We start from the raw sequence: 71,591 nt of genomic DNA, 5'->3' as shown, positions 1-71,591 counted from the left end.
CTCTCGGCTATCCAGTCCCTCAGGGACAGCTCACACAGCTGCAACTGGATGTGCAGCATCAGGTGGTACCGAACCTCTGTCTGCTCCAGCAGGTTCAAATTGCCTTCAGAGGACTCATCCGTGGATGTAGAATTCCCTTCCAAGTCTGAGTTATGCCCCAGTGGCAGCTGATGCTTGACAACTGGTCTGATAGACAAATCGGTCAAGTCATTTTCTTGGAGCTCAGTGGACGATTCAAATTCACTGCTGTTGCTGATCACTAAATCAGCAGTGCGGCTCACCAAGTTGTTATTCTCGTTTTTAATGTCAGATTCACCAAAAGGTTTCTCTTTTTCTGAGGTGTGTTCAGCAAAGATAATGGATGAGCTGCTTTCATTGTCTTTAATATCACCTTGATCTCTGTCCCCTTCATGCTCCGACAGTACTTCAAGAGAGGGCAGTTGAATGGGAACTCTGTCTTGTGGCCGAACCACATGAACAAGTTCTAGCCATGAAGCGTGATAGCCAACAATGTTGGGGTGTCGGAGACCTGCCAGAACCTTTGCTTCTCGTAGCTCCTTCATACAGTCTGTTTTAGTTGCACTCTTAATCAGGATTTTCTTAATTGCATAATGCTGACGGTCTATTTTGTTCTGGACCTTGTATACTCTTCCATATCCTCCCTTTCCTAAGAAGGCAAGCTCTTCAAATTCATTTAAGTAGCGTGAGGTTTGTGCACAGTCCATCTCCTGATCAACAACAATGGTCATTTTCCAAGCACTCGTTTCGTGTTCCAAGTTAATTCTTTCCTTTAGAACAAACAGAGCCAATACAGTAGGACCTACCCAGTGAGAACCAGCACTTCACAGTACCTCTCCAGGCAAGCCTTTGAGAGAAATTGGCTTTGTGGAATCAATATATAGCCACTGTGAGTGCTTGAAAAGAAGTACTATACTAAAAACGCCACTGTAACACTTCCTGAAGTAAGGGGAAGTATCCAAAACAGCACTACTGTATAACACTTCCTGAAGTAAGGGAAAGTATCCAAAACAGCACTACTGTTTAACACTTCCTGAAGTGAAGGGAAGTATCCAAAACAGTACTACTGTATAGCACTTCCGGAAGTGAGGTGAACTATACTAAAAACCTCTACTGTAACACTTTTTGAAGTACACTGAATATTTTCTGTGAAACTCGGACTCCAGGTTAGTTATAAACCCCAGCCAAATACCTGTTTTTACTCAGGGATTCTTTTCTAAGTGGGGCCAGGAATGTTAACTTCAAGTGGCTGTTTTCTGACTCAGGCAGAAACGTGCAGCAAATCACCTTGCAGGAGTCATTTTTTTTTTTTTTTTTTTTTTTAGGTTTTTAGGTTTTTTCCAGAGTTTCTCCCTGCAGTTTTAGTGCCTGTCCTGGATCTCCCTCTGTAGGCCAGGCTGCCCCTCAAACTCACAGAGATCCACCTAGCTCTTCCTCCCAAGTGCTGGGATTAAAGGCTTGCAACCTCACCCCCCAGAATTTATGGGCAACTTTTAGGAGGAGGAAAAGGGAGATTTAGATGTAGATTTAGATTTAATTTTAGATTTAGATTTAGATCTGTATTAGAATGGGCTAGGATGCACTGGTGAAGGAGATAGGGGAGAAGGGAGAATAAAGGAAGGAGAAAAGGAAAAGGGGACAGGGGTATTTGTCCAGGAGGAACAAGGGACATCCTCTGGATAGAGGGTAGACACACATGGTACATAGGCAAAAGGTTTATAGAGGTGATGGGGGAAAACCCCGTGTTAGGGTGAGGTGTTTAATTTTATTTCTTCTTTTTTATTAAAAAATATTTTTATTCATTTAACATACAAACCATGGATTCTCCCTCTCATCCCTCTTCCTGTTCCCTCCCAGCCTTCCCCTCCTTGACCCTTCCCCCATGCTGAACTCCAACAAATGAAGGCCTCCCCTCCCATGGCGGGGCAGAAAAGCCTGCTATACACAGTTGAGCCAGGACTAAGTCTCTTCCTCCTGCATCAAGGTTAAGCAAGGCCTCTGGCCATAGGTAATGGGCTCCAGAAAGCCCACTCATGCACCAGGGATAGATCCTAATCCCACTGCCAAGGGCCCCTCAAACAGACCAAACTATACAACTGTCTTCTCATTTTCAGAGGGCCTAGTCTGATCCCATGTAGGTTCCAGAGCTGTTGGTCTAAAGTTGGTGAGTTCCTATGAGCTAGGTTCAGTTGTCTCTGTAGATGTCCTAATCATGATCTTGATGGCCCCCCCCCCAACCCTTTTGGCTAAAATAATCCCTCTCTCCTCTCTTCACCTGGACACCCAGAGCTCGGCCTGGTGGTTGGCTGTGAATCTCTGCATCTGCTTCCTCCAGTTATTGGATGAAGGCTCTATGATGACAGTTAGGGTATTCACCAACCTGTTTACCAGTGTAGTCCAGCTCAGGAACCCTCTTTATTTCTAGTAGTCTATCGGTGGTCGTCCTTGTGGATTCCTGGGAATTTCCCTAGCACCAGGTTTCTCCCTTACCCCATAATGTCTCCCTCTATCAAGATATTTCTTTCCTTGCTCTTCCATTCCTACTCTGCCCCAGACCAACCATGGTGTTCCCTCATGTTCTCATCCTCCATCACCTCTTCTCTTCCCCCACTGCATCCTCAGTTTATTCATGGAGATCTCTTCTGTTTCCCCTTCCCAAATCAATCCCTGCATCCCTCTTAGGGTGTTCCTTGTTTCCTAGCTCTTCTGGAGTTTTACAGGTGGGTAATACTTCATTGAGTATATGTACGAAATTTTCTTGATTCATTCTTTGGTTGTGGGGCATCTAGGCTGTTTCCAGCTTCTGGCTATTGGGAATAATGCTGCTATGAACATAGTTGAATAAGTGTCCTTGTGGTATCATTGAGCATCACTTGGGTATATGCCCAAGAGTGGTATCATTGGCTCTTGAGGTAGATTGCTTCCCAATTTTCTAAGGAGTCATCATACTGATTTCCAATGTGGCTCTACCAGTTTGTACTCCCACCTGCAGAGCAGGAGTGTTCCCCTTGCTCCACACCCTGTCCAACAATAGCTGTCATCAGTGTTTTTGATTTTAGTCTTTGGTTCACAGAAACTGACTTCACCAATTTGCCGGGAATGCTGGCTTTCATCTAATTACCAGAAATCTTCCTATAGTCTAATTTGAGCTCATTTCTCACTACTTGGATTGGCTTTTGGAGTGTGAGGAACTGGAGTTTCCTTTGAACCTAACACTGTACAGAAATACACAGGGGCCTAACACCCTCCAGTTCCCAACAGAGCTTGGAGCAGAATGTTATGTCACTGTTGGTCCCTCAAGAGCCAAGTGATGTATATTCTGTCCAGTCCTCTGCCAAAGGAAGCAAAGTGTAAAAGGGAATTTGTAATAGACAAGTGTGGAGGTACTGTCTGTAGCATGAAACTTAACATGTCTTGTTAACAAAAACAAACCTGGAGCCAGGTATTGAGTTAAAGCTGGAAGATCAGAGAAGCAGAACAAGCCACAGCCACCACACCTTGCCAGTTCCTCAGCTGATCCTGTTGCCTCAGACTGGATGCCTCTCAGCTGAACTGTGCTGCTCAAAAGCCTAAAAGCATTTAAATACCACCCCTTAAATATGTTTCTGCTTTCTGCTATCACTTCCTGGGATTAAAGTCTCTTGTTACCCTGCCTGGCTGTTTCCAGTGTATCATTGAACTCAGAGATCCATGTGCATCTCTCCCTCTGGAAGGTTATAATTAAAGGCATGTGTGCCACCATTTTCTGGCCTCCATATCTAGTGGCTGTTCTGTTCTCTGACTCCAGATAAGTTTATTAGGGTACACAATATTTTGGGGAGCACAATATCATGACAACTGTCGACACTGACTGTATTCTGCTCAAAGTATTCCCCTACAAAGTAAGTGGATAAACCTTGAAAAGAGAAGAAAGAGCTAAAGACAGGTTCAGTGAATGAAAAAAAAGAACTTAAAAGAGGACATGACTCCTCCTAGGTATGGTGGAAGAGAAGATTTACAGTAGATGGGAGGGAGAAAAAAGCCAGAAGCTTCTGGAAGGGTCCAGAGAGAACATGACTGGCAGACTGAGCTAGGAGAGTCAGGAGGCAAGAGGCCAGGAGGTCAGGAGACCAAGAGGCTAAAAGGGCAAAAGGGCTGAACTAGTCAACATGGCTGGGTTACACAGGAATCAGGGAAGCTGGAGGAAAGGAAGCCCAGCCAGTTCTTTTTTCTGACTTTTTTCCAGTTCTTTTTTCTGACTTTGTGACTGAATTGGACTCTGAGGATTGATTGAGAAGAAGCTAGGAGGACAGAGGAGAGAGAAGAGGGGAAGGGAAAGAGAGAAGGAGAAGGTTAACTGGAGAGACTTGAGACACACACACCACAAGCACTGGCACCTCTTTTTCCAGATGCTTCCTCTAGAGGCTGCTCCTCCCTGGTTCTGCCAGTGTCTCCACCCTCTTCCCCTTCCTCCCTGACAACCCCAAAGCCCAGATCATTGGCTTGCCCTGGCCCTAGTGCTAGCCCTAGGACCTTCCATTCCTAGGAAGAGGGAGGGTGCATTGGTGCTCACAAGGCTCTTGACTTGGAGTGGAGGAGGCTCACTGTCTGGGTTCACTGCCTCACTCTCCTAAGATTCCTCCTCCCCACCTCCAGACATGCTGAGTACAGAGGGGGATTTCTGTCTTTGCTCACTCTCTGGGCATAGATCAGAATATCCTCCCTCATGCTCTGCATATGGTTTCTTCTTAGTTGCTTCCTGCCTCCCTGGGAAAGCCCCACCTTCCTGTTCTTTCTTAAATTAGAGATGAAAGGAAAGACTCTTAAGGCCTGTGAAGCAATGTCCTCAGATCTGGCCTGGTGGTGACAGGAGATGAAGCTCAGCACATGTGGATGAGCCCTGGTTCTGGAGGACTAGGCTGGAGGGACAGTGGGATTCTGGGTTGCACTTCTAGCTAGCAGCAGAGTCAGGAGTGGGGTTTGTGGGGGTGCTCCCAGACAAAGCGATTCACAGCAGAGATGCCTCAGTAAGCTGAACATTTCTGGGGCCCTTGCCTTTCCAAGGCTGTTGTTTCTTAGGAAGAATAGCATAGGAGAGGCTGCCGGTGGGCGGAGCATGAGCATAGCACATTAGGAAAATGTCAAGAAATCTGAATATTTTGCCCAGTTAATATGTGCTCAAAACCACAATCAGTTTCTTAAGGCTGGTTTTCAACATAACAAATTTGGGAAGTATTACTATAACAAAATGGCAGGAGGGGTGATCACTTTAGATAGCCCTGGGAATCCCTTAGAAACTTGTCTCCCAAGATGGGCTTTAAGATCCTGGGAGCACCCAGAGGGCATCTCACCTATTTGCATTTCCAATGGAGCAGTACTGAATGTCTTAAGCCCTGGGCTGGAGTGACTCCAGGGGCATTAACAGGGCCACCTGCTCTTTTGAGTAAAGGGACAGCCCTGCTGCTCTGGAAATGCCAGTTGCAGTGGCTATGAAAAGGCCTGGTTACTCAGCTATGAGCCTGTGTTTCATTCTGACCAATAGAAAACGCCTTGGGCGCCTTCTGGCTTCCTCTATGCAATTTCACTTCCTGGACTGAGGGTGGGGTAGAGAGAGACAAGCAGTTCTCAAGTTTGCAGTAAGACACCAGAGCTGAGGCAGAAGCAGTCTGCTCAACAGGGGGCTGACTGGGAGCAGGCATAAGGCCTGCACTTCAAACAAAGCAGCTAGGCAACCTCAGTGCTCCTGGGTAAGTGACCACTTCATTCCAGCCTCCTCAAGCTCCAACCCCTCCTGCCTTTTCTGCCCTTCACTTCCACCCCAGGGTACAGTCTAGAGTCTCTGGGATCATATGGGGACATCAGTACAAACATCGTCTCTCAGGGGAACTTGGAAAGTTTATGATTCTATTAGGACTCTTGGCTCCTTGGAGTCTTCCTAGGCCCTTTTTGACAAAGTCCAGGCTGTGGAGGACTAGGGCACCTGGTGAGCTGAGGGTGCCAGCAAATGCCTTTGTTTGCTTGGGGGAGAAGGCAGGAGTGCTTAAGAGTCCAGGAAGAGAGCTCAGGTTCTGCTTGGTCTGAGCCTGTACTAGTGAGGCAGAGAGCAGAGGGTGTGAGTGGATCAGGCTCCTGCTGCTTGCTCTCCAGAGCCCCTTGAGGCTTCCCCATTCACAGGGAGACCTGATCCTGTGGGAAGCTGGGTAAACATGTCCACCAGGCAGGCAGGAACAGCATTCTAGATGAGAAAGGAAGGAAGTGCACTGGAGCCCAGAAAGCTTACAATGCTCTCCAGACCAAATGCAAAGCACCTCAGAGGAGCACAGAGTGCTTGCTGCATGTCTCTTTCTTCTCCAAGAGGCAGCTCCTGCTCCTGTCCCAGTGTGTTTTCCTGCCAGTCTGAGCCCTGGCATCTGAATGCCATGGTCTTCCCTTCTGAGGACAGCTAACAAGACACCTTAAATGCCAAGTCCAAGTCTCAGGGAATTTTTTCCAGTCAACACTGCAATTTCGGTGTGGGGGCAGGGAATCTGTTTTGTAAACCAGACCTAAAGTTGCAAAGAGGTTAATGAATTTACATGCCTGGGTTTGTGGCTTACTTGTCCTGTTTGTTTTTGAAGGATTGTGTCCGAGACACATGCTTAAAAAAGGTGAATTATGAACCATTGAAAATTTTTTGTTTTAATTTTATTTTATAATTTAATTTAATTTTACATATCAGCCACGGATTCTTTTGTCCTCCCCCCTCCGGCCCTCCAACTTCCTCCCAGCCCACCCTGGATAGCCATCTCCTCCAGGGTAAAGACTCCCCTGGGGATTGAGTTCAACCTGGTAGATTCAGTCCAGGCAGGTCCAGTCCCCTCCTTCCAGGCTGAGCCAAGTGTCCCTGCATAAGCCCCAGGTTCCAAACAGCCAGCCCATGCACTGAGGACAGGTCTTGGTCCCACTGCCTGGATGCCTCCCAAAGAGTGTAAGTCCACTTTTCCATGGTGGGCAGCATTATTCAGGCTATACAGCTAGGCCCCCACTTTCCCTCTCATCCCTTCAGCCCTTTGTCCTGGGAAAGGAGGCTGAGTTGCCTCTTTAGTTCTTCAATTTCCTTCTCTTGCTCTATTATCTTCATCTGCAATGTGAGATTAACATTTCCAGTTGTCTGGAAAAGTTCACTCTGCAGCAGCTGAAGAGCAGACGGTCTCTGTGATGCATTCCTCCCAGTTAGGAGCTGGATATACTTGGCTTGAACCGGACACCTCTTACTAAGGGATTCGGGTATCCGACCAGTCCTCATGCCTGTTAAGACTGTTGCTCGCTCCATGTCTGTCCCGAATGGCTGAAAGAGCTCGAGCAGGATCACACCCAGGCTATACATATCTGACTTGGCATCATACTCGGATCCTTCCAACTGTTCGGGTGACGCATACAGACAGGTCCCCACTCTGGACGTATGTGTCGGCATTCCCTTTCCATTTCTGCTGGTCCAGCCTGAGCTCTTCTGTATGATGTCTGCACAGGCCAGACCAAAGTCTCCTATTTTTACTTGCTGATCAGGGCCATGAAGAAAAATATTTCTAGGCTTCAGATCTCTGTGGACAATGCCCATGTTATGCATGTAAAAGACACCTTCCACCAATTCTTGAAATATTTTTGTTGCAACACTGGCCATGACGGAGGGACAGGCAGCTTCATCCACATACTCCCGGCTCCGCTTGTTCCTCTCGGCTATCCAGTCCCTCAGGGACAGCTCACACAGCTGCAGCTGGATGTGCAGCATCAGGTGGTACCGAACCTCTGTCTGCTCCAGCAGGTTCAAATTGCCTTCAGAGGACTCATCCGTGGATGTAGAATTCCCTTCCAAGTCTGAGTTATGCCCCAGTGGCAGCTGATGCTTGACAACTGGTCTGATAGACAAATCGGTCGAGTCATTTTCTTGGAGCTCAGTGGACGATTCAAATTCACTGCTGTTGCTGATCACTAAATCAGCAGTGCGGCTCACCAAGTTGTTATTCTCGTTTTTAATGTCAGATTCACCAAAAGGTTTCTCTTTTTCTGAGGTGTGTTCAGCAAAGATAATGGATGAGCTGCTTTCATTGTCTTTAATATCACCTTGATCTCTGTCCCCTTCATGCTCCGACAGTACTTCAAGAGAGGGCAGTTGAATGGGAACTCTGTCTTGTGGCCGAACCACATGAACAAGTTCTAGCCATGAAGCGTGATAGCCAACAATGTTGGGGTGTCGGAGACCTGCCAGAACCTTTGCTTCTCGTAGCTCCTTCATACAGTCTGTTTTAGTTGCACTCTTAATCAGGATTTTCTTAATTGCATAATGCTGACGGTCTATTTTGTTCTGGACCTTGTATACTCTTCCATATCCTCCTTTTCCTAAGATGGCAAGCTCTTCAAATTCATTTAAGTAGCGTGAGGTTTGTGCATAGTCCATCTCCTGATCAACAACAATGGTCATTTTCCAAGCACTCGTTTCGTGTTCCAAGTTAATTCTTTCCTTTAGAACAAACAGAGCCAATACAGTAGGACCTACCCAGTGAGAACCAGCACTTCACAGTACCTCTCCAGGCAAGCCTTTGAGAGAAATTGGCTTTGTGGAATCAATATATAGCCACTGTGAGTGCTTGAAAAGAAGTACTATACTAAAAACGCCACTGTAACACTTCCTGAAGTAAGGGGAAGTATCCAAAACAGCACTACTGTATAACACTTCCTGAAGTAAGGGAAAGTATCCAAAACAGCACTACTGTTTAACACTTCCTGAAGTGAAGGGAAGTATCCAAAACAGTACTACTGTATAGCACTTCCGGAAGTGAGGTGAACTATACTAAAAACCTCTACTGTAACACTTTTTGAAGTACACTGAATATTTTCTGTGAAACTCGGACTCCAGGTTAGTTATAAACCCCAGCCAAATACCTGTTTTTACTCAGGGATTCTTTTCTAAGTGGGGCCAGGAATGTTAACTTCAAGTGGCTGTTTTCTGACTCAGGCAGAAACGTGCAGCAAATCACCTTGCAGGAGTCATTTTTTTTTTTTTTTTTTTTTTTAGGTTTTTAGGTTTTTTCCAGAGTTTCTCCCTGCAGTTTTAGTGCCTGTCCTGGATCTCCCTCTGTAGGCCAGGCTGCCCCTCAAACTCACAGAGATCCACCTAGCTCTTCCTCCCAAGTGCTGGGATTAAAGGCTTGCAACCTCACCCCCCAGAATTTATGGGCAACTTTTAGGAGGAGGAAAAGGGAGATTTAGATGTAGATTTAGATTTAATTTTAGATTTAGATTTAGATCTGTATTAGAATGGGCTAGGATGCACTGGTGAAGGAGATAGGGGAGAAGGGAGAATAAAGGAAGGAGAAAAGGAAAAGGGGACAGGGGTATTTGTCCAGGAGGAACAAGGGACATCCTCTGGATAGAGGGTAGACACACATGGTACATAGGCAAAAGGTTTATAGAGGTGATGGGGGAAAACCCCGTGTTAGGGTGAGGTGTTTAATTTTATTTCTTCTTTTTTATTAAAAAATATTTTTATTCATTTAACATACAAACCATGGATTCTCCCTCTCATCCCTCTTCCTGTTCCCTCCCAGCCTTCCCCTCCTTGACCCTTCCCCCATGCTGAACTCCAACAAATGAAGGCCTCCCATGGCGGGGCAGAAAAGCCTGCTATACACAGTTGAGCCAGGACTAAGTCTCTTCCTCCTGCATCAAGGTTAAGCAAGGCCTCTGGCCATAGGTAATGGGCTCCAGAAAGCCCACTCATGCACCAGGGATAGATCCTAATCCCACTGCCAAGGGCCCCTCAAACAGACCAAACTATACAACTGTCTTCTCATTTTCAGAGGGCCTAGTCTGATCCCATGTAGGTTCCAGAGCTGTTGGTCTAAAGTTGGTGAGTTCCTATGAGCTAGGTTCAGTTGTCTCTGTAGATGTCCTAATCATGATCTTGATGGCCCCCCCCCCCCAACCCTTTTGGCTAAAATAATCCCTCTCTCCTCTCTTCACCTGGACACCCAGAGCTCGGCCTGGTGGTTGGCTGTGAATCTCTGCATCTGCTTCCTCCAGTTATTGGATGAAGGCTCTATGATGACAGTTAGGGTATTCACCAACCTGTTTACCAGTGTAGTCCAGCTCAGGCACCCTCTTTATTTCTAGTAGTCTATCGGTGGTCGTCCTTGTGGATTCCTGGGAATTTCCCTAGCACCAGGTTTCTCCCTTACCCCATAATGTCTCCCTCTATCAAGATATTTCTTTCCTTGCTCTTCCATTCCTACTCTGCCCCAGACCAACCATGGTGTTCCCTCATGTTCTCATCCTCCATCACCTCTTCTCTTCCCCCACTGCATCCTCAGTTTATTCATGGAGATCTCTTCTGTTTCCCCTTCCCAAATCGATCCCTGCATCCCTCTTAGGGTGTTCCTTGTTTCCTAGCTCTTCTGGAGTTTTACAGGTGGGTAATACTTCATTGAGTATATGTACGAAATTTTCTTGATTCATTCTTTGGTTGTGGGGCATCTAGGCTGTTTCCAGCTTCTGGCTATTGGGAATAATGCTGCTATGAACATAGTTGAATAAGTGTCCTTGTGGTATCATTGAGCATCACTTGGGTATATGCCCAAGAGTGGTATCATTGGCTCTTGAGGTAGATTGCTTCCCAATTTTCTAAGGAGTCATCATACTGATTTCCAATGTGGCTCTACCAGTTTGTACTCCCACCTGCAGAGCAGGAGTGTTCCCCTTGCTCCACACCCTGTCCAACAATAGCTGTCATCAGTGTTTTTGATTTTAGTCTTTGGTTCACAGAAACTGACTTCACCAATTTGCCGGGAATGCTGGCTTTCATCTAATTACCAGAAATCTTCCTATAGTCTAATTTGAGCTCATTTCTCACTACTTGGATTGGCTTTTGGAGTGTGAGGAACTGGAGTTTCCTTTGAACCTAACACTGTACAGAAATACACAGGGGCCTAACACCCTCCAGTTCCCAACAGAGCTTGGAGCAGAATGTTATGTCACTGTTGGTCCCTCAAGAGCCAAGTGATGTTTATTCTGTCCAGTCCTCTGCCAAAGGAAGCAAAGTGTAAAAGGGAATTTGTAATAGACAAGTGTGGAGGTACTGTCTGTAGCATGAAACTTAACATGTCTTGTTAACAAAAACAAACCTGGAGCCAGGTATTGAGTTAAAGCTGGAAGATCAGAGAAGCAGAACAAGCCACAGCCACCACACCTTGCCAGTTCCTCAGCTGATCCTGTTGCCTCAGACTGGATGCCTCTCAGCTGAACTGTGCTGCTCAAAAGCCTAAAAGCATTTAAATACCACCCCTTAAATATGTTTCTGCTTTCTGCTATCACTTCCTGGGATTAAAGTCTCTTGTTACCCTGCCTGGCTGTTTCCAGTGTATCATTGAACTCAGAGATCCATGTGCATCTCTCCCTCTGGAAGGTTATAATTAAAGGCATGTGTGCCACCATTTTCTGGCCTCCATATCTAGTGGCTGTTCTGTTCTCTGACTCCAGATAAGTTTATTAGGGTACACAATATTTTGGGGAGCACAATATCATGACAACTGTCGACACTGACTGTATTCTGCTCAAAGTATTCCTCTACAAAGTAAGTGGATAAACCTTGAAAAGAGAAGAAAGATCTAAAGACAGGTTCAGTGAATGAAAAAAAAGAACTTAAAAGAGGACATGACTCCTCCTAGGTATGGTGGAAGAGAAGATTTACAGTAGATGGGAGGGAGAAAAAAGCCAGAAGCTTCTGGAAGGGTCCAGAGAGAACATGACTGGCAGACTGAGCTAGGAGAGTCAGGAGGCAAGAGGCCAGGAGGTCAGGAGACCAAGAGGCTAAAAGGGCAAAAGGGCTGAACTAGTCAACATGGCTGAGTTACACAGGAATCAGGGAAGCTGGAGGAAAGGAAGCCCAGCCAGTTCTTATTTCTGACTTTTTTCCAGTTCTTTTTTCTGACTTTGTGACTGAATTGGACTCTGAGGATTGATTGAGAAGAAGCTAGGAGGACAGAGGAGAGAGAAGAGGGGAAGGGAAAGAGAGAAGGAGAAGGTTAACTGGAGAGACTTGAGACACACACACCACAAGCACTGGCACCTCTTTTTCCAGATGCTTCCTCTAGAGGCTGCTCCTCCCTGGTTCTGCCAGTGTCTCCACCCTCTTCCCCTTCCTCCCTGACAACCCCAAAGCCCAGATCATTGGCTTGCCCTGGCCCTAGTGCTAGCCCTAGGACCTTCCATTCCTAGGAAGAGGGAGGGTGCATTGGTGCTCACAAGGCTCTTGACTTGGAGTGGAGGAGGCTCACTGTCTGGGTTCACTGCCTCACTCTCCTAAGATTCCTCCTCCCCACCTCCAGACATGCTGAGTACAGAGGGGGATTTCTGTCTTTGCTCACTCTCTGGGCATAGATCAGAATATCCTCCCTCATGCTCTGCATATGGTTTCTTCTTAGTTGCTTCCTGCCTCCCTGGGAAAGCCCCACCTTCCTGTTCTTTCTTAAATTAGAGATGAAAGGAAAGACTCTTAAGGCCTGTGAAGCAATGTCCTCAGATCTGGCCTGGTGGTGACAGGAGATGAAGCTCAGCACATGTGGATGAGCCCTGGTTCTGGAGGACTAGGCTGGAGGGACAGTGGGATTCTGGGCTGCACTTCTAGCAAGCAGCAGAGTCAGGAGTGGGGTTTGGGGGGGGGGCGCTCCCAGACAAAGCGATTCACAGCAGAGATGCCTCAGTAAGCTGAACATTTCTGGGGCCCTTGCCTTTCCAAGGCTGTTGTTTCTTAGGAAGAATAGCATAGGAGAGGCTGCCGGTGGGCGGAGCATGAGCATAGCACATTAGGAAAATGTCAAGAAATCTGAATATTTTGCCCAGTTCATATGTGCTCAAAACCACAATCAGTTTCTTAAGGCTGGTTTTCAACATAACAAATTTGGGAAGTATTACTATAACAAAATGGCAGGAGGGGTGATCACTTTAGATAGCCCTGGGAATCCCTTAGAAACTTGTCTCCCAAGATGGGCTTTAAGATCCTGGGAGCACCCAGAGGGCATCTCACCTATTTGCATTTCCAGTGGAGCAGTACTGAATGTCTTAAGCCCTGGGCTGAAGTGACTCCAGGGGCATTAACAGGGCCACCTGCTCTTTTGAGTAAAGGGACAGCCCTGCTGCTCTGGAAATGCCAGTTGCAGTGGCTATGCAAAGGTCTGGTTACTCAGCTATGAGCCTGTGTTTCATTCTGACCAATAGAAAATGCCTTGGGCGCCTTCTGGCTTCCTCTATGCAATTTCACTTCCTGGACTGAGGGTGGGGTAGAGAGAGACAAGCAGTTCTCAAGTTTGCAGTAAGACACCAGAGCTGAGGCAGAAGCAGTCTGCTCAACAGGGGGCTGACTGGGAGCAGGCATAAGGCCTGCACTTCAAACAAAGCAGCTAGGCAACCTCAGTGCTCCTGGGTAAGTGACCACTTCATTCCAGCCTCCTCAAGCTCCAACCCCTCCTGCCCTTTCTGCCCTTCACTTCCATCCCAGGGTACAGTCTAGAGTCTCTGGGATCATATGGGGACATCAGTACAAACATTGTCTCTCAGGGGAACTTGGAAAGGTTATGTTTCTATTAGGACTCTTGGCTCCTTGGAGTCTTCCTAAGGCCCGTTTTGACAAAGTCCAGGCTGTGGAGGACTAGGGCACCTGGTGAGCTGAGGGTGCCAGCAAATGCCTTTGTTTGCTTGGGGAGGAGGGAGGAGGGCTTAAGAGTCCAGGAAGAGAGCTCAGGTTCTGCTTGGTCTGAGCCTGTACTAGTGAGGCAGACAGCAGAGGGTGTGAGTGGATCAGGCTCCTGCTGCTTGCTCTCCAGAGCCCCTTGAGGCTTCCCCATTCACAGGGAGACCTGATCCTGTGGGAAGTTGGGTAAACATGTCCACCAGGCAGGCAGGAACAGCATTCTAGATGAGAAAGGAAGTAAGTGCACTGGAGCCCAGAAAGCTTACAATGCTCTCCAGACCAAATGCAAAGCACCTCAGAGGAGCACAGAGTGCTTGCTGCATGTCTCTTTCTTCTCCAAGAGGCAGCTCCTGCTCCTGTCCCAGTGTGTTTTCCTGCCAGTCTGAGCCCTGGCATCTGAATGCCATGGTCTTCCCTTCTGAGGACAGCTAACAAGACACCTTAAATGCCAAGTCCAAGTCTCAGGGAATTTTTTCCAGTCAACACTGCAATTTCGGAGTGGGGGCAGGGAATCTGTTTTGTAAACCAGACCTAAAGTTGCAAAGAGGTTAATGAATTTACATGCCTGGGTTTGTGGCTTACTTGTCCTGTTTGTTTTTGAAGGATCATGTCTGAGACACATGCTTAAAAAAGGTGAATTATGAACCATTGAAAATGTTTCGTTTTAATTTTATTTTATAATTTAATTTAATTTTACATATCAGCCACGGATTCTTTTGTCCTCCCACCTCCGGCCCTCCAACTTCCTCCCAGGCCACCCCGGATACCCATCTCCTCCAGGGTAAAGACTCCCCTGGGGATTGAGTTCAACCTGGTAGATTCAGTCCAGGCAGGTCCAGTCCCCTCCTTCCAGGCTGAGCCAAGTGTCCCTGCATAAGCCCCAGTTTCCAAACAGCCAGGACAGGTCTTGGTCCCACTGCCTGGATGCCTCCCAAAGAGTGTAAGTCCACTTTCCCATGGTGGGCAGCATAATTCAGGCTATATAGCTAGGCCCCCACTTTCCCTCTCATCCCTTCAGCCCTTTGTCCCGGGAAAGGAGGCTGAGTTGCCTCTTTAGTTCTTCAATTTCCTTCTCTTGCTCTATTATCTTCATCTGCAATGTGAGATTAACATTTCCAGTTGTCTGGAAAAGTTCACTCTGCAGCAGCTGAAGAGCAGACGGTCTCTGTGATGCATTCCTCCCAGTTAGGAGCTGGATGTACTTGGCTTGTACCGGACACCTCTTACTAAGGGATTCGGGTATCCGACCAGTCCTTATGCCTGTTAAGACTGTTGCTCGCTCCATGTCTGTCCCGAATGGCTGAAAGAGCTCGAGCAGGATCACACCCAGGCTATACATCTGACTTGGCATCATGCTCGGATCCTTCCAACTGTTCGGGTGACGCATACAGACAGGTCCCCACTCTGGACGTATGTGTCGGCATTCCCTTTCCATGTCTGCTGGTCCAGCCTGAGCTCTTCTGTATGATGTCTGCACAGGCCAGACCAAAGTCTCCTATTTTTACTTGCTGATCAGGGCCATGAAGAAAAATATTTCTAGGCTTCAGATCTCTGTGGACAATGCCCATGTTATGCATGTAAAAGACACCTTCCACCAATTCTTGAAATATTTTTGTTGCAACACTGGCCATGACGGAGGGACAGGCAGCTTCATCCACATACTCCCGGCTCCGCTTGTTCCTCTCGGCTATCCAGTCCCTCAGGGACAGCTCACACAGCTGCAACTGGATGTGCAGCATCAGGTGGTACCGAACCTCTGTCTGCTCCAGCAGGTTCAAATTGCCTTCAGAGGACTCATCCGTGGATGTAGAATTCCCTTCCAAGTCTGAGTTATGCCCCAGTGGCAGCTGATGCTTGACAACTGGTCTGATAGACAAATCGGTCGAGTCATTTTCTTGGAGCTCAGTGGACGATTCAAATTCACTGCTGTTGCTGATCACTAAATCAGCAGTGCGGCTCACCAAGTTGTTATTCTCGTTTTTAATGTCAGATTCACCAAAAGGTTTCTCTTTTTCTGAGGTGTGTTCAGCAAAGATAATGGATGAGCTGCTTTCATTGTCTTTAATATCACCTTGATCTCTGTCCCCTTCATGCTCCGACAGTACTTCAAGAGAGGGCAGTTGAATGGGAACTCTGTCTTGTGGCCGAACCACACGAACAAGTTCTAGCCATGAAGCGTGATAGCCAACAATGTTGGGGTGTCGGAGACCTGCCAGAACCTTTGCTTCTCGTAGCTCCTTCATACAGTCTGTTTTAGTTGCACTCTTAATCAGGATTTTCTTAATTGCATAATGCTGACGGTCTATTTTGTTCTGGACCTTGTATACTCTTCCATATCCTCCCTTTCCTAAGAAGGCAAGCTCTTCAAATTCATTTAAGTAGCGTGAGGTTTGTGCATAGTCCATCTCCTGATCAACAACAATGGTCATTTTCCAAGCACTCGTTTCGTGTTCCAAGTTAATTCTTTCCTTTAGAACAAACAGAGCCAATACAGTAGGACCTACCCAGTGAGAACCAGCACTTCACAGTACCTCTCCAGGCAAGCCTTTGAGAGAAATTGGCTTTGTGGAATCAATATATAGCCACTGTGAGTCCTTGAAAAGAAGTACTATACTAAAAACGCCACTGTAACACTTCCTGAAGTAAGGGGAAGTATCCAAAACAGCACTACTGTATAACACTTCCTGAAGTAAGGGAAAGTATCCAAAACAGCACTACTGTTTAACACTTCCTGAAGTGAAGGGAAGTATCCAAAACAGTACTACTGTATAGCACTTCCGGAAGTGAGGTGAACTATACTAAAAACCTCTACTGTAACACTTTTTGAAGTACACTGAATATTTTCTGTGAAACTCGGACTCCAGGTTAGTTATAAACCCCAGCCAAATACCTGTTTTTACTCAGGGATTCTTTTCTAAGTGGGGCCAGGAATGTTAACTTCAAGTGGCTGTTTTCTGACTCAGGCAGAAACGTGCAGCAAATCACCTTGCAGGAGTCATTTTTTTTTTTTTTTTTTTTTTTTTTTTTTTTTTTTTTTAGGTTTTTAGGTTTTTTCCAGAGTTTCTCCCTGCAGTTTTAGTGCCTGTCCTGGATCTCCCTCTGTAGGCCAGGCTGCCCCTCAAACTCACAGAGATCCACCTAGCTCTTCCTCCCAAGTGCTGGGATTAAAGGCTTGCAACCTCACCCCCCAGAATTTATGGGCAACTTTTAGGAGGAGGAAAAGGGAGATTTAGATGTAGATTTAGATTTAATTTTAGATTTAGATTTAGATCTGTATTAGAATGGGCTAGGATGCACTGGTGAAGGAGATAGGGGAGAAGGGAGAATAAAGGAAGGAGAAAAGGAAAAGGGGACAGGGGTATTTGTCCAGGAGGAACAAGGGACATCCTCTGGATAGAGGGTAGACACACATGGCACATAGGCAAAAGGTTTATAGAGGTGATGGGGGAAAACCCCGTGTTAGGGTGAGGTGTTTAATTTTATTTCTTCTTTTTTATTAAAAAATATTTTTATTCATTTAACATACAAACCATGGATTCTCCCTCTCATCCCTCCTCCTGTTCCCTCCCAGCCTTCCCCTCCTTGACCCTTCCCCCATGCTGAACTCCAACAAATGAAGGCCTCCCCTCCCATGGCCGGGCAGAAAAGCCTGCTATACACAGTTGAGCCAGGACTAAGTCTCTTCCTCCTGCATCAAGGTTAAGCAAGGCCTCTGGCCATAGGTAATGGGCTCCAGAAAGCCCACTCATGCACCACGGATAGATCCTAATCCCACTGCCAAGGGCCCCTCAAACAGACCAAACTATACAACTGTCTTCCTATTTTCAGAGGGCCTAGTCTGATCCCATGTAGGTTCCAGAGCTGTTGGTCTAAAGTTGGTGAGTTCCTATGAGCTAGGTTCAGTTGTCTCTGTAGATGTCCTAATCATGATCTTGATGACACCCACCCCTTTTGGCTAAAATAATCCCTCTTCCCTCTCTTCAATTGGGCACCCAGAGCTCGGCCTGGTGGTTGGCTGTGAATCTCTGCATCTGCTTCCTCCAGTTATTGGATGAAGGCTCTATGATGACAGTTAGGGTATTCACCAACCTGTTTACCAGTGTAGTCCAGCTCAGGCACCCTCTTTATTTCTAGTAGTCTATCGGTGGTCGTCCTTGTGGATTCCTGGGAATTTCCCTAGCACCAGGTTTCTCCCTTACCCCATAATGTCTCCCTCTATCAAGATATTTCTTTCCTTGCTCTTCCATTCCTACTCTGCCCCAGACCAACCATGGTGTTCCCTCATGTTCTCATCCTCCATCACCTCTTCTCTTCCCCCACCGCATTCTCAGTTTATTCATGGAGATCTCTTCTGTTTCCCCTTCCCAAATCAATCCCTGCATCCCTCTTAGGGTGTTCCTTGTTTCCTAGCTCTTCTGGTGTTTTACAGGTGGGTAATACTTCATTGAGTATATGTACGAAATTTTCTTGATTCATTCTTTGGTTGTGGGGCATCTAGGCTGTTTCCAGCTTCTGGCTATTAGGAATAATGCTGCTATGAACATAGTTGAATAAGTGTCCTTGTGGTATCATTGAGCATCACTTGGGTATATGCCCAAGAGTGGTATCATTGGCTCTTGAGGTAGATTGCTTCCCAATTTTCTAAGGAGTCATCATACTGATTTCCAATGTGGCTCTACAAGTTTGTACTCCCACCTGCAGAGCAGGAGTGTTCCCCTTGCTCCACACCCTGTCCAACAATAGCTGTCATCAGTGTTTTTGATTTTAGTCTTTGGTTCACAGAAACTGACTTCACCAATTTGCCGGGAATGCTGGCTTTCATCATTTTACCAGAAATCTTCCTATAGTCTAATTTGAGCTCATTTCTCACTACTTGGATTGGCTTTTGGAGTGTGGGGAACTGGAGTTTCCTTTGAACCTAACACTGTACAGAAATACACAGGGGCCTAACACCCTCCAGTTCCCAACAGAGCATGGACCAGAATGTTATGTCACTGTTGGTCCCTCAAGAGCCAAGTGATGTATATTCTGTCCAGTCCTCTGCCAAAGGAAGCAAAGTGTAAAAGGGAATTTGTAATAGACAAGTGTGGAGGTACTGTCTGTAGCATGAAACTTAACATGTCTTATTAACAAAAACAAACCTGGAGCCAGGTATTGAGTTAAAGCTGGAAGATCAGAGAAGCAGAACAAGCCACAGCCACCACACCTTGCCAGTTCCTCAGCTGATCCTGTTGCCTCAGACTGGATGCCTCTCAGCTGAACTGTGCTGCTCAAAAGCCTAAAAGCATTTAAATACCACCCCTTAAATACGTTTCTGCTTTCTGCTATCACTTCCTGGGATTAAAGTCTCTTGTTACCCTGCCTGGCTGTTTCCAGTGTATCACTGAACTCACAGAGATCCAGGTGCATCTCTCCCTCTGGAATGTTATAATTAAAGGCATGTGTGCCACCATTTTCTGGCCTCTATATCTAGTGGCTGTTCTGTTCTCTGGCCCCAGATAAGTTTATTAGGGTACACAATATTTTGGGGAGCACAATATCATGACAAATGTCGACACTGTATTCTGCTCAAAGTATTCCTCTACAAAGTAAGTGGATAAACCTTGAAAAGAGAAGAAAGATCTAAAGACAGGTTTGGTGAATGAAAAAAAGAACTTAAAAGAGGACATGACTCTTTCAGAGAGTTTTTCATTTCCTCTCTAAGGAAAGTTTTTATTTCCTCTTTAAGGTAGTTTTTCATTTCCTCTTTAAGGAAAGTTTTTATTTCCTCATTGAGGGAATGTTTTATTTCTTCTTTAAGGGCCTCTATCATCTTCTTAAAGTCATTTTTAGGGTTGATTTCTTCTGTTTCTTCTGTCATGGTATGTTTAGGTCTTGCAAGTGTAGAATCACTAGGTTCTGATGTTGCCATATAGGTCTTTATGTTATTGCCTGTATTTTTGCGCTGGCGTCTACTCATCTTTTCCTCTGTGCGGTGCAGGTGGTGTCTGTGTCTGAGAGTGCCTCTCTTGTTCTAATTTTTAGTCTTGGTTTAGTAGGGGTTCTTGGTTAAATTGGTGCTATTGGGCTGTTTCTTCAGGGACAGCTGATTTCAGTTGGTGAATTATATACTTATGATTCTGGTGATCTGGTTTAGTGGCTGGGTAGCGCCTTCTTCTGTGTTCCCAGGTCACGTTTTGTTCATTTGTCAACTCCTCAGCTGATCTTGTTTCTTCAGACTTCCAACTGTAGGCATCTGAATCCTCTCCCAGATGGGTTTCAGCTGAGCAGGGTAGTCTCACCAACACCTCCAAGTTGTTGGGTTTCACAGGATCAGCAGTTGGGCCGTGGGTTGTCCCCAGACGGAGTGCCCAGACTTGCCCTGGTTCCGACCCACGGAGATAGCCTTTCCCCAGGTGTTGGGGCCAGGGGCGTCCCCGCTCCAAGCTGTGTCCGCCCCTCTCTGTCCCCGGGCCTGTCCACTCCTGTGGCCCGCCGCCACAGGCCCACCTGCGTCCACTTGTCTCAACCGCCGGGCCTGTATGTCCCTGTCAGCTGCCGCTGCGTCTGTCTGCCCCTGCGGGCCGCCAACGGGCCTGTATGTCTCTGCCGGCTGCCACCGCGGGCCTACCTACCTCTGCTTGTCACTGCTGTAGGGCCCATCCACCTCTGCAGGCCGCCACCGGGCCTGTATGTCTCTGCTGGTTACCGCTGGGCCTGCTGCTGCCACTGGGCCCGCCCACCTCCGGGGAAGTATCCAAAACAGCACTACTGTTTAACACTTCCTGAAGTGAAGGGAAGTATCCAAAACAGCACTACTGTATAACACTTCCTGAAATAAGGTGAACTATACTAAAATCCTCTACTGCAACACTTCCTGACTTAAGGTGAACTATACTAAAAACCTCTACTGTAACACTTTTTGAAGTACACTGAATATTTTCTGTGAAACTCGGACTCCAGATTAGTTATAAACCCCAGCCAAATACCTGTTTTTACTCAGAGATTCTTTTCTACGTGGGAGCAGGAAAGTTAACTTCAAGTGGCTGTTTTCTGATTCAGGCAGAAACGTGCAGCAAATCACCTTGCAGGAGTCATTTTTTTTTTTTTAGGTTTTTTCCAGAGTTTCTCCCTGCAGTTTTGGTGCCTGTCCTGGATCTCCCTCTGTAGACCAGGCTGCCCCTCGAACTCACAAGAGTTCCACCTAGCTCTTTCTCCCGAGTGCTGGGATTGAAGGCTTGCAGCCTCAGCCCCCAGAATTTATGGGCAACTTTTAGGAGGAGGAAAAGGGAGATTTAGATGTAGATTTAGATTTAATTTTAGATTTAGATTTAGATCTGTATTAGAATGGGCTAGGATGCACTGGTGAAGGAGATAGGGGAGAAGGGAGAATAAAGGAAGGAGAAAAGGAAAAGGGGACAGGGGTATTTGTCCAGGAAGAACAAGGGACATCTCTGGATAGAGGGTAGACACACATGGCACATAGGCAAAAGGTTTATAAAGGTGATGGGGCAATCTGTTTTGTAAACCAGACCTAAAGTTGCAAAGAGGTTAATGAATTTACATGCCTGAGTTTGTGGCTTACTTGTCCTGTTTGTTTTCGAAGGACTGTGTCCCATAGACATGCTTAAAAAAGCGAATTTTGAACCCTTGAAATTTTTTAAAATTTTATTTTATAATTTAATTTTACATACCAGCCACGGATTCTTTTGTCCTCCCCCCTCAGGCCCTCCAACTTCCTCCCAGCCCACCCCAGATACCCATCTCCTCCAGGGTAAAGACTCCCCTGGGGATTGAGTTCAACCTGGTAGATTCAGTCCAGGCAGGTCCAGTCCCCTCCTTCCAGGCTGAGCCAAGTGTCCCTGCATAAGCCCCAGGTTCCAAACAGCCAGCCCATGCACTGAGGACAGGTCTTGGTCCCACTGCCTGGATGCCTCCCAAACAGATCAAGCTAATCAACTGTCTCACTTATCCAGAGGGGAACCATTGAAAATTTAACACAGTCACAGGTTTTGCAGTGAGAAGGCCAGTGTCCAGAACTAGCCCACAACTCCATTAACTAGGACTGTATTGCATCCCCTTGAGTTCCACATTTCCCGGGGACTTGAGTATTGTCCTTTGGCACTTTGGTGTGAGATGTGACTTCTGTCCTATTTCCATGTGGAGAGTGACCCAGGGGTGCTGCTTAGCACAGGTCCTGATAAGGAGGGTGCTGGACAGAGCGACTGGGAGGGAATGAGGAACTGAGACTGCTCAGCAGGGCATGGAACAGGGCGGGTCTGCAGCTTCTAACTGGGCAGAAAGGAAACTGCTCCCTTCTGGCAGTACAGGCTGCTTTAGTTCCAGTTTACTTCGGTTGTGGTTTTGTTTTACTATTTTAGAGGGGAGTAGTGCAGACAGGGTCTTGGTGTTTTCCCCAGGCTGGCCTCTAACTCACTATGTGTGTTCTGCATGCCTCAAGCTCACAATGCCCACATCAGCCTCCCATGGCCAACACATTGCTAGACTCCTTGCAGCCTTTTGGTTGGAGATGATGATCTCTGGCAGGGTATCAGGGAAAATGGGCTCACATCTGGATGGCTCAACCATCTCAGTCCCCTCTTTTCTGCAATTTCTTACCAACCTGCAATTGTGGCAGAGTGAGAATGTCATCCTCTTTCCTGTCAATCATAACTGACTAGAAACCCTGAATCCCCAGTTTCCTTCTGAAGGAATTCCCCCCAGAGTCAGTGCTATAATTTGAGAAGAAAGAACTACCTGGTTAATTAGACCCAGGGACCCCCATCTTTGATACCAATATTGGGGTGTTAGGCACATGCAGTCATTCTCAGCTGTTACTGGAGAGCTTCTCTCCAGGTTCCACTAAGCCCCGCAGTACCACAATCCACGTATAAAATAATCACTCAGACGCTTATATCACTTATAAACTGTATGGCCGTGGCAGGCTTCTTGCTAACTGTTCTTATATCTTAAATTAACCCATTTCTATAAATCTATACCTTGCCACGTGGCTGGTGGCTTACCGGCATCTTTACATGCTGGCGGTGGGTGGCTGCAGTGTCTCTCCCCCTTCTTCCTGTTTCCCCAATTCTCCTCTCTCCTTGTCCCACCTATACTTCCTGTCTGGTCACTGGCCATCAGTGTTTTATTTATATAGAGTTATATCCACAGCACTCAACTTTTTAGGTGGGTGCTGGGAATCCAACTCAGGTCCTCATGCTGCACAACACTTTCCCTACATGTCGGTCTGACCTACAGGTAGGGTGGACCAGGCCGGCTGGTCTCTCCTGGGGCTGAGAGGGATGATGAGTGTCGAGCGGCCCCCCTCCTGTCCAGCAGAGAGAAACACACTGGGCCTGGAGACTTGTTGAAGTAGGAACTCGCTTTATTGCATCAGGAGTGAACTTTTATATAGGTTTTGGTGTGATGGGGGGATGGGGTGAAGATAGGTGGCCAATGAGATGATGCCATCTCAGCAGTTACTAGGCAGAGGCTGATTCAAGGTCAGGCAGTACTGAGTCACTGGTATGCAGAAGTCATGTCCCAGGACAGGTCGCCAAACTCGAGCTAGGCTTGGGAAGTTACACTGGGCCCCACGCCAGGGCCTTGTGGGGCCCAATACCTACAGAGCCACCTCCCCAGCTGTGGGAGCCCATTCTCGGGTTCCTCATGGCTCTACCCAGCAGGTCCAAATAGAGGATGATCAGGACCACGGGCCTGAGTGCAGGTGTCTGAGATGGCCTGCACTTGGCTGTGCTGGGGGAGGAGGTCTTTTGCTCCACCCCTTGGTGTCTCTATAAAAACCCTGGGCCAGAGACAGTCAGGGCCCGTTGGAATAGGTTCCAGGCCCTCTCGAGGCTATTCTTTATTTTCTATCTGTTTATCTCCGCAAGATTCTCCGCTATAAATCCTTCTATCTAATATTTCCTGCTGCTCGCACTCAAGAAAACTCTGGGAAGCTGTGGGGGTGGTGGGTAAACGCCCTGCAGAATGGTGCCATGAACAGGGACTAAAAAAAAGACAAAAAAAAAGGGGGGGGGGGACTAAAGACAAATGAACAGGGACTTAAGACAAAGTAATAGGGACTAAAGATAAAGGAAAATAATAGTTTTAATACAGAGTTTTTGGTGAAAGTGCTGAGTCAGCCCTGCCAGTGGAAAGGCATGCCGGTGTTATGAAAAAAAATATATATTTTATATATTTTTTGGTGAGGCAGGGGTTTTATCCTCGAGAGAAAAGGAAAGTGGACTGGAAGGATGTCCAATGCTGCAGCGAAATTCTCTTCTGTCAAAAATTTCTATTTTCTATCCCTTTCTCAATTTCTATCTGTGATAAGTATAAGGTATAGGGTAGTAATATAGTTTAGGAAAAACTTAGAAGTGTAAGATTGTGTAGGAAAAAATAAGTAAGGCAACTAGACAGAAAAACTTCATTTTTCTAACTTTGGGGGCTTTGAAAGCAAACTGGGGAAAAAATCTTTCTTTGGGCTTTATGGGTAGTAAAAAAAGCTCTTTGAGCTTATTGGGAAGAAAAAGTTTCCTATGGAAGCTTTTGACCTGGGGACAGCTGAAATGCTAAGTCCAAGTGGCAGGAGAATGTAACTTCTCCCTGAGGCAAAAATGGGGGTGTAAGAAGTCAAAGTTTAAAGTTGGGAAGTTTTGGGAAAAGTTGGTCTTTCTCCTGGAGGGAAAGAAATCTTTCTCTTAAGCTATAAAGCTTTTCTTGGAAAATTTTGGGGGGGAAATCCTCTCTAAAAATCCTTAATCTTTCTCAAAAGCTCTCTTAAACTTAAAAACTAAAATTGTCCTGAGGACAAATTAGGATCACCTGAAGATATTAGTATGGGGACCACCTGTGATTAGCTCTAAGGGAAAACAACAAACCTCTTAAGACAGCAAAACCTCTAAGTTCTCTTTCAATCTTTAAAAATCATCCCTGCAATGCAGGAGGCAAGGACAAGTTTCTAAAAACCCCTTCTAAGCTCTGTCTCTTCAAGCTAGTAAAAGACAGTGGGTAAGAGTACCCTGAGGGAAACGCTCGGGGAGAATGTGGGTGAAGAGCTACAGAGAGCCCAAAAAGGGCCGGAAACTTTACCTGAGAAAAGCAAAATAGTCAAGCTTCACAGTTACAGCTGAGCTGAGGCAGCAAAGGTTTTGAGTGAGCATTTCAGAATGAAAAGGTGCTCCTAATCCTCCTAATGCAAAGATCCCCTGAAGCAATGCAAACTGTTAGCATTGAATCCTCGCTTCTGACCAAAAACCCAGAGGTGACTGGCCAGCATCTCTGAGTTGGAGTGCATTTTGGGGATACTAGGGTTCCTGCAGTTGTAAACTTCCTGGAGCACAGAGCTGAGGCAGGAAGGTACAGGACCCAGGGGAAGATTGCTAATGAACAACAAACAAAACTAAAGCCTGTGGGAACGGCACAGTTGTCCACTTTCATACAAGTCCCGGGTTGATAGGTCCACAGCTGCAAAAAGAAATCTGAGAAAAAGCTTTCCTGTCAGAGTAAGGACCTTTCTGGGAAAACAGTAAAGCTGAACTGTATCTGAAGCAGTTGTTCTGCCAAGTCAGAACGCTGTCTGGGGAAAGAGCCCAGCCAGGGCAGAACAGAACTATCCAGGAGTAAAGCTTTCTTTTCTGTCAGAGAAAGCATCTCTTTGAGAAAAGCTTTGTTTCAACTGACTCCCATGAGATGAGGGAGTGTAGCCCTAAGGGGTGATTGCCTTTGGCATAAGCTCTGTCCTGAGCACCCAGACAAGCAAACACAACCCACTGGGGGACTGGGCCAGGTGAAGGCCTGAAGAGGCAAAACACCTGTCCTAATGGGAGTTTAGAAATGGCAAAAACCTCCCTTGTTAAATTTTTTAGTCTGTACGCAAACCACACAGACCCCAAAAACAGAAACGGACAAAAAGCCCCTATCTTCAGTAGCAGGGAAAGCCACCGCTGTAGTGTCGGAAACTGTTTCTGGGGTAGAGGGGATAAATTGAGACCAAACTGGGAACTGTCTGGGAGAAAGACTCTGAAGAAACAGAGAAGGGACATAATCCTCCCCAGAAAATGTATGACCTGAAAAAGCTGCTAGAATTGGAGGCAGATTCGGGAGAGAAAAAGCCCCTACCTCCAAAAGCAGCTAGCAGAGGAACAGAGCCTCAGATACCTGAAGCTCTGCACCTGGGGGGGGGGGGGAAGGAACAAGCAAAATGAGATAAATCAGTGGGAGAAAAATCTCTGAAGGAGCTATGGAAAAGCTGTTGTAAATGATCTTGTTTTTCACTGACTGGCTAAAACAAACACAAGCCCCGAGGAAAGTGGCTATCAGAAATGCCAGCCTCAATGCGTGCTAACGAGGCAGGTGCGGTTCTGATTCGGGGGGCCAGTGTCTGATGAAGGAGAGACACCTGTTGAAGCCAGCTGAGAGACCAGAAACCTCCCAATGTCCCATAGCTGAAAATGTAAAATGCTTGTTCAAATCTCCCATTGAAAAGGCAAAAAACTTTGTTCAAACCTCCTGGGCAAGAATTTGTAAGGAAGTCTGGTAAAAGAGAACCAGTTGACTCTCAGACCCAAAAGAACTATGGGAAATGATATAAGGGACTGATATGGGACTGATATTATTATGGACTGATATAAGGGAAATTCATTCTGGGAAAGGTAGTTTTTCTGCTAAAGATGGCGACATTGCCCTGAAACACTTTTGTCAGCTCTAAAATTAAAATACAGCTTTTAAAAGAAAAAGTGGAAAAGTCGTCTAAGGGTTTAAGTGTCAGTTCCAATGAAAAATTGAAAGGATACGGAACTAGGTGCTTTGTGGTTTGGGGCGCCATTGGTAAAATGCCTTATTTACCCTAATAGCTGTGCAAAGTTTTTACGGCAGTTGGATGATAAAAAGCTACCTATAAGAGCAAACAAGTCACTTTAAAATCCTTAAAATACCACCTAATAGCTGTGCAGTTTTTGGTGAAGAGCTTTACAGCAGCTAAATATGGTAATTTCACCCTCAGTGTGAAGTGAAGTTTTTCAGTAGAGCAAACCAAAAGTACTGTAATAGAAACGTTTGTTTGAATTGAAGTTCTTAGGGGAGCCATTATGAATTTGGGTGAAGGGACAGCCTCTAGTTAAAAACTGTCTACCGCTGACAGTGCATCTCTGCCGGTCCGGAACGGCTGAGAGAACTGGCAACTTTGGGGTGTGGCTTCGTCCTGAGAATGTTACAGTACCCTAGCAACAAGTATCACAACTCTATAATGACAACATTCACTAAATCCCAGTGCTTTATAACAAAGCTAACTATAAACTGTAAACTTTAGAAATGATGTACGTACTTCCTATCTAGTTAAGAGAATCTTTCTAATAGAGATGGTGATAATAATTAAGAGTAAGAAGTAGAAAGATGAAAATAAGATATGTGAGTTTGTAAAAATTCTGTCTTGTTAGATCTGTGTTAAGAAATCTTTAGGTGTTTGCTAAGTTAGATATATGCTAATGGTAGCCTATATAAGTTTGTAAAATAAATCAATAGAATTCCTTTAAGAATATAAGCTTGCAAGAAGTAGCTAAGGTAGTCTTAAGATATGTAGTAATAAGCTTGTAAGAAGTAAAGATACTAGTTGTTTATAAGAATTAATAAGAAATATATTTGCTAAAGTAGTTCTATAGTTTCCTTAAGGAGTATAAATAAGTAGATGTTAATACGTTATATGTGAGTTTGAAAAAATGTAAATGTTAAATGTGAGTCTAAATGCTTTGCAAGGCAAAAAAAAAGTTATATGTGAGTTTATAAAGTGTAAATGTTAAGTGTGAGTCTATTCTTAATGTATAGGGTGAAAGAACCTGAGACACAGAAGGTTAGTGTCCCAGTAGACTGCAAAGTAGGCAGTCTGAATGGTTTCAAAGGCTCCAGAAGCCGCTAAGAAGCTAAGAATGGCGGACGCCAGAACCAGCACAAGGCATCTGCAGCTGAGATCCGTGGAATATCAATGCAGCACAGAAAAACCTGAGCTAACAGCAAAAACGGTGCGGTTTAAAATATTACTATAACTAAAAAGGTCTGTCTGTGAGAACAAAAGTTGCAGAGACGCTTGTTTGAACAAAAATTATTAACTGCAAAAAGTTTTGGTTAAAAAACGTCTCTTCACATTTGGAAGTGAAAGCCTGATAGCAGAATTTATTTCTTGTTTGAACTTTTTGAACTTAAAATGAGATAAAATTACAAAAACATTTTGGTTATGGATTTCTTCAAATTTGGAAGGCTAGTACCAATATTTATCATTTAAATTTTGGTACTTAAATGAAATAAACAATAGAGATTTCATTGCAATGGGACAATTTTGAGCTTACTTATAGTAATGACCTAGGAACGGTTTTCTGGAATTGGGTTAAAAATGGAACTGTTTAAATAAAGAAATGTATTTCTACTTAGAATCAAGATGCAGTTTTGTGTATGCATATATGCTTTATTAACTGGTGAGTTATGAGTTGTTTTGTGGAACTGTTTATGTAAAAATGGAATTACTTATGAAACTGGTTTTGTGTTACAAATGGAACTGTTTAAACAAAAAAGTTTGGGTTTTCTAACTAGGCTTGAGATTTTGCTTAAAAATTATAAAGAAAAGGAGGAGCTATGAGATTGAATTATGTTCGCAGAAACCTATTGATATTAATGCACCCTGGCTTTGTGGAATTAAGGAAATGTTTAAGTTTGATGTGAATACATGGAAGTTTTTCCTATGTTCTGTTAACAAGAAAATTCAAATGACTGAGTTAAAGTTGTAAGATGGAGAAAATTGTTAACTATTATATAGCACCATATATGCTAATTCTAATGGTTCTGTTAAGAGTTTGCTTTGAGTTGTAAGATTGAGAGAATTGTGACTATGTATAGCAATATTTATGTTAACTTGTTAATGGTAATGATGAAGCTAAGGGATTCTTTAAGTTTGTAGCCGCCTTAAGAGTTTTGGTTTAGAAAGGGCTTGAGGCAGCTAAGACTGCTGTGGTCACCTTGGACCTAATTCAAAAGAGAAATGCCATCTATATCATCCTCTACTCCCATACTGGGAGGTGTAACAGCTATGGAGATTGCTGTAAGCCATTAATAGATTTTTTTTTATATATTAAGAAGGGGGGACCTGTGGGAGCCCATTCTCGGGTTCCTCATGGCTTTACCCAGCAGGTCCGAATAGAGGATGATCAGGACCACGGGCCTGAGTGCAGGTGTCTGAGATGCTCTGCACTTGGCTGTGCTGGGGAAGGAGGTCTTTTGCTCCACCCCTTGGCGTCTCTATAAAAACCCTGGGCCAGAGACAGTCGGGGCCTGTTGGAATAGGTTCCAGGCCCTCTCGAGGCTATCCTTTATTTTCTATCTGTTTATCTCCGCAAGATTCTCCGCTATAAATCCTTCTATCTAATATTTCTTGCTGCTCGCACTCAAGAAAACTCTGGGAAGCTGTGGGGGTGGTGGGTAAAAGCTCCACACCCAGCCACAGAGGCCTAAAGGCTGACCTCATGCTGAGGCTGAGGCTGAGGGCATGCCCAGCTAATTAGTAAAGGCAGGCATGGAGGTACCCTGGAAAGATTAGCAGAGCTAGTGACTTTCTTAACTGGCCAGTTTTAATCTAAACCTACAAGGCTTATGAACAATAGGAAATCAAGGCCCATGCAAAACCAGGAAGCCAATAAGCAGGATCTCCTTCAGAGAAAGTAAGACCGTAGACAGTAGACAAAGTTGTTCAGACACTTGAGGTGATGTCCACTTGCAGAGAATGAGATTTGACCTTTTCCTACACCATATTACACAAGCTGAATACAAAATTAATTAAACATATAAATGTAAGAACAGAAAAAAATGTAAGAAACAGAAAAACAAGACACAGAAGGGAAGTTCTAGGACAAAGTTTTGGCAAAGGTCATTTGGATGTTGCCTTGATTGGCTCTACTGTCAACTGGACCCAACCTAGAATTATCTGGGAAGAGTACATCAGTTGAGGGATTGCCTATAACCGATTGGTCTCTGTGTGAGATTGTCTTGATTGTTAATTGATGTAGGAGGGTCCAGAACCCTTTGGACAGCTCCAGTCCAAGGCAGGGAAAACTGAACAGCAGAAGAAAGCTAGCCAGCCAGCAACATCCTTCATGGTTTCTGGGACATTTCTTTGGCTGAGAAGTGAGTTCTTTGGTCAAAGGTAGTGTTGTGTGGAATAGTAAGTAGGCCTGCCTTCCACTTCCTGCTTTGACATTCCTCAGTGGTGGATGGTGAGCTGGAATTAAACCTGTTCCAACCTGAAGTTGCTTTTGGTCGGGATATTTGTCACAGCAACAGAGAAAAAAACATGTCCTGATGTTTCCTAAAGCACAAGAAAAAAAAAATCAAAGCAGACCTGTGATTCCATCAAACTAGATTGTTCTTGCACAGCAATGAAAAAACACTGACAATCTACAGAGGGAGAAGAGATTTGTAATGCACAGTCTGATAAAGGGTTAATATCCAAGAAGATAATGCACTCAGTCAAAGGTAAACAAATAGCCTAATTACAAAAGAGACAGAATGGATACTAACCATAAATAATTTGAAAGCTGAGCTAGAAGATGGCTCAGTGATTAGGAGCACTGACTGCTCTTCCAGAACACAAGATTTCAATACCCAGCACCCACATGGCGCTTACAAACACCTGTAACTCCCTTCCAAGGGATCTGATGCCCTCTTCTAGCCTCTGGGGCTGCTATATGCATATGGTCCATAAGGCAGACATGCAGGTAAAACATCAGTAGACCTAAAATAAAAAAATCTTAAAAAATTGCATAACTAATGCCTATATTTCATAAAAGATAAAAGTCACACAGATTCCACTGGGGTTTATTTAGAGGAGGCTGAATACTATATCAAGGACTGGAAAAGATATAAGTGAAGATTAAAATGGGATTGAAAATTCAAAGGGCTTAACTACACTTGTAACATCACATCTGCAAAACCTGTAGGCTTATAAGTTCAGCTAATGAGTGCAAAGTCTCTGAAAAAAAAAAAAACTGTTTCTCCACCTGCATGATGACCAATCCTGTGGAACATATGTAGCCAAAGATTGTGCTGTTGGCTCCACAGTACAGATTTGCTCTCTCCTGGTTAGGTCTCGTTCTAAAGGCTCTGTCTGTTTTACAGGAAAGAAATTCAGCTTGAAATTGCAAAGGCTGCTGGAGGAATGGCCGTCACTGTTGATCTGGAAACAGACTGTGCTCAACTGGTTCTAGATGTAGGAGCTCTCACTCTTGGGGAGAAGAATAGAAAGAAAATGAAGAGCCATCACCTCAGAAAACGGGAGAATGAAAACATCTCTCAAGCTGTGTGTGCCCTCCTGAACTCTGGAGGTGGGGTGATCAAGGTTCAAATTGAAAATGAAGATTATAACCTCACCAGGGATGGACTGGGACTGGATTTGGAAGCCTCTCTTTGTCAATGTCTGCCATTTGTTAACTGGCACTTAGACGTCACGGAGGATGGAGGCTACGTTTATATCTTTGTAAAATCATGGAGCCTGGATGTCTTTGGGCTCCCGATTGGCACCCTGAGAACCAATTTGTACACCAGAAGCATGTCATCCTCAGTTGAAGTGAATGCTGCTGCTGCTCTCGAGTTCCTCCAAGACCTGAAAGAAACTGGAGGGCGATCCTGTGTGGGACCAGAGCTGCCTGCACACAGAGTCTGCCCTGGAGTAGAAGAAGAGAGTCACGTGGAGGACCTGGCTGCTGCAGTTTTTAACAAGACACAATTTCAGCACCAGGAAGACTTCCCCTTCTCCAGATCCACCTTTGTTGAAGTTACATTGCTTTCCGGGAAACAGCTGCAGAAGCGCATTAAAGAGCTCATCCCTCGACATGTTTCTGCATTTGCCAACACTGATGGGGGATATTTGTTCATTGGTTTGGACGGGAACAAACAGCAAATCATTGGTTTTGAAGCAGAGAGGAGCGATCTTGATCATCTAGAGAGTGAAATAGACAAATGCATCCAACAGCTGCCTGTCACTCACTTCTGTGAGGCACAGGAGAAGATAAAGTACACATGCAAATTCATCCCAGTCCACAGACCTGGAGCTGTGTGTTCCTATGTCTGTGCACTCAGAGTAGAGAGATTCTGCTGTGCTGTGTTCGCTGCAGAGCCTGATTCCTGGCATGTGGAAGACAGCTGTGTGAAGAGGTTTACTGCAGAGGAATGGGTCAAGAGCATGATGGATGGCCAACCAGGCTCTGGAACCATTAGTGAATGAGTTCACACATGCCCACTGACTGGTCATGTATTAGCTGATGCCCTCAAGGAACACCTGGAGTCTTCAACAATGCCATCCTTCTGGCCTGTCACAGCTGAAGCATTTCATGGCCACAAGTGGGTTAAGCCTGCCTGTCCCTGAAGCTGTCTAACTGGTGAGGATTCCTCAGTAGAGGTCTGCTGTCAATGAACCATTCCTTGCTGTGGACTTCAGTTGAGAAAAGAAAAGGCCTTCATAGTTCAAGCTTTAGCCAAGTCTGCAGGACATTTTCTTTCTTCTTCTGTTTTTTTTCTTCTTTAACTTTTTATTGGTTCTTTGGAAATTACACCCCAATTCACATCATCTTTCTATCTCTCTCCAACTGCTCACTGCCTTTGCAACCTTCTTTGCAAAAGAAAACAACAACAACAACCAATAAATAAATTAATAAAAAACCCCAAAAAATCTAAATAAAAATTAAAAAATAAATCTTGCCATGGGAGCTGTGGTGTGTCACACAGTATAATCTTTTGCTCAGATATCTTTACTGACAAATGTTTGTTGCAATGAGTTATTGTTGGGGTTCAAGGGTTCTGGCTTCTACTACACTATCAATACTGGATCCTCCTCTGTACCCCTTTCAGACATCCTCTTTATTGTAGTCCTGTGTCACGGATGTCCTGCAACTATGCTTCTAAAGATTAGCCCCTAACATATGCCAGCAGTTCATGGCTGGGGTAGATGCTGGGGTGAGCCAACTCGGAACCCTGGACCTGGGACTGGGTGGTAGCTGAGATGGTCAGCCCACCCACTCTCCTGCACCTGTGTACCAGGGCCAGCTCTCCAGCACTGCCCTTGAGAGGGGTAGGGCCCGCTCACCTGAGTGCCACAGCTGTCAAAGGGTGGAGCCACCTTTCAGGCTCTGCTGCCCAGGACATTTTCTAAACCAGTGATTGATATGTGAGAGCCCAGCATCTGCATCAGCTCCTGCATCCAGGTTCCTGCACTGTTTGAGTTCTTTTCCAGGCTTCCTTCAATGCTGACCACACTGTGGAAATGTAAGCCAAATAAACCCTTTTCTTCAGAACTTGCTTTTTGGTCATGGTGTGTCAATGCAGCAATAGAAACCCCAACTAAGACACCTGCTTAGCATAAGGCTGTGAGTAAATTCTTACTGCAGCTCACTGGCTGTGCTCTCAGTGGTGGGGTCGGAGGGTGGTATTGTGGGGTGTGTGAGGCCATGGGTGTGGGGAAGTGGGACAGACTGACAGGAACAGGTGTTTTGTTGGATTGTTTGTTTGTTGAGACAGGGTTTCTCTGTGTAGGTCTGTCCTGGGACTCACTGTGTAGACCAAGCTGGCCTCAAACTCAGAGATGTGCCTGCCTCTGCCATCTGTGTTCAGGGATTAAAAGTGTGTGCCACCACCATTGGCCTAAGGAAGGCATATTTTATCCCTATTGTATCTGTGGGTTTCCTTAGTGAGAACCCTATGTGCTCAATCCCAGGATTACTCAGAACAGGTGAAGCAACCTTAAATGTAAAATCAGACATAGAAACCAAAATCAAAGGCAACTATTGTACTTCCAGTTACATAGAGAACAATAATGTGCCCTCTGGTGTGATAATGGCATGACTATATTGGGTTCACTCATTCTCCAATTGGATTTAAGGTCATATCACCTGACCCCAACCCCGCACCTCCCTGGGAGGGAGCTTCTGTCTGATACTGAAAGCCAAGGCAAAGGCCATGGTTGCAGAAGTGCCAGGGCCCAATGGTGGGAAGCACCTATTACAGTTTTGAAACGCAGATGTGATTTGCCAACCAAACTGCCATCTAAATATGTGTCTTTATGGATTACCATTCCTGTCAGTCTCATAGAGACATTTTCTTCCCTTACAACGGTTGTGCATACTGCAAAGACTCACAACTGCTTCAAGTCCTGAGTATAAGTGACTATTGTTATGGCACAGTGGCCCAATGCTCAGGTAAATCCTGAAGAAAACGAGCAGGCCTCAGTATCAATCTGTTCCAAGGCTTTGGGATCACATCACAAAAGAGGTGGAAAAAACAAAATTATTGTCTTCAAAGTTTGTTTTTAGAATGACTCAGACTAAGCCTTAATATAGTAAATGAAATGAAAAAACAATTTTGTTTTGTTTTGTTTTTGAGGGAGTCAGGCTTGTGTAGTCCAGGCTGGTCTTGAAGTCAGTAGGCCACAGAGGATGAGAAGGAACTCATGATCCTTTTGCCTCAACTTCCCAAGTGTCGAGATTACAGTTGTGTGCCAATAGGCTTAGCTTGTGATAATAAAATCTAATTCTCATTTTCCAAAGAATGAAATTATAGGTCAATCATAAAATTGCTATCTCAGGGTTTCATAGAGAGCAAAATTCGACACAACAGTGTACACAAGCCCCCACGGCAACATATATGGGAAGGGGAGTCTTTAAATTCAATGAGTTTAGTGGGGAAGAGAGATTGGTCAGTGGTTAAGAACACTTACTGCTCTGATAGAAAACCCAGGGTCATTTCTCAGACTCACATGGTGCTTTAAAACTATATGCTATTTCAGTTACATGAGATATAATGCCCTCTTCTGACCTCTGCAGGAATCACACACACAAGTGGCACACAAACATGCATGCAAGGAAAACACTCATACACATGAAATGAAACAGATGAATCTAACTGTTTTTAAATCAATTTCAGCAGGGTTTGATGACACATGCCTATAGCCCTAGGAGGAAATGTGGTAGAATTAAGAGCTTGATAAGAGGCTATATAAGGTGGCCTAGTCAGGCTAAGCTACATCCAAAGTCTTGTGTTAAACAAGTAAACAAAATATAAAAGTGTTTGCTGAGGGTGTAACTTAGATGACCTGGGTTCAACCCCTATGAATCACTCCAACCCCCCAAAGCCAATCAATGTCTATCCCATGTTTACAGCTGAGTTGTACTTGTTGCCCTCTAACATACAGTATTGTTTACATTTCTGGTTGCTATAACAACACCCTCAGGGCAGAGTCCATCATGGCAGGGATGGAGTTGTGGGCAGAGGACGTCTAGTTATGAAAGATGGCGTGGGAGGTGACAGGTCCGACTGTGTGCAAATTAAGGAAGCTGACAGCAGTGAATGCTAGTTTTCTGGTACCCTTCCCCTGTTTATTCATCCCAGAACACCAGATCATTGGGTAAAGACCCCATATCAGGGTGGGTCTTCCCTCCTAGCTAAACTTTGTAGAAACTTTCTCACTGACCAGAACAGAGATGTGTTTCCTTGAAACTTTTAAGCATAATCATCATCTTATTAGTTTCAATAAGTTATTCTTAAATTGTTAATTTCCCTCCTTCTGTTATAGTCTCGTGGGTCAGTTTTATAAACCCAGGGTGGCATCTTCACCCACCACCTTTGTATGTTGAAGGCCTAATATGGAAATGGGGCCATTAAGGGGGTGAGCAAGGGTTAACAAAGTCCTAAGGGTGAAACATCACAGTACTAGTGTCCTTATGAGGTGACATGCCAGACTGCCTGCTTCCTCTGTCCTTATGAGCACATGGCCATGGCAGAACACAAAGACAGGCAGCTGAGTAGAGAAGCCCCTGAATGAACTCTGCTCTGCTTCAATCTTGGTCTAGGACTCCCTAACCACAGGAACTTTAAGCCACTCAGTCTGTGGTATGTCCTTACTGCAAAACAAGAACACTAGGGATACAGCACTATGGTTATTCTTCTACCTAAACACACTGACTGACTTTGCTATGTCAATCTAGGCTCAAGATGTAGTTTAGTGGCAAAAAGCAATTAGCATGTGCTAGCCCCAAGGATGTTATCCTCTAGAACTAAGAAACCAGAAACTCTTAAGGTTGTTCAAATTAAATGTATTTATTTGTGTGTGAGAGAATGTGTGTGTGTGTGTGTGTGTGTGTGTGTGTGTGTGTGTGTGTGTGTGTGTGGTGTGTGGCTCTCCTTCAAGCCACAGTCTAGCATTCCCTTCAGTGTGTTGCAGATTGTTGGTTTGTGTTGGGGTCTATTTAAGGTTTCCACACCAAGGAAAATCATGTCACATAAAAGCTATCTGAAATTTTTGTGAAAATTTTTTCTAGATTAAAAAACCACTGCCTCCATTGCATAATTACATTTCTCTTTACATCTGACTGACATTCCCTATTGTATATATGAGTATACATATATTACAGACATATGATATATATAACAATAAATATTTAGCAACATGTGAGATGCAAATGAAATTTCATTGACTCAGGAAAATGAGAAATTGTGAAAATGTCAAGTGATGGAAAGCCTGTCCATCAGGTGCACATGGGCACCTGGACACAACTTTGTGTTCATAGATCAAGCCTCGGTTCAAGGTCTTGGGCACCATTTCCTCTGAGCATCCAGCAGTTCAGGAGCACACCAGTGATGAAAAGGCCAGAAGACAACAGAATGCATGCAGCATTGTTGCAGTAACTACTGGGATGTAAGAAATGATCCAAAGCCGGCTGCAGGAAGTTAACATTTATTCTACTTACAGGGGTTGAGGTGTGGGGAGGGGCACGGGACAGATTGCAGATGCAGAAGTCTTGTTTCTTCTGATCCATCAGCTCTCAACTGGGATGTCTTGAGCAAGTGTGCTCGAGTCACCCACAGGCTCTTTGACCTGCCTGAGCTTGATGGTGGAGAGGCACCACATCTGGGGATTCTGAGGACCCTCTCTCCTGCCCCCTGGCCTTCCCCCTCCTCTCACCTTAGCCTCTTCCTCCCTTCTCACTCTGTTTTCTTACATCTCATTGCTCCTCTCAACTCTACAGCCTCACCTTCCTCTTCACACCTGGTTTGTGGATCTCAAATGTTGTGAGTCAGAGAAACTTGTATGACCATAATTAACATAAGAGAGGGCACAAAGAAAAAGAGGTAGATAAGTCTTGTTTGCCTAGGGTAGCCCTTGGAGCCTCCCACAGAAACCCATCTTCCCAAAGAGCTAGGAGATGCAGCTTGCACCCGATTAGCCAGCTTCTTCCTCTGCCTCCCCTGGCTCCATCTCCATGTGCTTTCCCTGCAAGACTGTGACAGGTGTTCTTGATGTCCTAGTGTCTCCTGCTCTGTCTGAGGGTAGAGATAGTAGCTTTACCCTGGGGATTTGGGTGAAGTTATGAAGACTGAGTTACCAAGTCAAGGAGCCCAGTTCTTCAATTCTGACAGGTCAAATGACAGTCACAGAAAGGGATCAAAGAGCTTACAGAGAGTTACCAAACTTCCTGGATTGACACTGACCAATCAAACACGGCTTCTCCAAAACTGAAACCAGCACTGAGAGTGGAGGAATTGGTCCACACTAAAAAAGGAAATTTAGAGCGACCACAGCACTCTAGCTTCGCATTCTCCAACCCAGTTGCTGAAGAAATCTGGTGACAGCCACCAAGTCTCTGCTGTGGGAGTCTGTCCCAGGCTTGAAGTTTCCTGTTAGGTCAGCAGGAGTCTACAGCACAGCCAAGTCACTGTAGACTTCAAGGAGCCGAGTGAGCTTTGTAGGAGCATCTTTTAGGTAAGTGAGCCACACTCCATGGCAGCCCCCTCCATCTCAACATCTTCAGTCCTTATTTCCCATGCCCAACCAGAATTCACTCTGCTGGCTCTGGGATGAGGTGGGGGACTTCCAGTGCACCCCAGAGCCATAAAGAAGATCCTTGTAGCTTTGTCTCCTTTCTGGGAACTTTGGTTCCTTGGCCCCTTCACAGCCTCCTTCACAGCTGCTGAGGGCTTGCAAGCTTTGGGAGCATGGGATGAGAGCAAAATCCTTGGTCTGCTTCGGTTGGGGTACTTACGGATCCATGATAGAGGGAGCCTAGGTTCTGAGAGGGTCCAGTAGGGTCCAGTGAAGCAGGGGGAAGAGTTGATGCACAGGCCAGGCTTCTACAGGTCTCTAAGCCCCTCTGAGGGTGCTCCATCTTCTTGGGCCTAACTTTGTGGGTAGTTAGGGGAAATTTGCCATCCCAGCACTAAAAAGATCTAAGGCCATGAGAGTCCTGGAGGGTTTTTCTCTAGAATGAGAGCCTTGCCTTCCCAAGTGAGAGGCAAAGTGTCACCCCAGCAGGAAATGCTCCACGATGACTTGTTTCCCAAGAGGCAGCTCCTTCCTCTCCTGTGCCCTCCGTTCTGTGCCTTCCTGCCAACCTGCACTGCTTGGGGAACTAGGGACATCTGTCTGAATGCCACCCATTTCCTGCTAAAGATGACGACAGTCAAGGCTCTGAGTTCAGCTCTGAGAGAATTTTCTCCAGTGAACACTCTAATGAATTTTAAAGGAAACAACTAGTGTTTAAATCAGACTCAAGGCTTGTGGGAGATTTGTGAGTTTCATTTAGGGACCAGAATTGGTGGGCTCCAGATTCAGCTTAGTAGTTAAGGACTGTTTTCCAGATAGATACCCCAGGGAGAGATTTTAAATCATTGAAATGTATTATAGCCACAGGTGTTGAAATGAGATAGCCCAGGTCCCAGGCTAGCTCACAGACTCTCTATAAGATGATTCCACTATAATTCCCTTGAGTCCCAAATGTGACATGGACAGGAGCATCTTCCTTTAGCACTTTGTGGTGAGATGTGGTTCCTCTTCCCTATCCATATTGGGGGTGAACCAGGTGTTCTGGGTTAGGACAGGATCTGAATGAGGGGATGCTGAATGGGAGGGGTTAGGAGGAAATGAGGAACAGATATTTCTCAGCAATGCACATAACAGTGTGAGGCTGCATCTTCTAACTGAGCAGAAATGAAACTGTTTTTCCCGTGGCTTAGTAGACTTTCAGTTTTGTTTTTGTTTGGTGTCTGTATCGCCTTCCTTCCTATCCCCCCACCCCAGTGCCTACCCTGCAAACAGACAGAATCTTTCTAAAATATAGCCCAAGCTGTCTTCAAACTCAGCTTTGCAAGCTGAGATGACAGGCATTCACCATTCCAGCAGATCTCTATAAACGCCGGAACCATACTGTGTATAGGACTAGGGACTCCATGAGGGAACACTGGGGCTTAGTGAAAATTGATGTGATTAGCATCCCCAAGCCTCAGTCACACTGAGCCATAGTACTAGTACAGTTACAGTAACAGGGGACTCTTTAACACATTAATGCCACATATAGGATAATGCAGCCTGTTAAAGTTTTTTTTTTTTAACAGTTAATGATAATGATACAAAACTGCTTGTGAATAATATGTGATCCCATGGAAAAGCAAGAATCTAAATTTTCTCCTTCAATTTCTGGTAGGATGCGAAACCACGATGAGTTCATGTCCATAAAATGTTGAATCCATTTAATATTTGACTTTCTGTATAGGTTGAGGTTTAACCCAGGGCACAGTACACATCAGGCAAATGTCCTTTCACTGAGGTCCCCACACCCCAGGCCCTCACTCATCCTCTGGAATCATTTTTTGATACTGTTACACTCTACACAATTATCCACCCATAATCATAAATGGAAGAACCTCAAACCTCATAGATGCAAATTTTAAAACAAATACCCATAAATTAACTTGAGTGCTACAGTAACAGAGTAATAGGACATTACTCTGACCACAGTTGTTCAGGAGACTGAAGCAGGAGGATTGCTTAGGAGTTAGAGCCCACACTAGGCTGGAAGAAAGGAGAGCACTCCTGCATTCTCTTTCTCCCACAGAAACATTAAAAAAAACAGAACTCCACTGAACTAAAAGTCAGAAGTTGATGGTAATTACATGTATGCCCAATCAAGAAAAAGCCATATTCAAAACTGGGAGATCTCAGGCTAGAAAGATGGCTTGGTGGTTAAGAGCATTGGCTGCTCTTGCAGAGGACCAGAGATCTGTTCCCAGTACCCACCTGCAGGCTAACATCCAGTCCCAGAGGGTCTGATGCTGTCTTCCAGCCTCTGTGAACACCACATGCATAGTAACAGAGAGGCATGTTGCCAAAACACCCATATGCATAAAATAAAAATAAATAAGGTCTTAAGCCAACAGCAACAACAAAAACTAGTTGACAAATGCCAAATAATTTTAGGTCTCAGTCTGCAGGAAAATTGATCCTGATGGGTCTTCAAAGGAAAACACCAGTGGGTGAGATGCACAGAGACTGAGGCTGGCCACCTTATGTTGTTCAGCCTGATGTAACAAAGTGACACAAGCTTGGTGGGTTATGAATAATAGACCTTATTTTCTTGCAGTGTAGAGGGCAGATGTGCAAAATGAAGATGCCATCATGCTCAGGATCTAGTGACAATCGTCTTTTCTTTGAAGATTGCCAGTGTCTAACTGTGACATGATGTGGTCTAGGGTGAGCTTAGCTGTGTGGAGCACCTTTTATCAGAACGCTGGGTCCATTTAGATGACTCTACCTTCATGACCTACTAACCTCCCAGAGGCCTCATTACCATAGGAGTGAGGAATCACAACATGACTTTTGAAAGGAAAGAAGCATTGGAGCATAGTGATTCTGTTGTAACCATAAAAACCCCACCTCACTGGAAATATGTGGGTGTCTAATAGGAAGAGAGGACCACAACTCAGTCAATGCTCTTCAAAATCAATGGCCAAAGTTTACAAATCAAATTTACTCCCAAAAAGAAGGAAGATAATTCACCTGCTCTATTATTCTATGTGCCTAGATACCTAGGGGCAATTTTGCTAAGAGACTCTCCATGGAAGCAGATAACTGATGAACTAACATCAGAAATTACTTAAAAAAAAAAAGCATAAGTGGTTTTGTAACAAAAATTTGCTTGATAAAAATCCCCCAAAACATAGGTAAATTGACCTTGCAGTTTATTGAAAGAAAAGGCACAGAATTCAAGTTACACCATATTGAATATTATGAAGGAAATAAATCACTGAGGTAAAAAATAAAGAAGGATCATTGCTGATGTAACCATCTTGTTAAATAAAAACACAGAGCCAATGCAGAGATGAAAGCCCAAGAGGTCAGAGCAATAGGTAAGAGCTAAGAAGCTTACCCTTCACTGCCGCTGCTGTCCTCCTCAGCAAGTGTGCTACTTCCTGTGTATCTGTCTTTATATAGACTTTCTGTTCTGCCTTCTCATTGGTTGTAAACCCAACCACATGACCTCCTTGTCACTGCCTGTCTATACAGACCTCCAGATCTTCTATGGTTGGTATTGAGATTAAAGACCTGTTTCTCCATGCTGGTGGTATCCTTGAACACACAGAGATCTACCTGTCATGTGATCAGGACTAAAGGCATGTGCTACCACTGCCAGACTTCTACCATGGCTTGCTCTTAGCTCTGACCCCAGGCAACTTTATTTATTAACATACGAATAAAAACACATTTCAGTACAAATAAAATATCACCATATTTCCCCTTTTCTATTTTACTAAACAGAAAAAAGGAAAAATTTACAATATAAGAAAAACTATATACAAAAGTACAATAACTATATACCATATATGCAAACAATAAACACCTAAACAATGTCTAGTCCATTTGTATTTGACAAATTCAGAGAAAATAATTCCATTATCTATCCTATTTTGGTAAGTCCAAAATGTACCTGATTCACTTTCTATCCTAACTAATCTTCAACTATAACTAACTAATCCTCAACTATAACTAACTAATCTTAAGATCATAATGAAGTATCGCAAAATACCTGAGAATTCACTACTGATATATTTTATCATGGCATAAATATCTATCCCCAAATAACCATTTCCCCCACTTGCTTAATAACCAGTCCCATGGAACACCTCCAGGGGACAATTTTGCTGTTTGCTCCTCAGTTTGGAATTTGCTCTATCCCCTTCCACCTTACTCTAATCTATGTCTGTCTTACAGGAAAGAAAGTCAGCTTGCAAAGGAAGGGCTGCTGAAAAAATGAACATCACTGTTGATCCAGAAAGTACCTCTGCTAAACTGGTTCTAAATGTAGGAGAAGTCACTCTTGGGAAAGAAAGTAGGAAGAAAATGGAGAATAGGCGTAAGATGCAACAGAATACAAACGTTTTAAGGGCTGTGTGTGCTCTGCTGAATTCTAGAGGGGGCAAGGTCAAGGCTCATATTGAAAATGAAGGCTATGACATCGACCTACATGGAATAGGAGAAGATTTGGATACTTCTTTTATGACTATTCTTCCACTTGTTCAGAACTGCCTAGAATTCAAGCAGGAAGGATGCTCTCTTATCATTCATGTGGAATCAAGGAGTCTGATTATCTCTGATTTACACCCTATCACCATTGCCACCAATTTGTACATGAGAAAGGGGGCCTCCTGTGTTAAAATGGACTTGCGTACTGCTCTGCAATTCTTCAAAGACATAGACAACCCTAGAGTAAGATCTCCAATAAACCCAAGGTTGCTGGATGAAAGACCTGGTGAGAACATGCAAGAAGAACTCCATGTGCAAGAGCAAGCTGCTGCTGTTTTTGACCAGACAGAACTCACAAAAATGACAGAATTCTCCTTTAGTGAATCCAAAAACGTTGAATATAAATCATTTGAAACAAATAAGTTGGTACAACGAGTTAAAGAGGTTCTCCCTCTAACTGTTTCTGCATTTGCCAACACTGATGGAGGATATTTGTTCATTGGTTTGGATGAAAAAACAAAGCAAATTACTGGTTTTAAAGCAGATGAGAACAAACTTAGGGAGCTAAAGTGTGAAATAGAAAGGTGCATCCAACAGCTTCCTGTCACTCACTTCTGTGAGGAGAAGCAGGAGATAAAGTACACATGCAAATTTATCCCAGTCAGCAAATCAGAAGATGAGTGTTCCTATGTCTGTGCACTCAGAGTGGAGAGATTCTGCTGTGCTGTGTTCGCTGCAGAGCCCGATTCCTGGCATGTTGAAGACAGCTGTGTCAAGAGGTTTACCACAGAGGAATGGGTCAAGGTCCTGATGGAAAGCATGCCAGCAACAGGAAGGGAAATTAGCAATTAGAATACATTTGGATAGGGAAGTTGGAAGAGTTTCTCTTTGGGATTTGTGCTGTGGATATTGCTCTATATAAATAAAACACTGATGGCCAGTGACCAGGCAGGAAGTAGGTTGTCAGGCAGGAAGTAGGTGGGACAAGGAGAGAAGAGAATTCTGGGAAGCGGAAGGCTGAGGGAGAGACACTGCAGCCACCACCAGGAGAAGCAGCATGTAAAGACGCTGGTAAGCCACCAGCCACATGGCAAGGTATAGATTTATAAAAATGGGTTAATTTAAGATAAAAGAACAGTTAGCAAGAAGCCTGCCACGGCCATACAGTTTATAAGTGATATAAGTGTCTGTGATCATTTTATAAGTGGATTGTGGGACTGTGGGGCTTGGGGAACCTGGAGTGAATCCCTCCAGCAACAGATTTGGGGCAAGTTCCTCAGTCCTGACATTACTCAGTGATCCACAATGGAGCCCTGGTGTCTCAACTGCTTCTGCCATCCACCTGGGGCAGATATTCCTTTCAACTGGTGATTCCTTCAACTACCTCTGTTTGTGCAGAGAAAACTCCAACATCTCCAGCTTGAGCTTCTCTTCAGGCTGTAGGCATTTCTTTCAGCAACCCTTCCCTCAGTTGTTCACTGTTTCACTCTTCACCCCTTTCCACTGACTTCTCTCCCTAAACCTTCTTTATGGTGGTATTTTATTTGTACTGAAATGTGATTTTCTTTGTATGTTAATAAATAAAGTTGCCCTGGTGTCAGAGCTATTAGAGCCATAGCAAGAGCGTGGTGGTGGTGGTGGTGGTAGTGGTGGCGGCGGCGGCGGCGGCGGCTGTTGCTGCTGCGCCACACGCCTTTAGTCCCAACACTTGGTAGAAGAGCTAGGTAGATCTCTGTGTGTTCAGGAATACAGCCAGCATTGGAGACATAAACCTTTAAGACCTGGAGGGAGGTACTTACAGGCAGTCATGTGTTTGGGTTTACAACCAATGAGAAGGCAGAACAGAAAGACTATTTAAAGACAGACACAGGAAATAGCTCTCTCTTTCGGGGAAGCTAGGAGCACTGCAGGAGGTAAGATTTTAGCTCTGAGCTCTGACCTCTCAGCTTTCTCTTTTCCATTGGGTCTGTGTTTCTTATTTTAATGAGACGGGTGGTTACATCTACATCTGGCACCCAATGCAATGAGAATCTATTAAAAACCTCTTGGGGCCGGCTCCCTAGCCCAAGCAGCCGGCTCTCTAGCCCCGGCCCAGGTCTTCTTGGCCTCAGGCCGGACTAACCATGAGCTGCTTGCTTAAAGCCAGTGCTACAAACAACTCAGGCCTGTCCTGCCGAACAGGGCCCCTGCCTGCAAAGCCAACAAATGTGGTGGGAGCTTAAGGAAGCCAGAGCCCAGGCTTGACTCGGCTCAAGAAGGAACACGTGGCTGGATTTAAGCTTTAGCCAGCTACACTTTACTCTCTCTCTCTCTCTCTCTCTCTCTCTCTCTCTCTCTCTCTCTCTCTCGATTCACAACTAGGATACTAGGTGGCTATTTTGAAATTTCCTTGGATTTCTACTGTTCTACGCAGATTTGGTAAGTCACAACATATCAGATATTTTAAATGAACTATTTAAAAGAGAAATATTTTCCACATTTAAAAAAAAATGGGTTTTGGCCGGGCGGTGGTGGCGCACACCATTAATCCCAGCACTCGGGAGGCAGAGCCAGGTGGATCTCTGTGAGTTCGAGGCCAGCCTGGGCTACCAAGTGAGTTCCAGGAAAGGCTCAAAGCTATACAAGAGAAACCCTGTCTCGGGGAAAAAAAATGGGTTTTATGTGTACATTGGAAGAATGGGTTTTGTTTGAAATTTTAGGCAGTCTAACAATGGAACAACTATATGAGAAGATTAGTATTATTGGAATTATGCAGTTTATCACTATACTTATCCTCATTTTACAATTTAAAAAGATAGTCAATTTAAGTGCCAGGATGACAGCTTTAGAAAAACTTGTTAAGCCTGTAAAAATTCAGACAGAAGAAATTAACAGTGAAGTTGTTTCAAGTTTGGATCATAAGGTTGCAGAAAGAAAGCCTGTTTTCACACAGTCACCCTTAATTTATCCTGTAACCGTACAGCTGTTGCCTGATCAAATGACTACACAAAATATTTGGGCTCCAATTGAAATGTTGGATTCAAAAAGGTTTAAGGAGGCAATAGTGTCTTATGGCATGCATTCCCCATATGTAAAGCAAATGTTAAAGTCTTCGTCAACATATAATAGGATTGTACCACAGGACTGGCAGGAGCTGGCACAAGCTGTTCTTGAACCCAGCCAGAGGCTGCAATTTTTAACTTGGTTTATGGATGAAGCTAAAAACATAGAAAAACAATGGAGGGATAAAGGAATACAAGTTTGCCAGGATCAGCTTATTGGAGAAGGCCAATATGCTTCAGTACAAACACAATGTTTATATGATGTCCAAACCCTAATTTTATGTCGAACAGCAGCCTTGAATGCATGGCACAGAGTTGAGAAACCAGGAAATAAACCTGAGTCATTTACAAAGGTTATGCAAGGCCCAAAAGAATCTTTCACAGATTTTTTACAAAGACTGGCTATAGATGTAACCAACCATTTTATTAAATAAGAAACACAGAAATAATGCAAAAGAGAAAGCCGAGAGGTCAGAGCTCAGAGCCAAAATCTCACCCTTCCGCCTGCGGTGTCCCAGCTTCCCGAATGAGGGCCCCTTTTCCTGTCTGTTAGTCTATTTAAAGAGACAGAACAAGCCACAGCTATCTCACCTCACCAGTTCCTCAGCTGGTCCTGTTTCCTCAGACTGGAAGCTTCTGTGTCCTCATCCCAATAGCTCTCAGCTGAACTGTGTTGCTCCAAAGCCTGAAAGCTTAACCAGCCAAATGCTTCTAGTTTCTGGTCCTCACGCCTTATATATCTTTTTGCTTTCTACCACCACTCCCTGGGATTAAAGGCTGGCTTTCTGGGATAAAAGGCGTGTGCCACCACCGCCACACTTTTGCTATGGCTCTAATAGCTCTGACCCCCGGACAACTTTATTTATTAACATACACTCAAAATCACATTTCAGTATAATTAGATTACCACCACATTTCCCCTTTTCTATTTTAATAAAAAAAAAAGCAAAAGGTTATGACTAACAAAAGAAAAACTATATACAAAAGTACAATAACTATATACAATATATACAAATAATAAATACCTAAACAGGTATTTGACAAATCAGAGAAAATAATTCCATTATCTATCCTATTTTGGTAATTCCAAGATGTATCTAATGCACTTTCTATCCTAATTAATTTTTCAACTATAAGTAACTAATCTTCAACCATAAGTAACTAATCTTCAACTCTCTCAGAGACCCAAGAAGGAAATAATATTAGCTAACAAAAATAAAAAAACAGGAAGTGCATGCAAGCAACTTCCAAAAAATTTGTAAGTTGACAGAAACAGCCAGCTGCCTGGGCAGTCACCTGAGGTTTCTCCGCAGTGTTGGGGCATCATCTTCAGCCTATAGGCTTAGTGTATCTGACAGACTCATTTGTGAAGTAGGATGTACACAAGGTCAACAGTTCAATCTCACATTGGGTGAGAGTAGTCCATGTACCAGAAACACCTGAATTCCACTAGTGTCCTGTCATGATTCAGGATTTAATTTCTGGAAATTGTTGACAGTTTTTTAATTCAGCTGTCCATTCTTCTTGGCTGTGTATATATGGCTTCATCTCAGCATCCTCTTCTTCTCCACATCCCTCTATTAAATGCCAGTCTACTTTTGAGAGGCATGAGCTTTCAGCTGCTGTTCCATTGTACAACAGAATCCATCGGCCCTCTGCCTGTTAAGCTGCCTTCGAAGAAAAGGGCACCGTACCTTTTCCGGATGCGAAGGCCACTTCAGGGATGGGGCCATATTGTCCTGGCCTCAGAAGATGCCTTTTGATAAAGCCATAACCACACTTGTTTTGGTAAGAATCAGTAGTCCATTGTTTCGTGTTCTGTCTGTCCATTTTGTCCTGTTGATTCGAGGATACTTTGTTGTCCAGTGGCTAACTTTTGCCACAAGGAAAGTTGATTCCATATGCAGTTTCTTCAATGCCCATATTTTCTCTGAAATAGATTAGTACTGCCAGGAGCTGACATGTCTCAAAAAGAAAAATTTTCTAAGTTATTAAAACATTTTAAATGCCATATTCTGTAGATCTCTGAAGGGTTTGAAGATGACCTGTCTAAAACATCTCTGCTCAATTTTTAAAACATGTCTAATATGACTACAAGTTCTATTGAAATGTCTAACTACTAACTTTCTGCTCAATTTTTAAAACATGTCTAATATGACTACAAGTTCTATTGAAATGTCTAACTACTAACTTTCATTTCTTTATATCCTAGTAGTTGGTAATAATAACATTCAAGGATCAGAAATTTGTATTACATTGTTAAATGAATGGTATAAATACAATTAGAAATATACATATAGCATTTTCTAACAATATCAGTTTCAAATTTGTATACAATATAAAACAATTCAATCCAATGTAAAGTATTAGTGATTGTCTTTTTCTTTTCTTTCTTTCTCTCTCTCTCTCTCTCTTTTTTTTTTTTTAACAAGAACCTTAAATCTAATCTCCTTTGCTTAGCCTTTTTCTTAACCCTTGACAATAACTTGTAACCAGCCCCCCTAAATACTGAAAATTATCCCAGACCCAAAACCCATTAAAAAGACCAAAAAACCACCCACCCCACACCACCTCTTTGGGAATGTGGGAGATGTAGTCTTAAAATTGCTTCCTGCTGGGTATGGGCGAAGTTTTCTTTATCATGAAAGAATGCTCTGAGCACCTTGTAGTTCAAAGCTGATCTGTGGATGATGTTTGTCAGCTTAATGATATCATTATTGTCCACGTGGAATTGTTGTTGTTGTGGGGCCCCATCTTCTTTCTGGAGACTTCAGTTGATGTTAGGCCTGGCCATGATTTCCTGCAGAAAACTGATAAGAGACTCGAACACAAAAACATATATATGCAGCTAGCCTTTTTTCTAGAATTAGTTAGTACTCTATATGACCATTCATATCTTAACAAAGTTTAAAATGTATATATATCTATATATCTTTATATGTTAATCTTGTAAATTTTGATATAAAATTCATACTTTAAGAAAAGTTTAAAGAATCAGAATAGAATCAAAGAGTTGAGATTAGTAATAGAATAGTCCCTTAATTAATTTGGCTTTTGTCCTGTACCATAGCAGAAGATGGCTCTTATTCTGGCATGATACAGGGAGTTTGCATTTTCCTTTTAACAACATGCTTGATTTTAAAGAAGGAGAGAGCCATTCTCCAACTCCAAAGTCAGCTTTAAATTTTAATTGAACTGGGACTATTAGAAAACCAATAGTGTTAAATCTTTAGAGAAAAGCAGAAACAAACATTTAGGAAGACATAAAAATTTTTTAGATAATATATACCCATACACCGTTTCATTCTGTTTCTTGGGATAGATGATTTGTCCCTTTTCTTCAGTTGTCTCATTTGTCCAGTGTTCTTCAGATTCCTTAACCTTCATTCTCCTAAAAGACAAAAACAAAAAGCCTTTCCCCAAGACTAATTTTGGGGATGTTTCCTTTTGACAAGTTATTATTTGATTAAATGAAAAGGCATGTGTTATTGATACAAGTTAGTTTAAATTGGATGTTCATGCTGGTTGATGAACTATCACCTCCTCTAATTAAGAGGTCTCTCTTGTTCAAATCGAACCTTTATCAATTTTGATGGTACCCACAGCTTATCTTCTCCTGTAGAAACAAAAGCAAAACCTCGTCCCCAATGTAATACATACCCTGGTTTCCATTCTGAGGTCAGCACATCCTTAAAGTATATAGGCTGATTTAATTCTGTAGTTTTTTCTATTATCCAATGTCTCTCTGCAGCTGTTGTTCCTTTCTCATTGGCATTCAGAAAATTCAAAGTTAGAAGAGCATTATGCAGTCTATTTCTGGGGGTTTTTGTTACCCATTTCTGTTTATTTAGCATATCCTTTAGAGTTCTGTTTGATCTTTCTATAACTGCTTGACCTGTAGGATTATGTGGTATGCCTGTAATATGTTTTATATTGTAATAAACAAAAAACTGTTTCATTTTAACAGAGACATATGATGGAGCATTGTCAGTTTTGATTTGTGCAGGTATACCCATGATGGCCATAACTTCTAGCAAATGAGTGATTACAGAATCAGCTTTTTCAGAACTCAAATCAGTTGCCCATTGAAATCCTGAATAAGTATCGATAGTGTGGTGTACATATTTCAATTTTCCAAATTCTGCAAAGTGAAACACGTCCATCTGCCAGATTTCATTTCTCTGAGTACCCTTTGGGTTACATCCTGCTGGTAATGGCGTCTGATTGTAGAAGGAACAAGTAGGACATTTCTTTACTATTTCTTTGGCTTGTTGCCAGGTTATGGAAAAATCCTTTTTTAAACCTTTACTATTAACGTGATGTTTTTTATGAAATTCTGAGGCCTCCAGCACATTTCCTATCAATAATTTATCAATCTCATCATTGCCTTGTGCTAGAGGGCCTGGCAGACCAGTATGGGATCGAATGTGAGTTATATATAAAGGATGATTCCTTTTCCTGATTGTATCTTGTAATTGAATAAATAATGAAGTTAATTCTGAAGTATCAGGGATAAATTCTGCAGTCTCAATATGTAACACCACTCTTTCAGCATACTGAGAGTCAGTTACTATGTTGAGGGGTTCTGAAAAATCCATTAATACCAACAGAATAGCATACAATTCTGATTTTTAAACTGAATTATACGGACTTTGAACCACTTTACTTAAATTTTCTGATTTGTATCCTGCCTTTCCTTCTTTGTTGGCATCTGTATAAAATGTACGAACTCCAGATATGGGTTTTTGCCGTACAATTCGAGGCAAAATCCAATCAGCTCTCTTTATAAGATCAATTCTATTGCTTTAGCCCCCGAACGTGGGGCTAAAGAAAAAAAGGGTTAAAGAAAAAAAGGGAAGAAAAAAAAAGGGACTAAAGAAAAAGGACAAATGAACAGGGATAAAGGCCGGTGTTATGAAAAAAAAAAAAAAAAAAAAAAAAACTAAAGACAAAGTCCCTTAACCAAGAGGCGCTCCAATAAAGTGTGATCTGAGAAGAATCCTCGCGTAAAGAGGATTCAGAACTCAACACACGGAGCGGTGACGTCGGTAAGTTCTCCAGGAACGGTGACGTCGGTAAACGCCCCACAGTTCCTAATTCTCTCTCTCAAATGAGCTGCAGCCGCCGCAATGACCAGAAAGGCTGCAGCCGCCGCAATGACCAGAGACACTGCAGCCGCTGCCATGACCAGCAGCATGTGAAGACGCCAGTAAGCCACCAGCCACATGGCAAGGTATAGATGTATGGAAATGGATCAATTTAAGATAAAAGCACAGTTAGCAAGATAAGGACAGTTGGCAGGAAGCCTGCCACGGCCATGCAGTTTGAAAGCAATATAAGTGTCTGTGTTTACTTGGTTGGGTCTGAGCGGCTGTGGGACTGGCGGGTGACAGAGGTTTGTCCTGACTGTGGGCGAGGCGAAAAAAATCAAGCTACAACTGGCTTCAGCAGTAAGAGAATGGTCTCGGATTCAGAAGCTAGTAAGATTAATAATTAAATCTTTGGCCTTTGAGAATGCGAATGCAGCATGCAAAAGAATAATCAGGCCATTAAAGTCAAGATCCGCACCTTTGGAAGATTGGATTAGAGACACAATTAATGTTGAGGCTCATGAGCATGATGATATGTGAGTAGGATAAGCAATTTCAAAAGGTTTGAGGAGTGTTAGATGTTTTGGATGTGGAAAGCAAGGACATTTAAAAAGGGACTGTAAACAGGTCATTCCTAGAAACAATGTTTCTTCAAGGAACAATGGCAACAGAATGCCCCTTCCTTTTGGAGTATGCAGAAGGTGTGGTAAGGTTAAACACTGGAGGAACGAATGTAGATCAACAAAGGACAGACAGGGTAATCCTTTGCCTCAGTTTTCGGGAAACTCCTGGAGGGGCCTCATGCAGGCCCCCATAGCAAATCCAGTTCAAACCTTTCCTGCAGCCTTAGAGGAAACCCCTGCTCAGAGCGATTAAATAACCAAATGCCTATTGGAATAAATCATGCTGGTCAGGATGATGAAACAGAGAGAATAGAAAATTCAGGAGAAAACATAAAGAAAATTTTTTGGCAAACTTCTATTAATGAACAAAGACCAAAATTAACGATAAAAATAAATGGTGTTTTGTTGTCTGGTCTGGTAGACACAGGCGTGGATGTTACCATAATTGCACCAGAATTTTGGCATCCAACTCGGCCCCTTCAGGAGATAAACGTTCAACTAGGAATTAAGACATTGGGACATTATCTCAGGTGAAACAGAGTGCAAGCTGGCTGGAATGTATAGGTCCAGAAGGACAGAGAGGAAAATTAAAACCATATGTGGCTAACATAGCTATGAACCTGAGGGGTCGAGACTTGTTGCAACAGTGGAATATTCAAATTAACATCCCTCCAATCTCAGAAACAAATCATAAACTATCACATGTTTCTGAGAGAAATATTAGAAGGCATTATTTTGAGTGGTCACCAGCCATCCATATTATATAAGAACAGGGCACAACAACTGATGATCTTTCAAAGACACCAACAGCTCTACCTTTACAATGGTTAACAGACAAGCCTGTATGGGTTCAGCAATAGCCTTTAACAACAGAGAAACTCCAGGCTTTAGAAGAGCTGGTAGAAGAACAGTTAAATGCTCAGCATATTGAAGAATCAACCAGCCCTTGGAATTCTCCTGTATTTGTTATTAAAAAAGAAATCTGGTAAATGGAGAATAGTAACAGACCTTAGAGCAATTAACAAAGTAATTCAGCCAATGGGCTCTCTACAATCTGGAATTCCTTTGCCTACTCTGTTACCAAAAGGATGGCCTCTCATAGTTATTGATTAAAAGACTGTTTCTTTTCAATACCCTTATAAGAAAAAGACAGAGAAAGATTTGCTTTCACAGTGCCTACTTATAATAATTCTCAACCGGTTAAAAGATTTTAATGGAGGGTCCTCCCACAGGGAATGTTGAATAGCCCACATCTGTGCCAATATTTTGTACAACAGCCATTGGAATTGATAAGTAAAAAATTTCCTAAATATATAATTTATCATTATATGGATGATATTTTAATAGGTGACTCAAATGCAGGGGACTTTGGAAAGAATGTTTGAAGAAGTAAAAAAAAAAATTTGCCTTGCTGGGGATTACAAATTGCTCCTGAAAAGATACAAAGAGGAGATTCTATTAATTATTTAGGATATAAAATAGAGCTACAAAAAATTAGACCCCCAAAGGTGCAAAGTAGGAGAGATAGACTACAGACTCTTAATGACTTTCAAAGATTATTTGGAGATATTTCTCATCTATGAACTATTGTTGGGGTAAAAAATGATGAACTGACTAATTTGTTCAAAACCTTAGAAGGTGACAAGGACTTAAATAGTCCAAGAGAATTATCACCTGAAGCTGAGAAAGAATTGGCCTTGGTATTAAAGAAAGTTCATGAAGGGCATGTGGATTGTATTGATCCAAAGCTGGATTGCATTTTGGTTATTTTACCTTCTAGGCATTCTCCTACTGGAATATTAATGCAGAGGGAAGATATTATATTGGAATGGATATTTTTACCAAATAAACCAAATAAAAATTAAAAACTAATGGGGAAAAAAATCTCTGACTTGATTTGGAAAGGAAAATTGAGACTTCGTCAATTAGCAGGAATAGACGCAGCAGAAATTGTCATACCTTTAACTAAGGAGGACATTGAAAAATTATGGACAGAAATTGAGCATTGGCAAAGAGCTTGCAGTAATTTTTTGGGAGAAATTAACAGCAAATATCCAAAAAGCAATAGAGTTGATCTTATAAAGAGAGCTGATTGGATCTTGACTTGAATTGTACGGAAAAACCCATATCTGGAGTTTGTACATTTTATACAGATGCCAACAAAGAAGGAAAGGCAGGTTACAAATCAGAAAATTTAAGTAAAGTGGTTCAAAGTCCTTATAATTCAGTTGAAAAATCAGAATTGTATGCTATTCTGTTGGTATTAATGGATTTTTCAGAATCTCTCAACATAGTAACTGACTGTCAGTATGCTGCAAGAGTGGTATTACATATTGAGATGCAGAATTTATCCCTGATGCTTCAGAATTAACTTCACTATTTATTTAATTACAAGATACAATCAGGAAAAGGAGTCATCCTTTATATATAACTCACATTCAATCCCATACTGGTCTGCCAGGCCCTCTAGCACAAGGCAATGATGAGATTGATAAATTATTGCTAGGAAATGTGTTGGAGGCCTCAGAATTTCATAAAAAACATCACGTTAATAGTAAAGGTTTAAAAAAGGATTTTTCCATAACCTGGCAACAAGCCAAAGAAATAGTAAAGAAATGTCCTACTTGTTCCTTCTATAATCAAATGCCATTACTAGCAGGATGTAACCCAAAGGGTACTCAGAGGAATGAAATCTGGCAGATGGACATGTTTCACTTTGCAGAATTTGGAAAATTAAAATATGTACACTACACCATCGATACTTATTCAGGATTTCAATGGGCAACTGATTTGAGTTCTGAAAAAGCTGATTCTGTAATCACTCATTTGCTAGAAGTTATGGCCATCATGGGTATACCTGCACAAATGAAAACTGACAATGCTCCATCATATGTCTCTGTTAAAATGAAACTGTTTTTTGCTTATTACAATATAAAGCATATTACAGGTATACCACATAATCCTACAGGTCAAGCAGTTATAGAAAAATCAAACAGAACTCTAAAGGATATGCTAAATAAACAGAAAGGGGTAACAAAACCCCCAGAAATAGACTGCATAATGCTCTATTAATTTTGAATTTTCTCAATAACAATGAGAAAGGAACAACAGCTGCATAGAGACATTGGATAATAGAAAAAATTACAGAATTAAATCAGCCTATATACTTTAAGGATGTGCTGACCTCAGAATGTAAACCAGGGTATGTGTTACATTGGGGACGAGGTTTTTCTTTTGTTTCTACAGGAGAAGGTAAGCTGTGGGTACCATCAAAATTGATAAAGGTTCGATTTAAACAAGAGAATCCTCTTAATTAGAGGAGGTGATAGTTCATCAACCAGCATGAACATCCAATTTAAACTAACTTGTACCAGTAACACATGCCTTTTCATTTAATCAGATAATAACTTACCAAAAAGGAACGTCCCAAAAATTAGTCTTGGGGAAAGGTTTTTGTTTTTGTCTTTTAGGAGAATGAAGGTTAAGGAATCTGAAGAACACTGGACAAATGAGACAACTGAAGAAAAGGGACAAATCATCTATCCTAGGAAACAGAGTGAAATGGCGTATGGGTATATATTATCTAAAAAATTTTATGTCTTCCTAAATGTTTGTTTCTGCTTTTCTCTAAAGATTTAACACTATTGGTCTTCTAATAGTCCCAGTTCAATTAAAATTTAAAGCTGACTTTGGAGTTGGAGAATGGCTCTCTCCTTCTTTAAACTCAAGCATGTTGTTAAAAGGAAAATGCAAACTCCCTGTATCATGCCAGAATAAAAGAGCCATTTTCTGCTGTGGGACCGGACAAAAGCCAAATTAATTAAGGGACTATTCTATTACTAATCTCAACTCTTTGATTCTATTCTGATTCTTTAAACTTTTCTTAAAGTATAAATTTTATATCAAAATTTACAAGATTAATATATATATAGATATAGATATATATACATTTTAAACTTTTTAAAGATATGAATGGTCATATAGAGTACTAACTAATTCTAGAGAAAAGGCTTCAATTAGCTGCATATATATGTCTTTGTGTTTGAGTCTCTTAACATTTTTCTGCAGGAAATCTCGGCCAGGCCTAACATCAACTGAAGTCTCTAGGAAGAAGTTGGGGCCCCACAACAACAATTCCACATGGACAATAATAATATCACTAAGCTGACAAACATCATCTACAGATCAGCTTTGAACTACAAGGTGCTCAGAGCAATTTTGAGATGACTAGCTGAGATGATCTAGTCTCAAAGACTACTTGAATAAGGACTTGAGATAAACCCTGAACCTTGGTATTATATACAGACTGGATAATAATGAAGGATATAGTTACCTTTCCTAGAATTTGACAATTAACCTAAAATTTTTCTTTCAGGATAAAGATAACTTTGCCATACCCAGCAGGAAGCAACTTTAAGAATATGACGCCCACATTCCCAGAGAGGTGGTGTGAGGCGGGTGGTTTTTTGGTCCTTTTAATGGGTTTTGGGTCTGGGATAATTTTCATTGTTTAGCGGGTTTGGTTACAAGTTGTTGTCAAGGGTTAGGAAAAAGGCTAAGCAAAGGAGATTAGATTTAAGGTTCTTGTTTAAAAAAAGAAAGAAAAGAAAAGAAAAAGACAATTACTAGTTTTAAATACTTTACATTATTACCAACTATTAGGATATAAAGAAATGAAAGTTAGTAGTTAGACATTACAATAGAAATTGTAGTCATTTTAGACATGTTTTAAAAATTGAGCAGATATATTTTAGACAGGTCATCTTCAAACCCTTCAGAGATCTACAGAATATGGCATTTAAAATGTTTTAATAACTTAGAAATTTTTCTTTTTTGAGACATGTCGGCTCCCGGCAGTACCAATCTACTTCAGAGAAAATATGGGCATTGAAGAAATGCATATGGAGTTAACTTTCATTGTGAAGACAGTTAGCCACAGGACAACAAAGTATCCTTGAATCAACAGGACAAAATGGACAGACAGGACACGAAACAAAGGACTACTGAATGTTGCCAAAACAAGTGTGGTTATGGCTTTATCAAAAGGCATCTTCTGAGGCCAGGACAATATGGCACCATCCCTGAAGTGGCCTTTGCAATCTGGAAAATGTACAGTGCCCTTTTCTTCGAAGGCAGCTGAACAGGCAGTTGGCCGATGGCTTCTGTTGTGCAATGGAACAGCAGCTGAAAGCTCACGCCTCTCAATAGTAGACTGGCATTTAAGAGAGGGATGTGGAGAAGAAGGGGATGCTGAGATGAAGCCATATATACACAGCCAAGAAGAATGAACAGCTGGATTAAAAAACCGTCAACAATTTCCAGAATTTAAAATCCTGAATCATGACATGACACTAGTGGAATTCAGGTGTTTCTGGTACATGGACTGCTCTCACCCAACGTGAGGTTGAACCTTTGACCTTGTGTACATCCTACTTCACAAATGAGTCTGCCAGATACGCTAAGCCTATAGGCTGAAGATGATGCCCCAACACTGCGGAGAAACCTCAGGTGACTGTCCAGGCAGCTGGTTGTTTCTGTCCACTCACAAATTTTTTGGAAGTTGCTTGCATGCACTTCCTGTTTTTATTTTTGTGAGCTAATATTATTTCCTTTTTTGGTCTCTGAGGGAGTTGAAGCTTAGTTAGTTATAGTTGAAGATTGATTAGGATAGAAAGTGAATTAGATACACTTTGGACTTACCAAATAGGATAGATAAGGGAATTATTTTCTCTGATTTGTCAAATACAAATGGACTAGACATCGTTTAGGTATTTGTTACTTGTATATATTGTATATAGTTATTGTACTTTTGTATATAGTTTTTCTTTTGCTAGTTACAACCTTTTGCCTTTATCTTTTTATTAAAATAGAAAAGGGGAAATATGGTGGTATTTTATTTGTACTGAAATGTGATTTTCTTTGTATGTTAATAAATAAAGTTGCCCAGGGGTCAGAGCTATTAGAGCCTTAGCAAGAGCGTGGTGGCAGCAGCGGCACACGCCTTTAATCCCAGCACTTGGTAGAAGAGCTAGGTAGATCTCTGTGTGTTCAGGAATACAGCCAGCATTTGAGACATAAGCCTTTAAGACCTGGAGGGAGGTACTTACAGGCAGTCATGTGTTTGGGTTTACAACCAATGAGAAGGCAGAACAGAAAGACTATTTAAAGACAGACATAGGAAGTAGCTCTCTCTTTCGGGGAAGCTAGAAGCACTGCAGGAGGTAAGATTTTTAGCTCTGAGCTCTGACCTCTCAGCTTTCGCTTTTCCATTGGGTCTGTGTTTCTTATTTTAATAAGACGGTTGGTTACATCTACACTTCTTCCCTTTCAGTTACATTATTAGTCTATATACAGCCCAAGAGTTTATGAAGAGTAAAGAACCTTGCTGTGTGTAGAATATATTTTTAAGATGTGTTACATTTGTTCATGCTGTGGAACATTTGTTTACTGATGAAAGATATGTTGCATTCTTTTATCTTGCATTTGCTTAACAGTTTGAAGCTGTGTAACTTTACCTGTCTAAAACATCTGATGATCCAATAAAGAGCTGAATAGCCAAAGGCAAGGCAGGAGAAAGGATAGACTGGGCTTGCAGGCCGATACAATAAATAGAAGGAGAAATATGAGAGGAAACGAGGAGGAGGAGCAAGAGAAAAAGGAGAAGAGGATGCTAGGTCCAGCCACCCTGCCAGCCACAGAGTGAGAGTGGAAGTAAGATTTACAAAAGTAAGAGAAAAGTAAAAACCCAAAGCTGAAAGGTAGATGGGCTAATTTGAAGTTTAAAAAGGCTGGCAAGAAATCATCCAAGCTAAGGCAGGACATTTATAAGTAAGAATAAGACTCCATGTGTCATTCATTTGGGAGCAGGGTGGTTGGCCCCTGAAAAGAGCAAAAACAACCATTAACATATTGGCATTCCAGTGTGGGGAAATTTCCAACAACACTGGTGTGGCAGGTTTGCAACAGAAAAGCCTGTAATGAGGCCAGGCCAGCACCAGCAACTCTGAGTCTGCAAAGTTCCCAGCAGCTGTAGCCTTCTCCTCCCAATCTCACTGCTGCTTCACCAGCCTCCCACCTATGTTTTCAATAACTAGATTGAGAAATAAATGAAAACCTCAGCAATGTGCTCACCATAAACAATCTTCTTTGTGAGAAACTGTCCATAGATTTGGGCCCCCAATTGCTCTAGTTTTGACTGAGAAAGTTTTGAATTAAAATGACAAACTTCCTATGGAAAAATGGACTAGTACATTCCAGCTCCAGGGTCCAAAGCCAAGACTGCCTGACTCTAAAGTCCGTGTCAGCCTGTGTATTTCTCTGCCTCCCTGGACGGCACAATAAGTGACATACAGCTCCATGTTGACAGTAATTGTAGGATTCTGTCAGAGTTCAGCTCCAGCCTGCCAAAGAGTTCTTGAGTGGAAGAGAGAGAAATGAGGAAATGATAGATAGAAAGCAAGACACGATAAGAAAGACAAAGAAACAGGATAGCTTCGGGAGGGCCCTGGGTCAATACCCTGTTGCCCAGTGCTTTAGTCAAAAGAACATTTTATAATATTTCAAGGGGAGAGGCAAAAGCCCTCCCTCTTCAAAATCAAAACACACCGTACAGACAAGTGTAGCAAACACCCAAAAGCAATCTCTTACTATAACTATTTACACTTTTGGCTGACAAAACATAGGGTATATTAACACAAGTTAACATTTTTCCACTCAAGGTACAAAGAATATTTATTTAAGAAAATTGAACATTTATTTAAAAAATTAAAGAGATTGAGGAATATTAACTCCCTTTTTTTATAATTTTTTAAGCTGCATCTTGAGCTTGGGTAGAAAAAAACTAATTTCTCTATTTCTAAACAAAACAGTTCTTGAGTAATCACAGTTAATAAAGTGCATATGCATACACAAAACAGTTTATAAGCCACTCAGCTAATAATGTACATAGGTGAAATCAAAAGTGTCCCACTGCAACTGAACCACTCCTGTCGACCCCATTTCTTAAGTCTGAAAATTTCAAAAAGTCAGCTGTTACCACTCTTAATGTTCCATTGAATGCTCAAAATCAGGACCTGGCTCATCAGCTGCCTTGAAGTCTTTGTATAACTGTCCCACTCATAATGCAAATCATTCCCATGCACCAAGAGCATTGTTTTCTTTTCAGTTTTGGGTTTACCCATGTTTAGTAAGGAATCTGAGGCAAAGGGTAGGGTTTGCCCACTGTACCCACGTGGGTCTCAGCTGTCCATTTGGCTCCCACCACAGCTGCTCAGCTCCAAGGAGGAGGAGGAGGAAGTGGCAATGTGTGGTCCGAGAGTCTCAGCATGGTCCGCTCAGGCCCTGGGGGACTCAGTGCTGGTCCGTCTTTGCCTCCTGTCATCATCTGTCTGCCCAGGACCCCTGTGTCCTGAGGTCCTGAGGGCTCTCTCATGCCTTTCACTGCATGGCTCAAGTTGCTGCTCCCCTGACCCCCCCAACCCCATGCTCTCCCGGGCATCCTTCAATTGACTCTGGCTGCCAGGGACTCTGGCTCCAGGTGACAGACCTGCTCTGGTTGCTGGGGTCCAAAGTCTCTGCTGCATTCTCCAAGGCACTGCCACTGTCTGCCTTTTGCATCTCTGCTCTGCCTGTTAAGGTTGAGCACAGCCTCAAGCCATGGCAGTCCAGCTCTTACAAGCATTCTGATTGCTTTCTCCTCACTACAGCACCTCACAGCAGAAAACATGCAGAATCTCACTGCTTGTGCTGGCTCTCGTCATCTGCCACCTGCACCTCCAGGATACACCATGAGTATCAGCTGCCAATGTCTGGCTTGGTACAACCACTGCTCTTGCTGCTGCTACTTTGGTGGCTGCTGCTTGCAGTGGGGGCTTCTAAAGCAGCTGCTTGTTCTTGGACTTCTAAACCCCCAGTGGCTGCTCAGTCCTGGACACTGCTCTCTGCATCCCAGGTTGGGCACTCGGGAATGTCTACTCTAAGTTAAACCTTCACCATGTCCCTATACCTAAAGCCTGTATTTCTCAACCTTCACCAAAACTTTTTTTTTTTTTTTTTTTTTTTACAACTTTAAACCTAACTTGGTATATAAAGTGTGAGAGTGAGAAAGAGAGAAACAGAGACAGAGAGAGATACTTGCTTCAGCCTAACTTAAACTACTCTGGTTTATTTTTACAATTTCATTCCTAAAAAATAGAATATCACTGCCTCATCTTAATTAATTCTGAGTATGCCCAGTTAACTCTCGGTGTTCCTTCTCTTTATCCTCCTTACCTAAGTTCCAGGTTCAGGTGCCATATGGGGGAGTCTGCTGGAGTCCAGCCCCAACCTGCTCACACCTTTGAAGGGTTCTTAGGTGGGGGGGAGAGGAATGAGGAAATGATAGATAGAAAGAGACAATAAGAAAGACAGAGACACAGGATAGCTTTGGAAGGGCCCTGTGTCAATACCCCAAATGGGCTTTTTATAATGTGCCAAGGGGAGAGGGAAAAGACCACCCCCTTGCAAGATCAAAGTGTAGATCCTTCGAAACACCTGATAAACATGCCCCTGGCAAAATCATCTCATTATGCAGCCCTGCTGGGTAAAGCAAGCTCAGATTCTCTGACCCTGAGTAAGCTTTCACTATAGAACCTCTAGGGGCTCTCACAAGTAATTGCCTGATTTATGTTGAGAAGAAGGAATATACTTATATTATGTTATATCAACCAAATTGATTCCTCATAGGTACTAAAACCTTTTCTCTAAAACCTACTGTTTAATCAAGTGACTTACCCAGCAGAGATTCAAGAAATGCATCATCTACACTAAGAAATTCTAAAACACAATTGTCATCAAAAAGGTTGTAGGAACTCACTACAGGAAGATTAAAAAATAGAGAACCATAAAGGGAAACCATTCTTGTTCTACCAAGCTCCAGCAAGACAATCCACAGTTGTTTTATTTGTCTCCATATCCAGATGCACTTTGGCCAAGTTGGAATCGTAGGCACATTCCACCTGCTGCCCACTTGGGTGATGTTCCACAGCCCTTTCCCACTCTGCAGTCTCCCACATGGCAGACAAAGCATCTCCCAGGTCACAGCCTAGGCACAGCAGGTCCTTGCTGACTTTGAGCAAGGAGGGCCTGGCAATGCTGGTTTCCTGCAGCCTGAACACAGTCAGGCCTGTGGGAAAGGAAGAGTGTGGTGGGTTAGCACTTCATTTCATGAAGATCCTAAAACCCAGGGCAAGGGAGGGCGTCAACATTCCAGGGGACTAGACCACAGAGCAACACAAGAGAGAAGCATTCATCTCCCCTCTTTTCGCTCACAGGTCACTGTGAGAAGATGGCATGGATGATAATTGTGTCTTTCATGGAGAGTGGCAGTTGCCAGGTACAGAATTCAGGAGGTCTGTAAGCAGATCCCTGGTTGACCAAAGGTTACATGACAGTGGTAGCCTATGCCACCCCAATACATGCTGTTTTATTTGATTCCAGGAAACTGAAAAAACCTGAAGATTTGAGAGAGACAATCTAATTCTTTCTCCTCCTGCAAACAGGAGAGGAAAACCCCCATGTGCAAGGTGCTCACCTTGTAGCAAAGAAACATGCTTCTGTAGGGATCTCTAGGGAGAGCATTCTGCAGAAACAGGCTTTCTTATTTATATTCCCTCTCTTACCCATTTCTCTCTTTGCCCCTTCCTTCACATTCTCCTTTCCCACATCTTTTTTTTCTCCTTCTCTTATTCTCTCTCCCTCCTTTCCCTTTGGTTCTTCCTTCCAAATAAATCTGTATTCTTCATGAGAGAAAATCATCCATTTTTCTCATTCCAGGACTGTCTTATTTCAATCAACACAATGATCTCAAGTTACAGCATCTCTCCTGGGAAAGACCGCATCATTTCATTTTCTCTGTGGTTAAGTAAACCCTCTTTGTGAATGTATGTCACAGTTTCTTTATCTAATTCCTCTCTCAATGGGCAATGGTCCTATTTCCACATCTGGTCTATTGTGAACAATTCCCCAGGTGACATGGATGTGCCTGTATCCCTGTCATCTGTTGGATTCCTTCAGGCTTTGACACAGGAATAGTGCAGATGCATCCTGTGGTAGGTTTTTGTTTTTCCAGTAATCACCACACATTTTTTTTCATGAGTACACTCATTTGCAAATTAGTAAAATGTTATTATCCTCTAGGGAATGGACCAGGGCAAGTAGATGGAGAGAGAGGAAGATTTCTCTTGTTTTTATTATTCTAGAATTTTCAAAAATAATTTTTATCTTTCTTGACAATTTCATAATATGAACAATGTATCTTGATGATATCAAATTCCAAATTCCCCTGAGATGTATCCTTCCCATCTTCATGACATCTCTTTAAAATATAATCCAAGCCAGGCGATGGTAGCGCATTCCTTTAATCCCAGCACTTTGGAGGCAGAGCCAGGCGGATCTCTGTGAGTTTGAGGCCAGCCTGGACTGCCAAGTGAGTCCCAGGAGAGGCGCAAAGCTACATAGAGAAACCCTGTCTCAAAAAACCAAAAAAACAAACAAACAAACAAACAAAAACCCCATAATCCACTGAGACCAATAAGTGCTGCCTACTTAAGCATGGGCAAGCTACCAGAAGCCACATTTCTGAACAAAAATGGTTACCCCTTGTGCTGGATAGTTTTGTGTAGATGAATTTCCAAACGGTCTTATAAAATAAAAAACAAAGAGGCAGAAATTGGGATGGATTCTGAAAGATCAGAGAAGCAGAGAAAGCCACAGCTAACCTCACCTTGCCAACTTCTCAGTAGATCCTGTTTCCTCAGACTGAAGCCTCTGAGTCCTCATCCGAATGGATCACAGCTGAAATGTTGTTATAAGCCTAGAAGCTTAAAAGCCTAAAAAGCCTCTAATTCCTGGTCCTCATACCTTATATACTTTTCTGCTTCCTGCCATCAATTCCCTGGATTAAAGGTATATGTCACCATGCCTGGCTGTTTCTGGTGTGGCCTTGAACTCACAGAGATCCGGATGGTTTTCTGCCTCCCAAGTGATAGGATTAAAGGTGTGTGTGCCACCACTTTCTGGCCTCTATGGCTATCTAGTCACTGTTCTGTTTTCTGACCCCAGAAATGTTTATTAGGGTGCACAATATATTTGCAGACATAATATCACCACAATTCTCCTTTTTTGTCTAAAATAGTAAAAGAAGCTCATAACTAATATAAGAAAAACTCAAGAATTTCATTAACAATGTCTAGTTCATTAACATTTGACAGATTCAGACAAAAAAACCTCCATTATATATATTAACAATGGCAAGTCCATTAATATTTGACTGATTCAGACAAAAACATTCATTATTTATTCTATTTTGGTGAGTCCAAAATTTGTATATAACATACAAAAGTCCAATCCAATGTAAAATATTTAATACAAGTTGTTCCTTTTTAAATTAGATTCAATAATCTACCTTTTATCATTTATATATGTTCCCTGTTATGGTGGTACTTTATTTGTACTGAAATGTGATTTTAATTGTATGTTAATAAATAAAGTTGCCCAGGGGTCAGAGCTATTAGAGCCATAGCAAATTCTGGGCGTTGGTGGTGCACACCTTTAATCCCAGCATTTGGTAGGCAGAGCTAGGTAGATCTCTGCTTTCTTCTTTGCATTGGTTCTGTGTTTCTTATTTAATACGACGGTTGGTTAAATCTACACCCTGTTTTCTTTTTAGAGTAGATTCAATAATCTACCCATTTATTCTATTACTTCTATATCTCTTTTTTTAGAGTAGGTTCAATAATCTACCATTTATCTATATCCTGTTTTTTCTTTTCTTGTTTTGAACAAGAACCCTAAATCTAATATCCTTTGTTTAGCTTTTTGTTTTACCATTAACAATTAATAACTTGTAACCAACCATCGTAAACAATGACAATATCTATAACTAATTAAACGACCAAAACCCACCTACCCCCACCTCTTGGGAATGTGGGTGTCATGTTTGTAAAATTACTTCTTGCTTTCTGGGGGCAAAAATACCTTTAGGGAAACCTGAAAAGAAAAACTTTGGGTTAATTGTCAAGTCCTGGAAGAGGTAGCTGTATCATTTGTTGTCTATTCTCTGCATAAGGCAAAGTTGTAAGGCTTATTTCAAGTCCGTGCTCAAATAGTCTCTGAAGCTTGATCATCTCAGCTAGCCATCTCAAAACTGTCCTGAGCAGTTTGTAGTTCAAAGTGGATCTTTGGGTGATGTTTGTCAGCTTAGTGGTATTATTACTCTCCCTGAGGAATCATCATTGAAGATTTCAAAGACACTATTAGGCACTGTCGTGGTTCCCAGCAGAATTTGTGTGTTTTGTGTGTCTACTCAGTGGTTTGGAGCAACCACAGTCTGATAAATGTCTGCCTCTTGGAAGCACGAAAGTTCTTCCCTCACAACAACTTCTTTTCCCTACCACTTGCCTCACCAAACTTCTCCAAACTAACCTTTGACAATCCTTTCTTGTAACACGATGGTCCTGGCAATTGCTCTCTGAACAAGCAGCGGTAAACCCGTAGTCCCCAGTAGCGGCATCACCACAGCCACCAACACAGTGAGAAACAGCAGGCACCTTGGAGCAGCAGCTGCCACCTCCATGGTCCTGCTGCTACCATTTATGGCCTGGCCCAGCCCCAGCTTGCAGCATCTCCTCAGCAAGCTCCTCAGGCTGGCCTTGAACTCAGGATCCTCCTGCCTCTGTCTCTTTCAGCAAATCCTACTGGTGTGTGCCACCACAACTGGCCGTGTGCAGCTTGGGCCTTACCTGGGAACTGAAAGGCCACAGGCAAGCAGCTTTTTTGTGAATTTGTGCCACAACGTTGGGTGCCAGATGTAGACAAAGTTCTAAATGGTCATATTAAATAAAAAACAAGGAGATAAATAAAAAACAAGTTATAACTAATATAAGGAAAACTATATACAAAAGCACAATAACTATATATCATATATACAAGCAATAAATACCTAAACAATGTCTCGTCCATTTGCATTTGACAAATTCAGAGAAAATAATTCCATTATCTATCCTATTTTGTTAAGTCCAAAATTTACCTGATTCACTTTCTATCCTAACTTATGTTACTAACAGAACTATCTTATAATGTCTTTCAAATTTATACATTTACACCTCTTTAGTGAGTTTCTTTTCTGAAATTCTTAACAAGGAAAACTATAACTATAACTATCTGATCTTCAACTATAACTAACTACTCTTCAACTCCCTCAGAGACCCAAGAAGGAAATAATATTACCTAATAAAAAATAAAAACAGGAAGTGCATGCAAGCAGCTTCCAAAAAAAAAAAAAAATGTCAGTTTTCAGAAACAGCCAGCTGCCTGGACAGTCACCTGAGGTTTCTTCGAAGTGTTGGGGCTTCATCTTCAGCCTAAAGGCTTAGTGTATCTGACAGACTCATTTGTGAAGTAGGATGTACACAAGGTCAACAGTTCGACTTCACATTTGGTGAGAGCAGTCCATGTACCAGAAACACCTGAATTCCACTAATGTCATGTCAGGATTCAGGATTTTAAATTCTGGAAATTGTTGATGTTTTTTAAATTCAGCTCTCCATTCTTCTTGGCTGTGTGTGTGTGTGTGTGTGTGTGTGTGTGTGTGTGTGTGTCTTTATTTCGGCATCCCATTCTTCTCCACATCCCTCTATTAAATGCCAGTCTACCATTGAGAGGTGTGAGCTTAGTTACTCTTCAAGAATAACTGTTTCAGCTGCTGTTCCACTGCACTCCAGAAGCCACTGGCCCACTGCCTGTTCAGCTGCCTTCGAAGAAAATGGCACGGTACCTTTTCCAGATTGCAAAGGCCACTTCAGGGATGGTGCCATATTGTCCTGGCCTTAGAAGATGCCTTTTGATAAAGCCACAAACACACTTGTCTTGGCAAGAATCGGTAGTCCTTTGGGATGGATTCTGAAAGATCAGAAAAGCAGAACAAGCCACAGCTAACCTTACCTTGCCAACTTCTCAGTCAATCCTGTTTTCCTCAAACTGGAAGCCTCTGAGTCCTCATACGAATGGATCTCAACTGAAATGCTGCTAAAAGCCTAAAAGCTTAAAAGACCTAAAAAGCTTCTATTTCCTGGTCCTCACACTTTATATACTTTTCTGCTTTCTGCCATCACTTCCTGGGATTAAAGGTGTGTGTTCCCATACCTGGTTGTTTCCAGGGTAGCCTTGAACTCAGGAGATATGGATCTCTGCCTCCCAAGTGATAGAATTAAAGGTGTGTGTACCACCATTTTTCTGGCCTCTATGGCTATCTAGTAGCTGTTCTGATCTCTGACCCCTGATAAGTTTATTAGGGTGAACAATATATTACGGGACACAATATCACCACAGTTTCATGTCAACCTGACAACAGATAGTCATCTGAGAAAGGGGAAACTCAATTCAAAAAAATGTCTCCATAAGATTAGCCTGTAAGTTATCCTATAGCACATATTCTTAAGTCATGATTGATGAGGGAGGGCCAGCCCATTGCGGGTGGGACCATCCCTGGGCTGGTGGTCATAGGTTCTATAAGAAAGCAGTCTGAGCAAGCCATGGGGAGCAAGCCAGTAAGCAGCACTCCTTGATGACCTCTACATCAGCTCCTGACTCCAGGTTCCTGCCCTGTTTGAGTTCCTGTCCTAGCTTCCTTCAATTATGGATTACAATGTGGAAGTGTAAGACAAATAAGCCCTTTCCTCCCTAATTTGCTTTGGTCATGGTGTTTCAACACAACAATAGTAACCCTAATGAAGACAACACCTCTCCAGCAGCTGTCAGTTGCCAATAGCTTCTCTAAGATGGAGCCTCGTGACTCCCTCCCCATCCACGCTGGAGTACTGACTGGCCTGATCTTGAGCAAGTCTTGGGCAGATGCTCACAGCTGCTGTGAATTCATCAGTACAGCAACCCTGTCATGTCCAGAAATGGCATTTCACAGAGCTGGGAGGGGAGATTTGAAAATGTTTTCAGACAATGACTCACTATGTAGGTCAGGCTAACCTTAAACTCACGATGTACCCAGAATGGCCTTCAAAGTGTAACAATCACCTTACCCTAGCCTCCCCGACTGCTGAGACTGAAGGAGAGAGCCACCACACCAGGATGGGTGGGGGTTATCCTTATATGTCCAATAATTCTGAGTGGTTCAAGAAGTATTTTTCAGTACGGAAATAGGAAAGGTAAAGGAAACAAAGCAAAACTAAGAAGAGGGAACAAAACTGCTGGAGCCACCCAGAGAATCAGTCAGTCCATCTCCTGGACCATCTACTTAAGCTTTCTAGTAGCCTCATGATCCTGAGAGCGGCAGCTGGAGCCCAGCTGAAGTTCCCTCTGGACCTCCAGTTACCCGTGTCGCTCTTAATGCTGTGGGTCACTGTGAGTCTCTGCCACTGGTCACAGTGACCTGCTGCTCCCCCCACAGACACACTGCTCTCCATTCTCTTATGCCTTTTGGTTTCCGTCTTTAGAGATGGAGAGAAGTACTCCAGAACACATTAACAACCTATTTGTAACGCAGGACAAATGTGTGGCGTATCATGGGAGCTGGGTCAGAGCTGCCAAGAAGCAGGTTGGTTCCCAGCCTCAGCTACCTGTCAGAATCTTCTGGCTGTTTTGTGAAAGAGCAGTTTCCAGTCTTCTCCCCTGACACACATGACTCCTACTGTCAGAGGCTGCAGCAAGATCATCCAACTGTCCCATAGACATCACACATGTGCAGAGCACTGAACAGAGAGCTTTTGCTACTCACTTCCAGTTGTCGTCACGAGGCTGATGGAAATGCAGGCACAGAACCTACTCATGGAAGAGGTGTTCACTTTCTTTATGAATATTTTCTCTTTCAATCTTCCTCCCCACTGGTGACACTAAGGCCTTCCTTTAGAGTTTGTAAATAGTCCCTCCAGTGGCTTGGGGTGTGGCTCAATTAGAATGATTTCTGAACATATGTGAGGGCTTAGGGTTCTTTCTGAGCCCCAGTGCTCCTCAAATCTTTCTACTTTAAAAGCCCAATTCTTCACAGATAAATTTGTTTTAATTGTATCTCAAAATCATTTTTTGTACAGATTAAGAAAGAACAACAAAAAACCCACCAAACAACAAAACTAGTTCTTTTTTTAAATAAAAATTTCAATGATTTATTTAGTTTTATTTTATATTTATTGGCGTTTTGCCTGCATGAATTTCTGTGTGAGGGTGTCAGTAAGTTTTATTATGGATGAAAAATGATCTCTTTGCCTCTTGCCATTAATCCTAGCATTTGGCAGGGAGGCAGATCTCTTTGAGTCTGAGGCCAGGTTGATTTATGTGATGAATTCTAGGACAGTCAGGGCTATGCAGAAAAACCCTTCCTTAAAAAAGAAAGAGAGGAAAAAAACAAATAAATAAGAAAAGAAAGAAACACACACACACAAAACAATAAAACTAGGTTTTTTAAAATAAAAATTCAATAATTACTTAGTTTTATTTCATGTGCACTGGTGTTTTGTCTGCTTATATGTCTGTGTGAGGGTGTCAGGTCACCTGGAACTGGAGTTACAGACAGAAGTGAGCTGCCATGTGGGTGCTGGGAATTGAACCCAGGCACTCTGGTAGAGGACACAGCCCTCCTCTCGGCTGAGCCATCTCTCCAACCCACAAAACCAGCTCTTAATGCTTAGCCACAGATGTGAGAAGCACCCAGAGGATGGACAAGCTGAGGACCATGCAGCCCTGACAAGATTCAGGAAGTTCTCTTCCAGAATTAGTGAATGAAAGCTGAGGCTGTGCACTGTATGCTGGCTCATGCTTGAATCCCAGCACTCTAAAACATGAGGCAGGAGAATTGCTGTGAACTTGAGTTTTTTAAACAGAGGCATGAAGGGGAAACAGAGACACACTGAGACTAAAGATCATTGTTACCAGTTATCAGGATAATGTGTATAAAGACATAATCTTCTAATGCAGTGGTTCTCAACCTTTCTAACCCTGTGAAACTTTAATACAGTTCCTCATGTTGTGGTGACCCCATCCATAAAATTATATTCATTGCTATAAGTGCAGTTTTGCTACTGCTATGAATTATAATGTAAATATCTGTGTTTTCAGATGGTCTTAGGCAACTCCTTTGAAAGGGTCCTGTGAAGCCCCAAAGGGGTCCTGAACCATAGCTTGAGAACCACTGTTCTAAGGGAATGTGAAATCTCTCCAAGAGTTGCAGACTCACTGGCTTGTGGTACCTGGGGGAAGAAAGCATGAGCACTAGAGATTAACACACATATATCTAGGTAATGAAAGTGATGGTGACAAAGCCCGTGTGGACTGGGATGGCTGTGGTGATATATTGTGTACCCTAATAAAATTTGCCTGAAGATCAGAGAACAGAATAAACCACTAGGTTAAACATAGAGGATGGGCTATGGTGTGGTGGCGCATGCCTTTAATCCTAGCACTTATGAGGCAGAGATCAGTCTGGATCTCTGTGAGTTCAAAGCCACCATGGATTACATGAGATTGATTCAGTCTAGGAGAGAAACAGAGACAGGCTGTGGTGACATACACCTTTAATCCCAGGTTTTTATTATAAGAACTAAAGAAACTTGAGCAACAGATGGCTCCTGAAGACACATTCTCTAGACCTGGCATTGAGACTAGGAGAGAACTGCTTGTCACTATGTCTTGAAGCCATTTGGCCACTCCACAAGTCAGCACTTTGTGGTGCTATTTTATTTGTACTCTAACAAATAGAGCTTTCCTGAAACTCAGAAGGAGGAGCTAGCCACTAGTTAACCAGAGAGGCCTGGAGGTCTGTACAGAGAGACAGGAAGTGATAGAGCTGGACGGAAAGAGGAAGTTATAAGGCAGGGTGGAGCAAGAAGCTCACTCTCCTTCGGTGGAGGATTTCGTGACGGTAAGAACTAGTGGCTTGTTCTTTGCCTCTCTGATCTTTCACTTTTTACCCTAATGTGTGGCTCTGGGTTTTTTTTTTTTTTTATTAGTAAGACCTTTTAGAATTCATGTTACAGCACTTGCTTTCACTGGTCGCTGGATATCGGAGAGAATGTTCTCAGTGGTTACAAATCTAAGCTCTGCTGATCTAGAACAAGATGAAAGATGAGTAATTTCTCCCACTGTGACATTACAAAAGGGTCAAGAAGAAAACAGAGACTGATCCAGGGGAGGCTGTGGTTCACACCTACAACCAAATTCATGAAAGTCACAGGAAAGAACCAGATCTCTCAGTCTGTGTCAGTCTCTCTCTCTCTCTCTCTCTCTCTCTCTCTCTCTCTCTCTCTCTCTCTCTCTCTGTGTGTGTGTGTGTGTGTGTGTGTGTGTGTGTGTTTTGAAATGTCACTAAATTTTATATGTTCTAGGTAAGTCTTCTACCTCTGATCTCCATCCTTACCCTGAGCAGAATGTTTTTGATATATTCTTAGCAGAGTCCATTGAAAAATGAGGAAGTTAAGATTTGGGGACATGAAATAATTAAAAAGTAGCAAATCAAGACTGACATGTGTAGACATTAAATTTAACTGTGTGTGGAAGCAAAGTAAAAATTACTTGAAAGATGGAGCTATAAAGTACAGTGGTAGAATTTGTGCTCAACATGAAATATACAAACACACAGAGAGACTCAGATCACACAAAACACACACACACACACACACACACACACACACATACACATGAGGAATGGGGAAGACGGGTGTGAGGAATACAGAAGGGGAAAAGGAACTCACAGATTTCTCATGTATGAAATGTAGATTGGCATGTAGGATGTGAGGGAAGAAGGTTGTTAATTAGGAGACTAGTCGGGGAGGGCACAGACATAAGGGAGGGTATTGGGGCAAGGTACAAAGTTATACATGTGTGAAAACGGCAGAAGCATCCCTTTATTGTGAACATTAACTAACTACAAAGCAACAATGATTAAAAAAAAAACTGAAATAAAACCAGCCAGACCTAGAGGCACACGCACAGGCTTATGATCCCAACACTTGGTGGGGTTGGGTGACAGAAGGATCAGCAGTCCCATGTCCTTGCTGGTAACATAGCCAGTCCAAGGACAGCCAGGCCTGAATGAGACCCTGTCTCACCACAAAAGAAACAGATGAATGCAGTCTAGTGTTCATCCAAATGTTTTCCCAAGTTGCTCTGGAAGAGATTTAGTGGTTCTTCTGCATTATCTCACAGAGACAGAATAGAGCTGTGTCCTTCTCAAGCCTTAGACTTGTATCACACAGTGTCCAACTCTTGAATAAATCAGGGCTTCTAGAACCTTCTCTTTCAATATCCAAACACTGTGGATTTTTTTTTATAATTCCCTGGGCAAGTTGGTTGCTCAAATACTCTTTGAGATGGGAAACAGATTCATAGATAATTACAAATAATTCAGCAAGCAAGGAGGTGTTATGTTGTGTGGTATTTGATTACACTATGTAAAAATGTATCACTGTGATTGGTTTAATAAAATGCTAGTAATAAAAGGCTAATAGTTAGGCAGGAAGTATAGGTAGGAATTCCAGACAGAAAGAGCTCTGGGAAGAAGAAAGAGGGAGTCACCTTCCTGAAACAGAGGAAGCAGGACATGCAGGATGAGATGAAAAGCCCCAAGCCATGTGGCAGCACATGAATGAATAGAAATGGGTTAGTATAAGTTATAAGAGCTAATTAGAAACAAGCCTAAGCTAAGGTCAAGCTGTCATTATTAATAAGAAGTCTAAGAAGAAGAAGAAGAAGAGGAAGAAGAAGAAGAAAGAGAAGAAGAAGAAGAAGAAGAAGAAGAAGAAGAAGAAGAAGAAGAAGAAGAAGAAGAAGAAGAAGAAGTCG

The 71,591-nt window shown here is 42.9% G+C and overlaps 1 protein-coding gene and 4 pseudogenes across 7 annotated transcripts; 2 read left to right on the top strand and 3 right to left on the bottom strand.

Moving 5' to 3' along the window:
- The window catches only part of LOC143267075 (eukaryotic translation initiation factor 2-alpha kinase 1 pseudogene), a 1,440-nt pseudogene extending 691 nt beyond the window's left edge, over nt 1-749 (bottom strand).
- Nucleotides 750-6,964: 6,215 nt separating this feature from the next.
- On the bottom strand, nt 6,965-8,470 carry LOC143266945 (eukaryotic translation initiation factor 2-alpha kinase 1 pseudogene; annotated as a pseudogene).
- Nucleotides 8,471-13,314: 4,844 nt separating this feature from the next.
- On the top strand, nt 13,315-33,024 carry LOC102905347 (schlafen family member 2 pseudogene; annotated as a pseudogene). Its single transcript, XR_013041800.1, has 2 exons — nt 13,315-13,450; nt 30,854-33,024. The product of XR_013041800.1 is annotated as a schlafen family member 2 pseudogene (transcript).
- On the top strand, nt 13,360-56,988 carry LOC143266946 (schlafen family member 1-like). 6 transcript variants are annotated; one of them, XR_013041804.1, is made up of 3 exons: nt 37,286-37,484; nt 54,242-54,337; nt 54,840-56,988. XR_013041804.1 is itself a non-coding variant. In XM_076543002.1 (2 exons), the coding sequence occupies exon 2, from the start codon at nt 41,805-41,807 to the stop codon at nt 42,867-42,869; it is 1,065 nt and encodes a 354-aa protein (XP_076399117.1). In that variant the 5' UTR covers nt 13,360-13,450; nt 41,766-41,804; the 3' UTR covers nt 42,870-43,626. The 6 variants fall into 6 exon arrangements, 2 of the variants coding, with proteins under 2 accessions (XP_076399117.1, XP_076399116.1); XR_013041802.1 differs by having other exon boundaries at nt 54,242-54,343; XR_013041801.1 differs by lacking the exon at nt 37,286-37,484 and having other exon boundaries at nt 53,529-54,343; nt 54,840-54,974; nt 55,147-56,988.
- On the bottom strand, nt 14,658-16,187 carry LOC143266944 (eukaryotic translation initiation factor 2-alpha kinase 1 pseudogene; annotated as a pseudogene).
- Nucleotides 56,989-71,591: the final 14,603 nt, after the last annotated feature.

Source organism: Peromyscus maniculatus, chromosome 8, assembly GCF_049852395.1.
Source record: "Peromyscus maniculatus bairdii isolate BWxNUB_F1_BW_parent chromosome 8, HU_Pman_BW_mat_3.1, whole genome shotgun sequence".
Classification (NCBI taxonomy): Eukaryota; Metazoa; Chordata; class Mammalia; order Rodentia; family Cricetidae; genus Peromyscus; species Peromyscus maniculatus.
Note: the sequence above shows the minus strand (reverse complement) of the source record. Positions and strands in the feature narration are given on the sequence as shown.

What these genes read in the sequence shown, in the direction of transcription:
- LOC143266946 (XM_076543002.1), top strand. Translation starts at nt 41,805, where the DNA reads ATGAACATCACTGTTGATCCAGAAAGTACCTCTGCTAAACTGGTTCTA.